This window comes from Hakea prostrata, chromosome 2 (assembly GCF_041222555.1).
Source record: "Hakea prostrata isolate BN-2017 chromosome 2, UWA_Hpros_2, whole genome shotgun sequence".
In the NCBI taxonomy this organism is placed as follows: domain Eukaryota; kingdom Viridiplantae; phylum Streptophyta; class Magnoliopsida; order Proteales; family Proteaceae; genus Hakea; species Hakea prostrata.
In genome coordinates this window covers 35,150,153-35,217,900 of record NC_142601.1, presented here as the reverse complement: position 1 = coordinate 35,217,900, position 67,748 = coordinate 35,150,153, and the positions used below count along the sequence as shown (strand labels likewise).

At 39.1% G+C, this 67,748-nt stretch overlaps 1 protein-coding gene across 2 annotated transcripts; it reads right to left on the bottom strand.

The window, feature by feature from the left end:
* Positions 1-11,317: 11,317 nt before the first annotated feature.
* Positions 11,318-49,099, bottom strand: LOC149024255 (protein HIRA-like). 2 transcript variants are annotated; one of them, XM_089144563.1, is made up of 10 exons: positions 48,544-49,099; positions 47,476-47,751; positions 47,132-47,383; positions 46,653-47,050; positions 45,456-46,494; positions 43,843-44,053; positions 43,434-43,674; positions 43,182-43,304; positions 12,118-12,235; positions 11,318-12,024 (listed from the first exon to the last, which is right to left on the bottom strand). In XM_089144563.1, exons 1-10 carry the CDS (start codon positions 48,649-48,651, stop codon positions 11,683-11,685), a joined length of 3,108 nt encoding a protein of 1,035 aa, XP_089000689.1. In that variant the 5' UTR covers positions 48,652-49,099; the 3' UTR covers positions 11,318-11,682. The 2 variants fall into 2 exon arrangements, with proteins under 2 accessions (XP_089000689.1, XP_089000690.1); XM_089144564.1 differs by lacking the exon at positions 48,544-49,099 and having other exon boundaries at positions 11,319-12,024; positions 47,132-47,386; positions 47,476-47,566.
* Positions 49,100-67,748: the final 18,649 nt, after the last annotated feature.

The following is a 67,748-nucleotide window of genomic DNA, read 5'->3' as shown; positions in this document are numbered from 1 at the left end:
CGAGGCTCTCATTTTTAGATTACGGTCAAACATAGGTTTTAGATGATATTACTACAATATTTTTGTATTCCCCTTTATTTTGTATGTGGATAGTGGTAGTACTTTGTATCAAACAATAAGGGACATTATCGCGACGATGAACTATATTGATTAAAGACTTTGGCGATGATCTTTCGACCAGGATTTTTATTGTGAATAATATCTTATCCGGCTAGCAAGGTGAGCCAAAAAAACACCACATAATGTAAAGGAAGCACTCGTATGGATTTTAAGATTCTTGCTCCATAAAAGATAGAGTCTGGTGGATGAGCCACCATGTCACATTGCTTGACCAGGCTAAAGCTAGTGGTTCCAAAAACAATGCATGTGAAGAGGAAGAAAGTAAGTGTCATAAGGTTTTGTCGGATGACACTTTGGTGGTACCGGTGGCTAATTGTAGAATAGAAGTCATTGAGTTTTTTAAAAATCACCATAGGACTTTCGTCAGCGGGCATACATTCCATCACTTCAATGTAGGCTGGACACATTAGCCCACTTCCAAGGCATGGATCAAGAAGATCCATCCCCAAACTCGTTGTCTTATCATCCCCATCAATTATAATATTGATGGTTAATATTAGAAACCATATTGTGAAAAATCTGGAATCGAAACAAACGGGTTGGTTCGGAGTGCAGCAGAATCAACCGTTTCTCATGATAACACGAGAGGCGAAACGGGCTGATTCCCCTTCTAAAGGGAACCAACCCATTTCATGTCTATCACCACCGAGAGCAACGGGTTCATTCCCTTTTAAAGGGAATCAACCCATTTCGCCAGCCGTGGCGAGGGAGACCAGCAGTTAGCTCCCCTATTAAAAAGGAACCAACCCATTTTCATCAATGTGGACACGAGAGGCCAATGGGGCTGATTCCCTTCTAAAGGGAACCAGCCCATTTCATATGATAACACGAGACCAAGCGGGCTGATTCCCTTTTAAAGGGAACCAGCCCTTTTCATCATGATAACACGGAGACCATACGGGCTGGCTCCCTTTTAAAAGGAACCAGCCCATTTCAACAACGTCACATTGAGACCAAACGGGCAGATTCCCTTTTAAAGGGAACCAGCACATTTCATCCTTCTCAACACGAGACCAAGCGGGCTGATTCCCTTCTAAAGGGAACCAACCCATTCCAGCACTTGTGAACACGAGAGACCAAACAGGATGATTCCCTTTTAAAAGGGGAACCAACCCATTTGGTCTCTGTAACACAATGACCAAACGGGATGGATCCCTTTTAGAAGGAACCAAGCCATTTCAGCACTTTGTGAACACGAGAGACCAAATGGGAAGATTCCTTTTAAAGGGAATCAACCCATTTCATCAACATCAACATGAGACCAAACGGGCTGATTCCCTTATAAAGGGAGCCAACCCGTGAATGCGGTTTAAATAAATGGCATAAATAGAAACACGTTTTCAATGTGAATATCAGATCTTTACCCAAAAAAAATAAGAAAAGTAAGAACCGTAGGTGCATTAAAATGGGAACACGACCTGTATAAAATTGGAGATCATAAGCCCCAAAAAAAATATACAAGGTCATCCAGGAGAAGACGAAGCGGCTATATTTGGTGATTTATGAAGAGCAAAAACGAGAAGAAGCTTTCAAGGGCATTCAAAACATGAGAAGAAGCCTCAACTTACGGGGATCGCAAATTCAACTCTAGTGATATTGAGGTATTGTACGATGGCGTTCATACAAAAAAACTTGTTTCTCTAGTTCCATCTTAGATCTTTACTCTTCAATTTTTCCTCTACTATTACTCTTCATGTGCCTTGCATTCTTATTGTTTGTAAGGGGATATGCTATTGTTTTGACTAGAATCGTACCAAAAAAGAATCCGTTTGATATTTCAAACCAATGACTTTGGATCTGCTAATTGAATACTACGAGTACCGCTTCAATCTGTACCACTCCTTCTATGATGTGCCATTTCGTGTAATGGAAGTGATACATTACGATTTGGGTTTCACTGCGTGAATCAAGTATAAGCGAAAGATTCAATTCTTTGGAGATCTGATTTTTATTGCAAATAAGATTGAAGAATTCACCAGATCCGTTACGAAATCGACGATAGTCAAAGTCTCATGTTAATGCACGGTTTCATCAACGCCATGCATAGGAATTACCAAATACTAGTTAAACCGCTTACAAACCCCAACCTCGTTAAATTTACTTCATCCATTCCGTATGGAGAGAGAAAGTCAACAAACCAATGAATTCCACGCAACCAACCAAAGTAGTAAACAAATAATGATTCTCAGTTTCTTATATTTTAGGATTGAATAAGTTGGATGGAAAGAGAGAGTATATTAAGTAAGAGAAATTATTTACGTGATACTTCCAAAGATATATAAGAATACAATCGATCGGTAGAGAATGTTTACTTTGAACATAGGGTGGCTCCTACATCAACTCAGGTGCTAAATGGAAAATTCCTAGATAGAAGCAACAGCAATGGTGCCTATTAAAGGGGTGATCATTCAACGCCTATTCGTATATGGGCACAGAGTGCACCACAAGGGCTGAGTTTCGTCCAATTCACAAAGATTCTACCACATAAGGTGCCAGCAAAGGAGCTTCAAGTCATCCATCCGTCTGTCACCATCAAATGCACCGCGTATCATACAAAACAAGGAAACCAATCTTGAATTGATCGTACACATAAGGAATAGAAAAAATCCAAAGTGAGTCCGAATTTGCATGTGTACCTATTAAAGAAACAGTGCAAGTCCAACACCAAAACTTTAACATATAAGGATATTATTATAAACATGTATTACAAACACAAAATTACATCTCTTTTATATAAATGAACTTAAACAACAGGCGTTTTGCCAAACCGTGACAGACTTGCTTAAATACCCCAATCTGTGACAAATTTGGTTAACTACCCTAATACCTGACAAACTTGGTTAAATACCATAATCTGTGACAAACTTAATGGTTGAGATTGACATAAGATTTGACTAACATATGGTGGTTATTATAACCAATGAGTTCCCACCTAGTACATCATTTACAAACAATCAGCAAATTCAAAGACAAAGTACTTGAAGTAACTATTTTGAAATCCCTTCAACATCTTCCCTCATAAGTTGAAGCCCCTGGATCATCAGCTCTTTTAAACAATGGGTATTGTGAGAATAAAACATTATTCTTGCAGAACTGAAACAAACATGACATCAATATGTATTTCACACATAGTATACTTAGATATCACAAGGAAAACCAATAGGTGATATTCTAATTGTATCTCACACATAGTATAGTCAAATAACTAAATATAAGAAATATAAAGGAACTGGGAACCTTACATGTTGTTATCTGTCTCATAAATAACCATTGTTCAAAGGATTCAAACAAATAATCCCATTCACATAACACCCAAATTAAATTTAACAAAAATAGTCAACCTATTCAGCTTCTGATGGTGATGACGAGTCCGAAATTTTTGGGAGGTGCAGCTTCTTGGCGATTTGGTCCACGCGCCGAATCATGTTCCGCATATGACCACTGGTTTGTGATAATTGTTTCTGAAAACCCACAAATTTAGCTTGACTGATGTATGCACCATCACCAGCACGTGCTCCTACATCTGGAGGCTGCACTCCTACATCCACATTCTCAAGATGGAATTTTCTTCCATGGATTTTAACATCATTGTTCTTCTTATTATTCTTCCCACTTTCACAATCCTCCCCCTCAAGATCAATCCCATAGCTAATAAAGATGCGGGTAAGGAGTCTACCATATGGGAGAGCATGATTGTGGGCATCTTCGCATACTTCATCATTTTGAGAATTATGTACGGCATGTTGAGCGGCATCCCTAAATGAATGCAATGGGTGACACAGGCTTCAAAAGAACTCAGCCGTTCACAGTGACCTCTACGTGGGATAATATTGTGTTGCACTATGTAAGCAATTGCATGAGGAATTGGTTTCAGGTCCTTCAACTTCACGTGGGTGTCACCCGTGTAGTGAACCATTATATCATTATAAGTGCGACCCACATCAATCAGGTGATCAAACTTCTTCCTAGGCTCCCAAAAATATAATTGTCCTTCACTTGAGACTCCTAGCCTATCCCCCAGCTCATGAATATTCAATGCAATATCCACCCCTTTAACATTGGACAGGGCATATAAGTTTCCCTCCTCCTCCTTGAATCTCAAATTAGAATAAAAAACTTTCACCAACTGGTAATAAAAATTAGGAGGTAACTTAAGTATGTTTTCCCACCCAATGTGCTTAAACCTATTTGCTACACCTCCTCTCTCAAAGGAAGGGATGTCTACATCCCTTCCTTCTTCTATACTTTGCTTATTAATGAGAGTAAATGACGCTCTTGCATCGTCATCCACCAAATGTGAAACGTCGAATTCCTGTTGCTTTTGCTTCCCTTTTTACCCCGTTTCCCCTTTCGTTGAGTGGTTGCCTTAGGAGCCATATTTGGGTCAGAGTTATGGTACTTTTTGCTGCATGGATCAGAAAACATATTAGCTAAACAACATACTATTAAAATGAAAGTAAAGTATAACAAAACAAATACTAATTATACAGATTAGACAACATTAAAGAGAGAAGACAAGCAATCTATCCATGAAAAACATTCAGTCCACACATTAGTTATTCAAAATTGGATGCCAACCATTGGCCCGGATTGATAGCTAGCCCCAACGATTCATATTAAAGACAAACATTTCCACACCCATGTGCCAAGCATCCACCCACACTCAACACATCACAAACAGAGGGAAATAACCCTCTAATCTTAACACCAAAATGCTTCAAATTTACAAACCCTAACAACTTAAAATACAAACCATTAACAAAAAAACAGGAAAATAATCTAAAAATTATCAAAGTGAAGTAGTTTAAGTTCTAAACATTTACGAATGAAGCGATAAAATATCCACAGATTGCATAACAACATCAGCATTTGAGTATCTTAGATTGAGGACCCACTTCTTCAAAGATTCCACATGTTACTAAAGGTACATCACTAAATCAAATAGGTCATAAAACCTTTATTTGCAATTAAAATCATCTTACCCTAGGCTAAAGTACATACACGGTATGACAACAAACAACCAAATTATTAAATGCCACAATATCATCAACAACATTGTCATCACCATTTTTATTGCTCCCTCATTTGGAAAACCAACTTTTGTTAGCCAAAAAATGGATGTTATCAAAGTTTCAAATATTACTGTTTTCAAAATTTATTATTGTAAATGACTCCATTGAGAATTACGACACTCCACCGAATAGTTGTATATTCAAAATATTATAATGCATTGGTTTGAACAGTGAATATGTTAAAGATAGCATCTTCTAAGAAGGTATGTGTTAACAGAAATCTGAGTTTCTATAGCCATCGACATGAAAGGACTTCATCCAAATAAAAAGAAGAAAATATGAGTGCATGGGCGATGACTAAGGTCCCTGGGAATGAAAACCACATATATCTCAATACCGTCCCCCGAGAAGTTGCATCATCAAAAGCTTCAGTCATTTCGCTGAAGGGCAAGACGGCAACATGAACCGAAATTTCGAACCACACATCAAAAGCCTACATCTTTTTCCCCCTCTCTCTCTCTTGACCTCTTTAATTATGACGTATGTCCTTGCTAGATGAGCTAATCCCTACTAGTTGAGACATTTACATGAAGACTTAAAATAACTGTACATTTTTTCCAATGTGCAGAAAGTGATGTGCAGAAAGTGATGGAAAGATTTTCAAGTGCCTAATCACAATAAATAAGTCAATAATATCTACAGTCACCTGACTATGAATGAATATGGTCAAGGTTTTGCATCCAACAATCTGAACAGCTTCTTGGTTTGTGCAATACAAGAGTTCAACTACACATTCAATAGGCTGAGACAAAAGTATGCCCTATAAAACAACACACACTCATTTGGATTGTATTCGAAAAATGCCAAATACAACCAACTAACAACAAAAGAATGGATACAGCCCACACTTACTTTTCTTCTTTTTCTGATAGAGTAACATACAAGGGCCAGAAAGATGTCAAGCTATACATGAATACATGAAATGCAGTTAAATAGACCCCATAAGGAGGCCATGAATTTACATATTACCAGAATGCCAAAAACAAAGACACTGGCCACTGCACACAATTGGATCCTACCAATGTGCCAAGCACGGACAAAGTATGTATATCTGTCCACCCTTGCTCAAAAGTATGCTAACAATTTTGACAACCTCGGGTTCCATGAAAATGAGATATTCCAGTGTTCACAATGATGCCTAGCTCTTCTAGTTAGATAATTCAAGGGAGTTAATTTGGAACCAGAATCGACTTTTTAAAACCAAAGAAAACCAAACCAAATACAATTCAATATAGATTCGAATCTAAGGCAAAAGCCAAACCGTAAAGTATTAAATTATTTATTCCCTAACCAAACCATGTATAGTGATTTTAAGTAGAACATACCAATATATATATATATATATATATATATATATATATATATATATATATATATATATATATATATATATATATATATATATATTATAAATCCATCTCGCATATATATTATAAATCCATCTCAAGCATTCTGATGAGATAATGGTCTATTAAACTCGTATAAACTCCAAATACAACAAGAAACCGTTTATGAATCTAACAAAAGTGTACTTGAAACGTAAATCTACTCAACACACTTTTTGTAAATGAATATGCGTGGGTTGGGAGGGGGAGGGGGTTGTGGGTTAGGCTGAATGGGCATGGTTGGAAAGGATAAACGTCGCCGGAGGGAGGGGTTGGAGGAGTGGAACAAGGGGAGAGAAGGGGCGCCATCAAGAGTAGGCAAGAGGGGAGAAGTCCGAGAAGTTAGATAGGGTGTTTGAGAGAGAGAGAAAGGAGGGAGGGGGGAGCAAATAATCATTATAAAACCCAATATGATAATTATAAAAGAATACTAATTTCTGCACCCATTTCACTATACCCACTTGTAATTATTAAGTAAGCTAAAGGTAGAATGGTCCAACACAATGATTAGTTTGAGTGTGTAGAAGAGCATCATCTGATTAGTTTTTTTTAAATCTTACAAATGAATAAAACAATACAACAAAAAATCAACAACAAACTAAGCCTTATCCCAACTAAATGGGGCCAGCTACATGGATCATTTCAAAACCAAAAAGGGAAAACCTAGGTCCACAGAAAGGGAAATAAAATGCAGAAGGAAGAAAAAAAGAAGAGCAAACAAAAATCATAAGATTTTGGGAGTAGCCCAGTACATCAGGAAAATAGCACCTACATAGCATCAACAAAATGGATCCTTGCCCTCTAACAGGATATCTACCAGAATAAATAAACATCAAGTCCAAGAGTATTTTACATGTGAAATTACAAACAAGAGAGCAATTTGATGAGAGCGGACCCAAATGAAATGTGTAGTATTGCTTTTACTAACATAAGGAATTCTACAAAAATATTGCACAATGACATGGTGTGAATGAAAAACTGAGACGATGACATTCTTTGTAGCTTAAACCGCTCGGATGGATAAAAATATACATAGAGTTGCAGGGAAATAGAATACTCACTTTCCAAATTTAGTTCAATGATCTTGTAAGTTGCTTTTAGCTCGACATCAATCGCTTGACCTTCTTACTATAAGGGCAATGGGTCTTGCTGCACATGTTACAAATACATTGCAGCAGAATGCATCATTAGTCCTATTAGAAAATAACACAAAGATCTATTTGACCCAAACCCTTAACGATAGAGAAGTGTGAGAGACCCGGAACCATTACCTTTTTTGTTGGATTCCTTTTGCGAAAATGGGTGTGTGTGAAAATACCCAAATCGAAGGTTAGAAAAGGAAGGCGATGGAGCTCAACGAACCAGCGATAGTGCAATATTTGAATTTCCGAGAGCCAAAGAACTCGAGCGAGAGATGTTACGACGAGGGAAAGGAAGAATCGCACAAAGATTCTCAGCCCTAGAGAAGCCAAATCGAAGGTGGAGCTGAACCTCAACGAACCAGGTTCCTAGGCCTTCTTCTCCTCTGCTTCGTCTTCTTCTCTGCTTCGTCTTCTTCTCCTCTGCTTCTTCTTCTTCTCCTCTGCTTCGTCTTCTTCTTCCTCTGCCAAATCGAAGGTAAAGCCTGAATGTTCTTCTCTCCTTCGATTTCTCTGCTTCGTCTTCTTCTCCTCTGCTTCTTCTTCTCCTCCTCTGCTTCGTCTTCTTCTTCCTCTGCCAAATCGAAGGTAAAGCCTGAATGTTCTTCTTCTCTCCTTCGATTTCTCTGCTTCTTTCTTCTTCTCCTCTGCTTCTTCTTCTTCTCCTCTGCTTCGTCTTCTTCTTCCTCTGCCAAATCAAAGGTAAAGCCTGAATGTTCTTCTTCTCTCCTTTGATTTCTCTGCTTCTTTCTTCTTCTCCTACTTGGCTCACAGCTCGTGAAATGAAATGGGCGGGGTGAAGAACAGGGGTTGATGTTGAGGGCTGTTTTGTAATGTTTTGAAACAATCGTTGTTTATACATTAATTTAAATTTATTCATGTATATACGTATACGTATAGGGTTTGGTTATATAAAAACGTATATAACAATCTTATACTAACCCACTCGAACCGCCCAGACGGACCGCTGGGTTTGCATCGGACCGAACCGAACTGAGGATACAGGCTTTCTGAGGTGTTATTGGATAAAATTTGATTTTTTTAATGGGAAGATGATGCCAGCCGTCCGATTTCATCGGACGGCTGGCTGCACGGTGGAGCGCATTAATGACGCTCCACCCAAGCAAAATTGTGAAGAGTTTCGCAGATTTACTACATTGAGTTGACGTTTTACATGATGATGTCACTTTTGCAATGGCTTTGATGGGGAGATCCAATGGCAAGGACTGAGTGAAAATCTTACCATTTGGGGTGTTGAAGTATGATTTGGTGTTGCGAATTCCCTGGGAAGTGTAGTATTTGGTATTCCCCTTCTGGCATGTCGCCCCAGAAATTGTGTGGAAGCAAGGTTCGACATGTCGACTCGTGTCGCCGTGTCGGACTCTGGCGACACGGCGACACGGAAGTGGGCGCGACATGTCGCCAAAAGTCGCTCGACTTTTGGTAAGGGTTCGATGAAAAATCGAACCCCTGTTTCAAAGGGTATTTGGGGTCATTTTGACATGAAATTTGACGTGTAACCTAATTTGAGGCCAATAAACACATTGGGGGTGTTATTTTGACCTAAAACATCACCTAACCTAAAGTTTATAATTGGCACATGTCCAACTATATGCGGGCAAAACTGGAAGTTTGGAAAATTCATATAAACTAATGTAAATATGAAAAAAAAAAATAAAAAAATAAAAATATATTTTATATATATTTTTATTTTATTATATATTTTAGTTATTTATGTGGCTCATTTGTCATGTATCAAATACGTAAAAAAAAAAAGAAAAAAAAAAAAAAAGAAAAGAAAAGGAAAGGGGTTTAAAGAAGTGGGGGGTGTCTGTTCGGTGTTGTTGTGTCGCCGCGTCGCGTTCGCCGGCGGCCCGCCGCGGCCCGGGGGGGGGTGCGGGGCGTGCGGGGGGTGTGGTGTGGCGGGGGGGGGGGCGGGGGCCCCCGCGCGCCCGCGGGTGGGCCCCCCTGGGCGGGGGCGGGGGCCGCCCCCCGCCAATGTGTGGGGGGGGGGGGGGGGGGGGGGGGGGGGGCGGCCGCCTGGTTGCTTGTTTGTGGTGGGGGGGCCGGGGATTCAATAGTGGGGGGGGCCGAAGAATGAAAGCCAGTAACCTTTCTATTTGGGGTCTCACCGCTAAATTATTTTATTAAATTAAATAATAGACCCACATATATTTTGTGGGGCCCACACTTATTTGAAAAAAATGATGAATTATTGATAATGATATATTTTTTTTCGACAAAATATACGAAAAATTAAAGCAACAATATAAAAAAAATATATACACATGACTTCAACCCTAAAAAGTTAAATGCAAACCAAAATTTTCTTTGATAGGAGATGTAAACCAAAAAAATTTTTTAGGTAAGAGATGCAAATCAATGGTAGTTAGTTACCTACTAACTATAGACATTTTATTCACAATACAAAATCAAATAACAAAAATTGCAGAAGAAATAAAGAAACATAGAATATAAAATCAAATTAAAAAGAATAACAAAAGAAAAGAGAGAAAAAAAAAGAAACAATAAATAAATTGAGAAAGAGAAAGAGACTTAATTTTGGAGTAGATTTTTTTCCAAATTTTCTTAAGCCACGCTTACAGAAAGGGAAGAGAATAAATAGGAAAAAAAGAGGATAGAGAAGAGGAGATAAGAGAATAAATAGGGATTGAAGAGTTAGTTTTTAATTAAAATAACATTTTGATTTTTGAATACCTAATAAGATTTTTTTTTTCAAAAATTTACTTTAACCCACGTTTATAGAAACAGGAGAGAATAAATAGGAAGAAAAGATGAGAGAGAAGAGAGGGGAGAATAAATAGGGATTGATGAATTAGTTTTTTTATTATGAATGACATTTATACCCATCATTTTACCTTTAAAAATTGTTCACAATATTGGGGGGGGCCAAATAGTGACATTTCACATGTGGGAAGAGAAAAAACCGGAAAAATTAAAGGAATTAGGAGAATATGCATAAAATTTTAAAAAATCCGGGGGGCCAAATAGTGACATTTCACATGTGGAAAGAGAAAAAACCGAAAAAATTAAAGGAATTAGGAGAATATGCATAAAATTTTAAAAAAAAACCCCGCCCCGCCCCCCCCCCCCCCCCTCCGGGGGCCCCCCCGCCTGCCTGCTTTTTTTTTTTGGGGGGCCCCAACACCGCTTCGCGCCGGTTTTAAAAGCTCGGGAGATTACTGAAATTATCGATATTTAAAGAAAATGAGTACTGAAAAATCGAGGTTGACGATATATCGGCCGATATGTCGTCGACGTTTTGTTTTTTTCGAGCCACTGGAGGGAGAGTGACAAGGTGATATATTGCGGCGTGTTCCTTGATTAAAACGTATTTATCACACTCAAAATTGTTCTAAAATATCTTTTAAGCATAGAAACACCAAAAAAGACGTTTTTCTGCAAGAAAACTATTAATAGCATAGAAACATTATCAAACAACCAATGGAGGAGTAGTAGGATGGTTAGGAACCCGCTTCTCAGTGGAGAGGTCATGGGTTCAACTCCTGCTGGCGGCATATGTAATATCCCTATGGACTTAAAACTGCATTGAATTGCACGAAGTTTGTAAACGAGTATCGCTTAATAGTAAGGCAGGGAAATCAAACTATCAAAAGGGTCAGGGAAGGTAAGCCTGATTTACTCATCCTTCCACGTGGGTGCAAAATGTTGAAACGAATTAAATTCACAAAACTGTACCCGTAATTCTCAAAATCCAACTATAAGATACAGTCACAATTGTACATCTCCGACCACGTTTCTGGTGGAAACGAGGCGGTGCTCCAGAGGGAGTGAAAGGAAGGAAAACCAAAATATAAGGTACACCAAGATTTAAAAGCTTGAAAAAGATACAAGTGGAGCACCAATATAACCTTTGGAAGGAGGTGTAAGTTTTAAGGCCTCCAGTATAATACAGAAGTTGGAGCAAGTTCAGCTCCTAGTTCTTCAAGAACCATTATTATCCTTTGCAGGTGGGGAAGAATCTAATTGATCTGTTGATGGTACAGCAGCCCCCTTCACTAGAGTGGAAGAATCCCTTTGATCTGTCAAAGTCAAAGATACACCTGTTTCCTTCGCCAATTGGGGAGGACTTATTTGACCTGTTAATGGTGGTGCAGTATCCATTTCTATCGATGATGGTACTGGGATGGCCTGATCCAGATTGACTTCGGTACTTTCATATTCAGACAGGAGATCCATGAACTCGTTGAGTAACCGTTGCACCTTTCTATTTGAAGCCATGGCTGGAAAAATATCCTCTCTTAGGAGTTTGTGTTTTTTCATTCCCTACGGCAGGCCAACGATGGAAGCTTGAGCCATGGAGCCAATTAACGAGAGCATATAGGGCAGAGAGACAGAGAGAGAGTACAGAAGCCTTACCAGCACATAAGGATCCCACGCTGCATTCTTGGCATCTGATGGCGTGGACTCCACCATCCCTGTTGGAGGCCCAAGAAAGCTCTCACAAACTTCTCGTAAGCGAGATTCATCTGCTTCTCTGCAGTAAATAAATAGAAGCATACACTACATGACTAGAAAGCCAAAGTAGCTACCTACATAGCATATGAAAATTACATTCCAGAATGCTCTGTAAATTCGATATTATATCATATCACATCAAAATGTATCCCCAACTACTTGTGATTCTGTGGAATGTGAAGTGAAACATTGAGGTTGTACATCATTATGAAGTTCAACAAACAATAAATGGCATGATATGTTGGAATACGGCCGACTTAAGGCAGGCAATTCGAATGTATGTGCACCCACTCAATGTAAAAACTTACTCAACAAACATCCAATACAAATGGTGGGAAGCATTTTACAATACAATAGTGCAATTGTATTTCAAGTATTCAGATATATAGGCAAGCCAGACATCAATGTAGGATGACCATTTTACCTTCCCTTTCATTTGAAATTTGTAAAAGACCACAATGTTCCAATTCAGTATTTCAGTAATCCACCACCACCGCCCCCCCCCCCCCCCCCCCCCCCAAAAAAAAAAAAAAAAAAAAAAGAGGAGAAAAAATAATGAAAGGAATAATGAAATGAAGAGAGTTGGTACTCATAAGCACTCGATAATATTTATAGTTTGTGGAAGCATGGCACTTCTCAATTCTATAACTAGTGGAGTCAATCGCATTCAACTTTCCTCTAAATGGTACTCCGCAATCCTGTTCCACTGTACAATTTACGGAAATACATTAGTTCTCTTTGATTACATGACTCTCATCTAGAGAGGTGAAAATTGGCAAGACAACCAAGACCAATTTTGGAGGCCCAAATCAAAGACTGATCCAACTTTGGTACATAGGAGTTAAGAGTTTGCTTTTACTTGTTTTTCAGTATCAGAGTGAAAATAGAAGCTTTTTATTATCCTATTTGTGCATCTAAAACCGAGCCAATCCGGTTCAGGCTGGAACCTGCCACCAAAAGGACAGCCACCTCCAACAATCAAGTCAGTAAGTGGAAACAACACTTTCCGAAGTTTGGGTTAAGAAAGGCTCCGGACTGCAGAATCAATAGAGCAATTGAGAAGTAAACATTCGTTACCTTGAGCGAAGCAGGTTCAGGGTTTAAATAGAGTGACAGATCAGTGGGAACCGTTGAATCACTAGCTGTCATAGATTTCCCCCTTTTCCCAATCATTGGATCTGAGTCAATTAGGGCTTTCCAAAACAGGCTACACAATCCAATCCCGCGAAAGGCGGAGAGTTTGTTAAGCTGCCAAATCCCAAGGTAATTGGGGTGCGCTGCATTCCCTTTCGGATCTGGAGCCAGGTTTCACGCTAGTGATGGAGATGGTGCTTAATTGGTAGTCCTTTTACACCAGCCGTCATTGGAGCCCCCGAGCTGCGATTCACAATCTTCAGATAACATCTTTAGGGCCTTTTTTCTCAATCTGACTCCCAACCAACCTGAAGAGTCAGCCAGTCAGGATCGAGCACCCTGGTCTATTCCAGAAGGGTCTGGTTTGGAGCAGCAGGCTGGTTGACCCAATGCCATTCAGGCCAGAGCTGGGTCACCTGGTGAAAAATGGCATAACACCATTAAACACAAGTTGTAACCCAACAACAAATACAGTGACAACCACCACCACCACCATAAACTTATTCCAACTAAATATGGTCAGCTACATGGATCATATTCTGTTTGATTATGTGGTTCTCCTTCCCCTGGAAATTTCTTTTCAGAATCCTTCCTTCTCCAAACTGCTCCTCCACCAATTCTGTATCAGAGCCAAAGGATCCATTATCCTTCCCTCTAATCACATTCCTCTTCTTCCCTAACCTCTTTCACAAGCCACTGTACTGCCAAGTGCCAACACCAGCAGTGAGTTCCAAGATAGAAGTCAAATAAAAAATACACATCCTCTACATTAACCCTTCCACCCCTTTCGTCAGTGCTACACCTACACTCACATCCAGTCAGGCCGCAATTGAGATGCTGTACACATATGACATACATATCAGGTAGAAGAAAGTCTGAAGCAATTCATCACACTCAATTGACTTGAGACACTTTTCCTAGTGAGTCACAGTCCCAATCAGTGGTAGTACAAAAGGTTGTTCAGCAACATTAAGGTTACCGGTCCATAACCAGCAAATATTCTCCACCTCAGCATAATTGCAAAATGGCATCTTCATGACCCAGCAGACCATATTCTTCAACTCAATCCAACTGACCTACTGTGATGCCAAGGACTCTCATTCAGTATTCAACGTGCACAGGATATGAACAAATCAGTGCTCAGTGTACCAATCATTTGGTGTCTGACATTGATAAGGATTTTTCTTTTCTAATACCTTATGTTCTAGAAGAGCACCTAGGCTTAGGTACAGTTGATCTAAAGCCAGAACATGAACCAGGTAAAATCAACAGCAAAGACACAGAGTGTTACCCTCGTTATGTTCTTCATCGTATTTAGACCACTCACAAGGTCAACGAGGATGAAATTTTTCCCATATGAAGTGCAAGACCCACTTTGGATGCTCAAACCATGAACTGCTCCCAACTTGGAAGTAATTTACTAATTCAAGTCTTTTACTTGTTTTGACCACAGTACGCATGGGTTAAACACAGAGTTTGGTTTTATTTGTTATTTTAGTTAAAGAGTTAGGATAGGAGTCTCTTATTTCTGATTAAGTACAAGTTGTAACCCTGTGATGGACAAGAATTATGCCGTAAATTCCCTTCCCTCAGGGCAGTTAGGAGAGGGGAGGATTGAAAAGGAGTTTACATGGGAAGAGGAAACACCTATCCCATATTCTCATAGAGACCCAGCATTTTTAGGGTAAAACCCAGGATTCTGAGAAGAAATGTGGTCCTTCACTACATTTAATCCTTCATGACACCACCATTAGCACCTAAACTAGTATCTAACCTGTGGCCATGTGGAGTCATGATTATAAATAACCTTGAATACCAATGCAGAGCTGCACATAACCTTCCAACTTCAACCATACTGTTAGAAAACATAATTCCTTCACCCACCGTCAACAGCACAGCAGCACAGTTTCTACACTACTACCCTGCTAGACCTTCCCAACATCATTGTCAATGTTCAACTAGGTGCCGTGATCACCTTGGTCACCTTGTGTCCAGGCCCACTCCAGAACCTTGGTCGCCACAGATGTTAAGACAACTATGTTGTCTAATCACAGTATTTAGTGCCCAGACCTGCAATGCATTCAACCTATACCTAGACCCTTGCAGCCAACCACTGTAGCACAAAAAAACTCCAAGATTCATCTGATTTCAAGACCTGCATCCCTGTTTCTCCATTTCCATGAGGACTTCAAGAAGAACTGCAACCCCGTTTTTCTAATGCAATGCTTTAGCCCTTTGAGAATAGCCTGCATTTTCCTAGTTTGAACTTGTTGGATACCTATATTCTTTCAATCTCTCTCACCTTCAACTGTCAAGCCAATATCAGAGAATGAAGATGTAAACCCAAGTTTAGGGTTAGGGTTTCTAGAATGGTTTCGCTAAAATTAAGGGCTTGCCCAGGATCTTCCAGCAAGTAACTCAATAATTTTATGAGTTGCCTATGGGTTGCTTGAACCAGATAGGAAAACATTAGAAAATAATTAATGGGATCTAAGGGATGTCATTTGAGATATCAAATTACTATGGGAAAGCTCAGTTATCAAAATATCAGATGGGTAGGGATGAATTGGGTAAAAGGGAAAATTTAAGGTTTTATCAAAACCCAAGATGGAATCCTTTGGTAGTATGGTATCCAAAATTACACTAGGAAAGATGGGAAGGGAAAAGGAAGCTTGTGATTGGGGTTTGGGTGGGTGGAATGACACTTGGACTGCTAGGGGTTGGATCTTGAAAGATCTGGGGCAATCTTGAACTCTCTTTTTTGCTCTTTTATTCTTCTTCCTTCTTTTCTTTCTTTTCTTTTTCTTTCTTTCTTCTTTTTCTTCTTTCTTTTCTTTTTCAGATTTTCAGTCGCTGCAAGTCAGTAAGGAAGACACACGCACGCACGCGCACACACACACACACACACACACACACACACACACACACACACCAGGAGACGAAGGAGAAGAAGAGGGAGGGAGGGTGTCATAGGGAAATGGAGAGGTGGGGGAAGGGGTTGGGAATGGTCGTAGGGGGGGGGGGGGAAGAGCTCAGGGGAGTCGTAGGGCCTGCAGGTGCTGCTGCCAAGGTGTGTCAGCAAGGTTGGGGTAGGATCTAGGGTTGCACAGAACAGTGGAAGGGTTGGGGAGGGTGGCGATGGGTTTGGGAGGTGAGGGAGGGGGCTGGGATTGCTGGGATTGAACAGGAAGGGAAGGGGAGATACTGCGATGGTGGTAGAGAAGGGAGTAGGGGGCTGGGAGTTGTGTACTTACCCGTAAAGTCACTGGAATTTCAGGAAGAATACAGAGTACTAGAAGAAGAGTGCTAGACAGAGTGCTGGTGCTGATCATTGAAGAACAAAGTTCCCTATTAACTCAACCATGGCCCTCTTAACAGGAACGGCGATCCTCAACTCCAATAATCTTGTTCAAATAATCAGACTTAACTTTACAAAGAAAGAGTACGCTTATTTATAGCCTACTAAAAGACTCTAAACCTAAGTGGGCTTCCTTTATAAATTAGAATTCCCTTATAAATAATCTCAACCAACCAAATAAATATTTAAAGATCTAATGGAATCTCCATGAAAATATAATCCCCCTAAGACTAAAATACTAAAGAAGGTCAACCTCTTTAGTCGTATTGAATGATCCCGGTCGCTTGCTTTCAGTTCATATAATGCATACAGCTCTAGTTTCTGGTTGGGCTGGTTCGATGGCTCTATACGAATTAGCAGTTTTTTATCCCTCTGATCCCGTTCTTGATCCAATGTGGAGATAAGGTATGTTTGTTATACCTTTCATGAGTCAGTTAGGAATAACCAATTCAGGGGAGGGGGGTTTAGAGTATCACAAAGGGGACTATAACAAATCCGGGTATTTGGAGTTACTAAGGCGTGGCCGGGGCACATATTGTTTTTTCTGGCTTGTGCTTCTTGGCAACTATCTGGCATTGGCTGTATTGGGATCTAGAAATATTTTGTGAAGAGCATACAAGAAAACCCTCTTTGAATTTGCCCAAGATTTTTGGAATTCATTTATTTCTTTAAGGGGTGACTTGCTTCAAATAGGCTTGTATGGTCCAAGAATACCTGTGTCCGATCCTTATGGACTAATCAGAAAAGTACAACCTATAAATACGGGATGGGGCATGGATGGCTTTGATCCTTTTGTTCCAGGAGGGATAGCCTCTCATCATATTGCAGCAGCGACATTGGGTATATTAGTCGGCCTATTTCATCCTAGTGTCCGACCGCCCCAACATCTATACAAAAGGATTACATGCGGGCAATATTGAAACTGTACTTTCCAATAGTATCTTTGCTATCTTTTTGTTGCCTTTGTTGTTGCTGGAACTATGTGCTATGGTTCAGCAACTACCCCCATTGAATTATTTGGGCCCACTTGTTATCAATGGATCAAGGATATTTCCAGCAATAAATATATCAAAGAGTTGGCACTAGACCATAAAAGAAAATTTGACCGAATTTGGACAATTTCGGTCGTAATATCTGCAATTTTCAAAAGCGAAATGAAACACAATGATAATAAGCACACGAAATGTTTCACATCGATCAAAAAGATACGGAATTTTAGTCGATATGACACGAAATTCATATTGGGCCAAAATGATACATACGCAATTTATAAAATCACAGTTTTCGATCGGTATTTCAACCCATATTGCCTCTCAAATTTCGACCTCTTTTTGAATTATTTTTTTTAATTATTTTTTTTTTTTTGCTTTCATCCCTCTTTTCACCTAATTTCTAGAACTTCATTTCATTCAAACACTATAGATTTGGTCCTCCATTTGTGGATTTTCCCAAATTTTGCAAGGTGAGTAACCAACTTCCTCATTTTTTTTATCTTTGTTTTATTTGTACCTTAAATCTTCTTGGATTGCTTCCAAATTTAAGTATGTTTACTTTAGAGTGTTGATCTATGAATTTGTAGTGTCAAAATTAATTTTTGGGTCTTCCTACTTTTTTTATTTTTTTGTTATTAAAAATTTATAAATTATGTATATTGCTAAAAATGTATATGTACAGCCGATGTATGAGCTTCAAATTAATGTATGTAAAAGTTGAGACACCATATAAATTTTTTTCTGTTAATTATCTATTTTTACTATATATTTAATATATATTTAAATAATTTTAAAAATATTTAAATATTAAAAAAAAACTAATTAATTTCTGTTTTAAATTTAAAAATACGAGAGTATTAGTGGAAGCATATATGCACTTTTAGGAGCATGTTATGGAACTTTTTAAGGTAATTAGTGTGTTTTATATATTTACATTATTTAGATATTAAAAAAATACTTATATTTTTTATATTTAAAAATAGGAGGTTATTATTAGAACCATATATGTAATTTTTGGAGCATATTGTGGAAATTTTCAAGATACTTAGTGTGTATTTTTTGTATTAGGCACTCTCTTTCAAAGATATCAAACATAACTTGGCAACACGGGAGGCCACTGACAACTGATAGGAGGAAGAGCGAGTAAAATTACTACAAAAAACAAATAAGAGGAAGTGGGGCCACTAGACTGAAGGTGCATCTAGCTGGTGGAAACAAGGATGTAGTACGGTGCCAAAAGGTGCCCTCAGAGGTCAAGAAGGCAATGGCCTTATACTTGAGTGGGGGAAAGCAAAAGAGGAAAGAGAAGAGAACACAGAGGGAGGAGTTTGAGGATGCATGCCTGAATGACCTTCAAGAGCCCGAGGATTATGATCTAGAGGAGCTAGGAGAGTATGGATGTGACCCTGACTCAGAGGCCGAACAAATCAAGAGGGCGATGATGATGAGTAGGGAGCAGCAGAGGGTTGATGACATAAGGAGGTAACAGAGGTCTATGGATTGTGGGTCCTCTAAAGAGCCAACAGATATGAGAGGCACACGCAGCTCCCAAGTCCCTATAAGGAGAAGTCAGAGTGTCAAGCAGGAAGTTCCTATCCCATGGGCCCCAACAAGGGGTTGAGCTTCATCAGCACATCCTACAGATCCGGATCTGGAGATTCTTTGCAATGATCCCAGCCCTATTTAGGAGGCCTGAGCAAAAGCAGAAAAAGTTGAAGCACTTATAGGGGAGTGTGAAGGAGAAAGTGGGGATGGCTTTCTCCAAATGGGCTTATTACCATAGTATTCCAGCACATACAACCCAAGGGCCCTACTACAGGGATACGATTGAGGAGATAGGCAGGGTTGGCAGTGGTGTACAGGGACCTACTCCATATAAGATATATTTTGTCTATTTGCTTAAGCATGAGGAGTTAAATGAGTATATTAGTGGATTAAAGCCCATATGGGCTTATTATGGAGTGACTATGATGGTTGATGGTTTATGGTTGGACTGGTTCAACTAGACAATCCATCATCAATTTCATGTCGAATTGTGATGGGAGGACCAGTGTTCCTCAAGTCAGTAGATGCATCTGGTGAGAAGATGGATGGAAAATACATTTATAAATTATTAAAGCAAGTGGTCAAGGAGGTTGGAGTGGAGAATGAGATTGATAATGGCTCCAACTATAAGAAAGTCGGGTTGAAGATGCAAGGGAACTCCAGGTATCAAAACATATAGTATTAATTTTCATTTTTAAATACATATATTTACATTACATGTACACTTAATAACTTTGTATTGATGCCTTGATGGATGGACAGATATAGGCTCTTTTGGAGTCCATAGTGTTATCAAGGCGTCGCCTAGGCGTCCGGGCACTCGTAGAGACCCTAAGGCGAGTATCGCCTCACTTAGAGTCCATGAGGCAGTCGCCTGGGCTCTGAGGCGATGCCTCGGACGCCTCAGACGCATTGGACCCCTAGGCAACCGCCTTTGTGGATTTTAAAAACCACAATCTTTATGATTCCAAATAGAAGGCAAAAAATGAATTGAAAACTAGATTCCAATTGGGAATCAACTAATGGTTGAATACTTATGTAAGTGTTACATGGGATCATTTGTTACACTAACCAAAAAGAAAGGGAAAATACCTAGAATTAAACTCGACTCAGTCGAGTAAAAGCCCCAAATACATCAAGCCCTAACGTCTCTCTTCCTCTCGATCGACGACGACACCGACGACAGCCAGTGACACCTTCCTTCTTATTTCTGCTTTTTTCTTTTTCTTTTTTTTCCTCAAAACCTGGTACAAAAACAACCGTAGTTGCAGGCTTGCAGCGGCAGCAACCCTCTGGCGATTCATTGCATCAAAACATCTAAACGAAGGTTGGGATGCTTTTTTCTTACATTCTTCTTCTTTCTTCTGTCTTCTTCCTCTTTTTTTCTTTTTTTTTTTTTTTTTTTTTTTTTTCCTAAAATGTTTGGTACAAACCACTTGTAGTGACCATTCTCAAGTTGCAGTGGCAGCATCTCAAGCAAAGGTGAATGTTATCTCTCACTTTCTTCTTCTTTCTTCTGCTTTTTTTTTTTCTCCTAAAAAGTCTGGAACAAAATTACAAATGCCTTTGCAATTGCAGGCTTGCAACGACAGCAGAATCCGGCGGTTCTTTGAATTGTCTCAGGCGAAGGTTGGGATGTTTCTTCTTCTTTCTTCTGCTTTTCTTTTTCTTCTCTGTTAAGTGTTAACAGATTTTGTTAACACTAATAATCACTAAATCAGTAAACTCCGATGATTTTGTTAACACTAATAATCACTAATCACTAAATCGCCAGAGTTCTTTTTTTTTTTTTCCTTTCTTTGTATTAACAATGTTATAACTTGTAAGTAACCGAGACAAGCTAATATTAGCTTAATAGCTTCTAGTCTACTGATTATTGTTGTTTATTCGCTTCTGTGTATTTTTTTCTATAGTTTTTGCTGAAATTCAAAAAAAAAAAACGACCTTTAGCTGAAGAACCAATTTTTTCATAATTTTTTCTTCTTTTTCAGAATAGAAGCTTGATTATCATCAAGTGAGATGATTAGATGAATGCATAAGATTTTTATTGTGGTGTGGTATGGTGCAAAATTTAAATTATATGGTATCATTATCAATTTTAATTATAGGGTATCATTATCAATTTTATTATTGTTTTTAATTTTGGCTGATTATATGTGTATGTTTCATGTTTTTTATTGTAGATATTTACTACTTATTTACAATGACCTCAAGGCCCTCAACTGATAATCCAGCGGCTGCTGCTAGTCAGCCTATTCCTAGTGAGGGGTGAAGGTAGTTATGACCCCTCAAAAGACCCGAAGAGAAAGGCCAAGTCAAATGACCCAAGGTGGAAATATGGGTATTGGCCAGATGTGGCTGATAGAAATACAGTCAGGTGCACTTTGTACAACAGAAATTTTAAAGGAGGAATTAGAAGATTAAAGCAACATCTAGTGGGTGGATATGGGGATGTTGTGAAGTGCACTAAGACCACTGCAGAAATTGCCCAAGAGATGAATGCAGTGTTGGTGAAAAATAAAAAGAGGACCATTGTTACTGATTGGGATAATGAGGAGTATGATGACATTCAACCAGTAATTGGAGAAGAACATCCTACTCCTACCTCTATTGAAGGAGGTACATTACCTAGTGTAGGGTCTGAGGTGTGCTCCAAGAAACCAAGCTCTGGGACTGCATCAAAGAGACTAAAAAAGTGCCCTCAATAAGGCACCTGTAAGGGGTCCCATGGTTATGCATGTTAGACTCACACCTGAAGAAGTTGAAGAAAGGAGGGCAAAGGGTGCTACTCAAACAACAATCTTGAATAGAATGAGATCCGCGGAAGAAAAGAAGCGAGTGGATAACCACATCTCTGATTGGATGTACCAGTGTGGCATTCCATTCAATGCATTTAAAGCTAAAAGCTTTGAGGGGATGATCGAGTCTATTGCACAATATGGCTCTGGGTATAAGCCCCCAAACTTACCATGAAGTCAGGGTGCCATTATTGAAGAATGCAAAAGAAAGAAAAATGAAGATGAGCAAAAATTATGAAAGGTATTGGAAGATGTATGGATGCACACTCATGTCTGATGGGTGGACTGACAAAAAGGGTAGGCACCTCATCCATTTTCTTGTCAATTGTCCAGAGGGAACATTCTTCCTTGGTTCTATGGATGCATCTAGCCATGTGCAAGATGCAAAAATACTCTTTCAGTTATTGGATAACAAAGTTGAAGAAGTTGGGGAAGAGCATTTAATTGAAGTGGTGACTAATAATGCCTCAAATTTACAAAGCAGCAAGGGCATTATTAATGGAGAAGAGGACTACATTATATTGGACTCCCTGTGCAGCCCACTATCTTGATTTAATGCTAAACAACATTGAGAATTTGAAACAATATAAGAAGGTGATAATTCAGGGGAAAAGAATAACCACTTTCATTTATAGGCACACAAGATTGTTAGAGGCCTTAAGACAGAAGACAAATGGCAGGGATCTTGTGAGGGTTGCGGTGACTAGGTTTGCCACTTCGTTCTTGACATTGCAAAGCTTATTGAAACACAAGGATGACTTAAGGCACTTCCTCATTTCTGAGGACTGGACAAATTCCAATTTGTCCAAGACAGAAGCAGGGAAGAAAGTAGCTGAAACAACTTTTTTCTACAGCATTTTGGCATGGTGTGGAGGATTGTATTAGAGCATCACAACCTCTTATGATTGTATTGAGGATTGTGGATGCTAATGAAAGACCCGCATTGCCTGAAGTGTTTGTAACCATGCAAGAGGCTAAGAGAAGAATAAAAGATAATTTTGGAGGCAAAGAACTACTCTGGAAGAAAGTCATACAAATATAGGCGATGGGAGTGTCAAATGGAGAGACCTCTATATAGTGCAGCCTTATTGTTGAATCCTAGGAAGTTCTACAATTTAAATATTGTAAATGATTGTGAGTTGATCAGTTCTCTCCAAACGTCTTTCAATGAAGTTGTTGGAAGACTAGTACCTGATGCACATCTACAAGATAAGGTATTGCACCAGGCAAGTGAATACAAGCAAAGTAGAGGTCCTTTCTCCACAAGTATGGCTATCAGACAGCAGACAACTATGAGTCCTCGTAAGTTTTACTTGTATGTTTTTTATTTTTAGTTATACTTATTTGGTTTATAACTCTAGCTTTTATGTTAACCTATTTTTCTTTATATACTATATAGTTACATGGCGGGATACACATGGAGGAAATGCTTTTGAGCTTACAAGGATTGCACAGAGTATACTAGGCCTTTGTTATTCCCCCTCTAATTGTGAACGTAATTGGAGCACATTTAAGTTTGTAAGTATTAAGTGATTTAAGTATTTAAAACACTTTTAAATTTAAATTTAGAAGAATGACTTGGGATTCTTTTCAATTGCTTACGAATTCAGATTCACACCAAGAAGAGGAATAGGTTGGAACATGAGCGGTTGAATGATCTAGTTTTTATTCAGTACAATTACCATCTTCAAAAAAGGTTCAATGAAAGGCGATTTATGATCCACTACTTCTTGATGAGCTTGACTGGAGCAGTGAGTGGATGGTTAATCAGCATGATGATTTAGTCAATCCTAACGGTGATCTTACTTGGAGCATTGTTGATAAAGCTATACGGGCATCTACATCACTTGAGGGCCAGAATAAACCGAGGAGATGTCAACCACGTGAATCTACATCTGCTAGAGTTAATATATGTTACTCACGTCGAAGGTCTTTGGAGAGGGTGGTTGAGGAACATGACTCGAGGCTTGATGGAGACATGGAAGAAGTGGAAGATTTGCATGATGATAACATTGTGGATGATTATGGTTTAAGGTCTACCTCTTCGGAGCAACAACAACTTCGAGAAGATCTCCCACTTGCTACCAATTTGCTTGATGATGATTATAACTAGCTGACTTATACTTTCCTATTGGGAATTTTGGATATGGATTGTGGATTTTTATTGGGAATTTTGGATATCAATGTGTTATTATATTTGGGATTTGGACATAAGATTTTAGATATAAGTGGGATGGTTTGCTTAAATATTTAAAACTTTCTTTCTATTTAGATATTTGGCTATATACTTTGTTTCATTTTCTTCTTTTACTTGTGAGGATATTTGGCTACAGCTCAACAATGTAGAAGAGGTGGAGTTGTAGGTGCTGGTGGAGGTGACATTTAATGAAGTATGCTGTCTACTTGTTTTGCTCATGCATCCATATGTTTACTATTTAGTCACATTTTATCGTATCTTGATTCTTGTTAATGATATTATGATACTTGGAATTATTTAGGACCTACTATGTGTGGTTTGAAGTATCTTGGATGACTTGAGGTAGGCTAAATGACTAATATTAATTTTTTTATTATATAAGATATGATAGATTTATAATGAATTAGTGCATGAGATGTACACTAAAAAGTAAAAATTTCACTTCAAACCCCTCATCGACTCATCTCCTCAACTAGCTAAAACTGCTTTGCATCACCTCGTCGCCGTGACAACTATGTTTTTGACTCCATGTGCTGCTCACTGCATTAATTTAATGCTAAAGGACATCAAAAAGGTCAAGCTTATGAAGAAGACCATGGAGCAAGCCTGACAAGTTAGCACCTTCATTAATAACCACACATATGCATTAAAAGATGATGAGGGACAAGTTCAAGGTGACTTAGTGAGGCCAGGCATAACAAGATTTGCTACCTATTGGATAGCACTGCAAAGCTTTGAGAGTAGAAAGATTGGCTTTAGGAGCATGCTTGCATCAGAGCAGTGGTTTAACTGGGAGGGTTCTTCATCCATATGAGAAAGGAGAGCACAGTTGACCATACTCAATGAGAATTTCTGGCATAATGTGAGGATAGCGATGAAGATGCTTGAGCCTGTAGTATGTGTTAAGGATGGTAAATCAACAGAGAAGACCTACTCTACCACACATATGGGCTATAGTAGATAGGATGAAACAAGAAATTATTCAGGTCTACCTACACGGCAACAAGAAAGTCCTCGACATCATTCGAGTTAGATGGGAGTCTACGTTGCAGGCTTGCAGCATCCACTACATAAAGCTAGTGAGTTGTTAAGTCTAGGATTCAATTTAATTTTCATTATATTATCAAACTATTAAATATTTAAGTATTAACTATTCCCTTTTATGACATACTTTTACACGACAAGTACCATTACAAGGACAATCTTGGGATGAAGCACGATTTTATGGATGCCGTCCAAACTGTAGTGGAGAAGTTGGAACCGGATCCATCTAAACAAGCAATCATCCTTATAGAGGTGATATTGTGATTTGATATTCACAATGCATAGTTTTATACTAAGTTATTAACCTAGTTATTGTTTTTCTTTTTTCTTTATATATATTAGATAAAGGCATTTAGGGATCCCAATGGGAGCTTTGGTCATTGTGTGGCCGTATTGGGATGAGAATCCGCCCCAGGGGGTAAGTTCATTCATTGTATATTTAATTATTATATATTCTATCTTTAACTTAGTTATTTAAGTATTGAAATGACTTGGAGTCTATGTTTGTTGCAGTTGAATGGTTGTTGCAATTTGGATGCGACTCACCCCACTTGAGTACGATTGCAAGTAAAGTGTTCTCCCAGACATGTTCTACCACTAGTTGTGAGCAAAATTGGAGTACCTTCAGCTTCATCCACTCAAAGAGGCGCAACCGATTGGGTGTGAAGCGTCTAAAGAACCTTGTCTAATTACACTATGATATAAGACTGAGGGACAATCATATTAGACAAAGGATGGACAGAGAGAGTAATATTATCGAGTTGGCTGACATATTTGAGGTGGATGATGATGATAACCCAGTAGTTGACTGGATCAGAGACAGTGAAGAGCCATTGCTGGATGAGGAGGGAGGTCGTCCTAGTAGACAGTTGCCAGAGGAGATGGGGGCTGATGTGGAAAACTTCATGGCCCAGGAGGGGAGTGCACATGCAGCGCCCGCCCGTCCCTTCGTGCCACACCCTAGTGCATCCACCCAGAGTGAGTATTTGATTGTCTGGTCCGACACTAAGGATGATGCGACTCAAGCCTCCAACAATGACGATGACGACGATGATGATGATGATGATAGAGGGGATGAGGAGGGTGTTGGACCTCGTGATTAAGATTCAGCTAATCTTAGGGACAGACCACCACCACCAATACATGAGAGTCAAGGGGAATGACGACCACTGAGATTCACAGGCAAGAGTCAGTTCACCCACGCAACACAGGATTTACACCATACTAGAGCTACATCTCGAGGCAAAAGTGTTTCTTCTACATATTCGAGGAAGGGGAAGGGGAGATAGCACGATTATAGCACGGAGGACATGCCATCATATAGGTCCCTCATATTAGTCGTGCCATCATATAAGTCCCTCATATTGGGATTACCCCTTGGTCCGTCGGGTTTGTCCCGACCCGTACCTGATTTTTTGCCCCGACCTTGGCCCTGTTTCTGGCCTTAATCCTTGCCCTAATGTTTGATCTCAATGAATTAGGAACATGGACAAGGATAGGGCCAATCAGGGTTAGGGACAGGGCCAGAGACAAAGCCAATCAAGGCCAAGTATAGGGCCAATAAGGGCTAGGGGAAGGGATAAAACCAATCAGGGACAGGGCCAAGGATAGGATTAATTAAGGCTAGGGACAGGGACGGGGCCAATCAGGGCGGGAATAGGCTTGGCTTAGCCCTGTACAGCTTAAGGTCAAGGACAATAATCATTGGCCCTGAATTAGGGTCAGGCTTAGGATTGCAAAAGCCCAACCCAGTTGCAACTCTAACTGACAACCAGGGTATTCCTTCATTTGTTGAGCAAATCTTCCACTCTATACCACAGCCACCACCAGCCTTTTCATATGCAGTTGAGCCAATTCCTTATCCGGGGATTCAGAACTTCCCACCATCAGGAAATCTTAGGCATGTGGATGAGGCCACGTACAAAGCTGTAGATGCTAACTATGTCGACAACTATAGGGGGCAAACATCATAAGACTTGTATTGTCATTTGTATGGGCTGCAGACGGAAGAGGGAGACATGGAATAGAGTAGACTTGTAATTGATAACATTCTCACTTCTTCTCATACATAGTATATACTTGAATGTTACATTTTCAATGGTTTTTTTGATAAACTAGTAGCTCCATAGTGTTTATTATGCTTGAAATAGGTAGTATGCAAGAATCCAAATCATTTTGAGTCCATATGATGCCCGAAATTGAAGTTCGAATTTTCAAAAAAAAAATCACTAATTTCAACCGAAATTTCAACCTTTTTCAAGGTCGAAATTCTTGTTTTGACCGAAATATTTTCCTTGCACCGGACTAGCCGAAAACCAAAGTTTATCAAAAGCTTGGTCTAAAATTCCCCAAAAATTAGCCTTTTATGATTATATCGGCAATAATCCAGCAAATGGGGGATTATTCAGAGCAGGTTCGATGGACAACGGGGATGGAATAGTTGTTGGATGGTTAGGACATCCGTCTTTAAAGATAAAGAAGGACGTGAGCTTTTTGTACGCCGTATGCTTACTTCTTTTGAAACATTTCCCGTAGTTTTGGTAGACGGAGATGGAATTGTGAGAGCCGATGTTCCTTTTAGACGGGCAAAATCAAAGTATAGTGTCGAACAAGTGTAACTGTTGAGTTTTATGGTGGCGAACTCAATAAAGTCAGTTATAGTGATCCTGCTACTGTGAAAATATATGCTAGATGCACTCTATTGGGCAAAACTTTTATATTAGATCGTGCCACTTTTGAAATCCGATGGTGTTTTTAGTAGCAGTCCAAGGGGTTGGTTTACTTTTGGACATGTTTCTTTTCCTTTGCTCTTCTTTTTTGGACACATTTGGCTTGGTGCTACAACCTTGTTCAAAGATGTTTTTGCTCGGATTGACCCAGATTTGGATGCTCAAGTAGAATTTGGAGCATTCCAAAAACTTGGAGATCCAACTACAAGGAGACAAGCAATCTGATATGGCATGGCTCAAGTATCTTTGTTTGATTTTTGTGATTTTAAGATGGGATACCAAAAAAAATCTTGATTTGAATCATCGCCCTTTCTTTGACTCCTACCCTTTCTTTATTTGGAAGATGATATGACCCTAAATAATCAGGTGTAGAAGCTATAACTGTAAACCACAATCAAATCTATAGAAGCATTGATTTATACATTCTTCTTAATCTCGACTCTAAGGATAATTATTTTTTGCTATCTTTTTTCGAGAACCGCCTAAAGTTCCGACTAAAAAATGAAATGATTTTTGAGCATCTCAATTGAAGCAAAGAGCTCTACATGTTGGGGGCTCATTACTTCAATTAGTCCTCATTGTTGATGCTCACGATTTCGATAGTCATACCAGTGATTTGGAGATCTCCCGAAAAGTATTTAGTGCCCATTTCGGGCAGCTCTCCATCATCTTTCTTTGGTTGAGTGGATGCATTTCCATGGTGCTCGTTTTTCCAATTATGAAGCATGGCTAAGCGAGGAACTCAGATTGGGCCCAGCGCCCAGGAAGTTTGGCCAATAGTGAGCCAAGAAAATATTGAACGGCAACATGGGTGGAGGTTTCCAAGGAATACAAATAACCTCTGGTTTTTTCAAGATTTGGCAAGCATCTAGAATAAATAGTGAATTACAACTCTACTATACCACAATTGGTGCATTGATTTTTGCAACGTTAATGCTTTTTGCTAGTTGGTTCCATTATGCAAAGCTGCTCAAAAATTGGCTTTGTTCCAAGATGTAAAATCTATGTTGAATCACCACTTAGAGGGGTTACTAGGACTTGGGTCTCTTTCCTAGGTGGGACACCAAGTCCATGTATCTTTATCAATCAACCAATTTCTAGACGCTAGAGTATCTACAACCAAAAGAGTAAGTCGATCCTTATTCCCCAGATACCGTCATTGCTTCTTCTCTAAGAAAATAAGACTACAACCCGTGGACCTTCTTCCTCCAAATGGCATTGCTCCGTCAAGATTTCGCCCATTGGAAAATCCCCCATTGCTGCCTCCTGTAGGAGTTTGGCCTGTGTCTCAGTCCCAATGTGGTTGATCATCCTCTCGGACCAGCCACTGATCATCGCCTTGGTAAACTATTGCCTCACCAAGTAGCTAATCATATGCGAGCCCCTCCTTCGGATTCCTCCTTTTGCTCCTCAGCCTACATCGAGGTACTAGCAGCCGTTTCCAGCTGTTGTTCCCCTCCCAAGGGCAGGTTCTTAAGCGTTACTCACCCGTCCTCCATTGGAAACACCACTTCCCATCCGACTTGCATGTGTTAAGCATGCCACCAGTGTTCATCCTAAGCCAGGATCAAACTCTCCATGGGATTCATAGTTGCATTACTTATAGCTTCCTCGTTCGTAGACAAAGAGGATTCAGAATCGTCTTTCATTCCAAGGCATAACTTGTATCCATACACTTCATAGTCACATGGAGTTTGCTCCCAGAAATATAGCCATCCCTGCCCCCCCCGTCAATCCCACGAGCCTCTATTTCTTGTTTCCATTCCCATAGGAATGAATACTATAATTCGCATTTCTAACAAGCATGAATACAACATCTATAGGATAACTTCTATTTTGAGAGTTATTTAGTGTTTTCATACAACGTCCACGCCACCTCTCGATTTGTAATTCAATACAAAAATCAATTGGGTCTATCAGGTTAGCCATATGTTGTGTAATATCAACGATACCCACAGAAGACGATGAGATGATGTCTTAAGCAGTTACATATCCAGGACCCTTGACACAAATATACCCGTTGCGAGTTCCATACAGATTACTTCTCAATACAATTTCTTTTAAATTCATTAAAATTTCATGTACTGATTCTTCAATACCTCCTTCTCAATACAATTTCTTGAAATATCTGCGGTTCCTGTTTTTACACACGACTTTTTTTAGGAGGTCTACACCCATTATGTGGCATAGGGGTTACGTCCAGTACGAAACTTAATAGTAGACCACTTCTATGAATGGCACATAATGTTGCATTTCTTCCAAGACCCAGACCCTTTATCATGACTTCTACTCGTTGCATACCTTATCCACTATTGTACGAATAGCACTTCCTGCTGTGGTTTGAGCAGCAAAAGGGGTCCCTCTGCTTCTGCCCTTAAATCCACAAGCACCAGTGGAGGACCAATAAACCACTCAACCTCCTACATCTGTAACAATCACAATGGTATAGTTGAAACTTACTTGAACATGAATAACTCCTTTTGGCATTCTACGTCCACTCTTACGTGAACCATACATCATTCCTATGTGAACCAATTATTGGTATAGGTTTTACCATATTAGGTTTTACCATATTTTATCATCTCATAAATATAAGTAGGAGAAATACAAATATATCCATTTCATGTCAAAACAAATCATTTATTTGTACATCAGGTCCTTTAGAGAACTCCCCCCCCCTTTTTTAAAGGAATATCGACGTCTTTGTTTATGTATTGGGTTGTAACAAATTACTATAATTTGTCCCCGCCTAAGATCCAGACAACATTTTTCACAAATCTTACAAACAGAAGCCCTTATTTTCATATTTGTCATTCCTAACCTTAATTTTGAATTTACTCCTTTGAAGAAAATAAGTCTCTTGAAATTTTGAATCTTTGTTGCGGAGTCTATAAATTATACATCCTTTGGTTGAATCAGACCAACTTACTTCGATTTTGACCCCATCTCTCGGTAGTATCTGTATAAAACGATGTCGGATTTTTCCTGAAACATAACCTATAATTAGATCTTCATTATCTAAACGAACCCGAAACATACCGTTAGGAAGTAATTCAGTAATTAAACCTCCATGAATCCATTTTTGTTCTTTCATTCCAAGTAACCCCCCTGAAGTATCAACTAATGGAGGAAAGAGTGATATTAGACAACCTGCCTTTCCTCTTTATTTAACAAACAAATAAGAAGTTACGGATCTACTTCAGATATGAGAAGGATTACCATATATAACACAAAATTTCTCCTCCAATTCCTTCTAGTTGAGCCTCCCAATCTGTCATTATACCCCGAGAAGTAGAAAGAATCACAATCCCCATTCCACCCAAAATTCTAAGAATTCGTTGATAGTTAGAACAGATTCATAAACCAGGTCAGCTGATACTTTTGAAAATAGTTCTATATAGAACCAAGAAATATTTGTTGTTTTCCCGGTGTTTCCTCATGTTTTCAATAAAATCTTCTCATAGAAGTATTTTAACAATGTTTTCGGTGATATTAGTGGATGTTATTCGAACTGTTCCTTTTTTATTCATGTCAGCATTTCATATAGAAGTGACTACGTAAGCAATAGTGTCTCTACCCATGACAAACTATAGTTATTGGTGCCCCGAGTTTTGATATAATCAGCATGTTCTGTTTGTATTATCTATGTTTATGATGCATTTTGAAAGGTATCTGCATGAGACACAATCAACTAAGTAAATTAATCTATTTCAGATATCTTATTCTATACTATATCTAGAATTTTGAATTTGGATTCCTATTCTCATATATTTTATATATTATATTACTAGATCACAATATTATTTTATATGATCATATAGGATCATGGTCTCCTTTATTAGTATTTATACCTCAGAAGACAATGACATTATTCTAGTGAAATTCAACCGTCTCAACTCCCGAGCAATCGCACCAACTATAGTTCCTTTTGGATTTCCTTTTTGATCAATGACAACTGCTGCATTGTCATCATATCGTATTATCATACCGTTGTCACACTTGAGTTCTTTACATGTATGTACAATTGCAGCTCTCATTACTTCTAATCTCTCTAGAGGCATATTGGGCAATGCTTCTTTGATTACAACAACAATAACGCCACCAATACGAGCATATTGGCGATTACTAGCTCTTCAACTTCTTTACTAGAACTAGAAAGAAAAGTTAAAGTTCAAATAAAGTTATAGTAAATTAGAAATCAAAAATAAATTTGTAAATTTAAATTAAATAAAAGTTTATGTCCCAATGAATCGCACGTAGAGATATTGACAACACACATAGAGTTAATGGTATTTCCTAACTAGTCGATTGAGCAACAGCTCATAGACCACCTGAAAAAGAATATTTATTATTTGATCCATATCCTAACATAAGTAGCCCAATAGGAGCAATACTTGAAATGGCAATCCATAAAAAAAACACCTATATTGAGATTAGCTAGAACAATACGATAGCTAAAAGGAATTATTGAGTAACTTAATAGAATTGATATGACCGCGATAGATGGTCCAATATTGAATAGACGAGTATCCCCTCTAGATGGAAGAATATCCTCTTTCAAAAGTAGTTTGGTTCCATCTGCTAGAGCTTGAAGAATTCCCAAAGGCCGGCATATTTAGGTCCAATACATTGTGGTATCCTGGAAGATATTTATCGTTCTAACCACACAATAACCAGTACTCCTATAGTGATTGCTGATACAGGAGAAAAAATAGGGACAAGCACTCTTCGCATAGGAGTCCATTTTCTGAAAGATCCTGGCTTTCGTGCTTTGGTGGATCGTCTGAGATCTTTTCAATGACCTATGTTGTGTAGAAGGGATATCTATATGATGCGATCGATTGTGTAAGGCCCGCAGTAGCAACGGAACCGGGGAAAGTATAAAGTATACAGCAAAGACAGTTCTTTTCTATATACTTCTATTTTAGTATTAGTTAAAGATCCCAGCTCGGTGAGTCCTTTCTTCTGTGATGAACTATTGGCACCAGTCTTACATTGTGTCTTTGCGGAACAAGGAGAAGGGGAGGGCTCAGCCAGAAGAGGATTGTACCATGAGAGAAGCAAGGAGGTCAACCTGTTTCAAATATACAATATGGATTATGGATGACTGCCATCATACTATACTCATCTCATAGTTGAGTATGAACAGTTTTTTGGAATTGTCAATATTCAATATATTGTAATGGTATGACTACTCATCTCATAGTTGAGTATGTACAGTTTTTTCGAATTGTCAATATTCAATATATTGTAATGGTATGACTAGATCCAAAGAATCCTTCCGGCTATTATGATTCATTCAACCAACGATAGAATTTTTTGATTCGCCATTCATTAACCATTAACCATTTTACCTTACCCTAGACTTGCTAAGTCACTGTTTTTTCTTCCTAAAGGAGTCGCTATGTACATATATTCTATAGATATAGATAGGTAGATACGCTAGACTTATGGTGGCTAGCGGCTAATATTTAAGAATTTCAGCAAGGGGGCCCTTTTAACTCAGTGGTAGAGTAATGCCATGGTAAGGCGTAAGTCATTGGTTCAAATCCAATACGGGGCTCTTTCCACAAAACTCAATCAAATTTAAATAAAATAAATATAAATGTAATAATTACCCACTAATTGATAAGGCATACTAATTATATATTATATATATATATATATATATATATATATATCATACTACTATAATAAAAGCATGTACTCTACCTTTTTCGTAAATCTTTTTCTGTCCTTTTCTATCCCTATCATTGTTCTAAATACCAATAATGTTGTACTATTTGTTGTTTCTTTACTTATTTTTACAAGGATAATTTAGACATTTTAGTCATTAATTATTATTAATTTATCATTAATTTTAATCCCTTTCTTAATTTCTCTCTCGATTTATCTCTCGACCTCTTTCAATCTCGCTCAAAGTCTGTCACTCTCTATATCCCCCTCCCTCTCAAACTCTCTCTAAATCTCTCTCTAAATCACCACTCTCTCTAAATCTCTCTACGACGTCTCTCAATCTCTCTCAAAGTCTGTCGCTCTCTATATCCCTCTCCCTCTCGAACTCTCTCTCTGAATCTCTCTTTAAATCCCTCTCGATCTCTCTGAATCCCTCTCAATCTTTCTTTTCCCGTTCATCTGATTTTTCTCTTTCATTTAATTTTTTCAAATTCCCAACTATAATGGGTGAGGTGGGTTGCCTTCTACTTCTCTCTTCCTCTCAATTTTGAAATTTGAATTTGATGTTCAGTTATATTCGAGGAATTTATTGGGTTTCTATGTATTTGTTCTCTCATTGGAGAAAGATAATCAAAACCGAACGATGATGTGCCAAGAAAATAAAGCGGTGTGTCAAGGGTTTTGTCAAGGGTTTTCAAGGTATTAATCCACTCTCTGTACCATTTGCAGTGTTCGTCTTCTACATTTTTTTTGAATTTCAATTCCGTTGAAATTCAACAATTTGCTGAAGCGTTTCTTATTAGCTCTTCGAATTTGTTATAGAACTCAAAATTTGGATTCTTTTGAATGTTTTCACTGATTTATTGACTTCTGAATTCACAAAACCGAGAATTAACATTATCTTATCTTCTGATACGGCATTAACATTATTTGCTAACATTATCACTGATACTATTTACTAACATTGTTACGTTAACATTATTTGCTAAATTCTCCCATAAATTCCTCTCTCCTCTCTCTTCCCCAAAGAGGAAAAACCCTGAATCCTCTGCGATTATTCCGTCTCTCAATGTCTCCTCCGTGCAAAATTCTGTAAAAGCCCCTCTTCACCGTCTCTCTCACTATCCGTTGTCGATCTTTTCTTCTTCAGGAAATTCTGTGTAAAAACCCCTTAACCTTCAAGGGAGAAGGAAGTCCTATTGATCGAACAAGGATCACCGATGTGTGAGAACTAAACTAAAAGAGATCATGAACGGTTTCAGTGCTTGAAAGAATTGATCACTTCAGATTGCAGGGAAGGAAAGAGAGGTAGGTGGCCTTGAAGCAGCTTCAGAAAAGCTTGATAGAGCTTCATCAGATCTTTCTTGATATGGTTGTTATGGTTGAGAAACAAGGCAAACAGATAAACGACATAGAACAGAATGTAGCCCGTGCAAGTGACTTAGTCAATAGCCGAACGATGAAACTCATTGACACTTACAAGATGAAGAGAAAGAGAAGATGGGTACACTTGGTCTAGGTTATTCTGTTGGTTATTGTTTTGGTGTGCTTCATTATATCTCTCTGTTCTTAAGGAAACAACGTTTTTACTGTTTCTCTGGTCTTTCATTTTAAGGCCTTTGTTTTTTTCTTTTTCTTTTGCCCTTGCAGTGAGGGATTTCTTCCGTAGATACATCCAATAGATCGTCTCTCCTGGGTGATTTTTCTTTTTGGCTTTAAATGCTCATTGTGTTTCTATAGTTCCTTCCATCAACTGATCCAAATTTGTTTCATCATCAGCTTTTCCTCTCTTTGAGTTTCAACCGAACTGACCTTTGCTTTAAGTGCCTTCAACTTAAACCAAGCTTTCCTTCGCTAAGAGGAGACACCAAGAAACAGAAAAATCGCATAAGATACAGGGTTTTTTCTCTTTGGGGAAGAGAGAAGAGAGGAATATATGGGTGGGTTTAGAATTGGGTGACCGTTGGATTATTCAATGCCACATGGCACAATCTTAAGAGGGAATTACAGGGGATTGTAGGGAAAGGAATTACAGACGATGTGAATTGCCCCCCCCTCCCAATATTGAGAACAATTTTTAAAGGTAAAATAATGGGCATAAATGTCATTCCAAATTATCTTCTCTTTCTATAAACGTGGGTTAAGAAAATTTTTGGAAAAAAAAAATCTTATTTGGTATTCAAAATTTTATTCCTAATTAGAAACTAACTTCTCAATCCCTATTTATTCTCTCCTCTCTTCTCTCTCATCTTTTCTTCCTAATTATTCTCTTCTCTTTCTATAAAAGTGGGTTAAGGAAATTTAAAAAAAAAAGAATCTTATTATGTATTCAAAATTTTATTCCTAATTAAAAACTAACTCCTCAATCCTTATTTTTTCTCTCTAATCTCCTTTCTCCTTCTTTTCTTCCTATTTATTCTCTTCCCTTTCTATATGTGGGTTAAGAAAATTTGGAAAACAATATACTCTACAATTGTGTACTCTTTCTCAATTTATTTATCTTTCTCTTTTTCTCCTTTTTTTATTTTTTATTATTCTTTGTATATGATTTTATATTCTATGTTTCTTTATTTCTTCACAACCTGTAGTTGGGATTGAGGATATACTCTATGATTTTATATTCAAAATTTATTGATGATGAGATTGGGATTGAGGATATAATCTTGAGATTCTAGCTCAGATTAAAACCATCACTTTCGATAAGACTGGAACGATTACAACAGGAGAATTTGTAGTTACAGATTTCAGAACTCTCTCATGATGTTAGCCTCAACACATTGATTTACTGGTACAGTCCAATCTCCTTCATTGCGACCAAAATAAGTTTCTTCTTTTTTCCACTCTTTATATAAAGTTATTGGAAGTTTTGAACTTTGAAGTATTTCAAGCGTTGAGAGTAAATCAAGTCACCCAATGGCAGCTGCTCTTGTTGACTATGCAAGGTCTAATTCCATTCAACCAAAACCAGAAAATGTCACAGAATTTGAAAATTTTCCAGGAGAAGGGATATTTGGAGAAATTGATGGGAAAATCATTCCTCCTGTGAACCAAAAAATTGCAAGGAGAGCTGGTAGTGAGACAGGTAAGAACATCGATCCACTCTTGTTTTTAATTTTTAAAATTTCAAGCAAATCATAAATGCACTCCTTAAGTTTACAAACTATAATATTTGTAACATTCAAATTTGCAAACTATTATGTTTGTAACATTCAAGTTGATTATAATATGGCCAGTTACGGAAATTTCCAGTTCCAGTAGGAGAATGTGATACCATTAATGGAGGGGTAACACAGTTGGATATATTTACTTACATTGATGAGAGCTACTGATGTTATGATTACTGGAAAGATCACAGTTGTGGCAAGGTATGGAGATGTCGGCAAGGGATATGCTTCCGCTCTCAAGCAGGCTGGTGCACGTGTCACTGTGACGGAGATTGACACCATCTGTTCCCTTCAAGCTTTGATGGAAGGCTTCAATGTCCTGACCCTTGAAGATGTGCTTTCAGAAGCTGACATCTTCGTTACCACTATACTGGGCACGGGGATATACTCTATGATTTTATAAATCACGTGCCCAGTATTTGGGATTAGCCTTATGTATAACCGCATAACTACGTGCCAAAATGCAGCTGAAAGTTATGATTACCTTGTTTCGTGGAAAACGTTTTATACAACTATTATAAAAGCATGTACTCTTACCTTTTTTGCAAATCTTTTTTTGTCCTTTTTTTTTTCTTTTCAAACTTATAGTTGCTTCAATTTTTTTCTTTCAATTTTTTCCCCATATATCACTACGTGCATTTGCATTTATGTTTTTTACTAGTATATATATATATATATATATATATAGAGTCAATTGGTCTGAACAAGATACGACTTATTTTGACGATATAGTTAGCTGATGTTATCCTAGAATGTCTAGGGTATTTTATAGCCCTGAAAACCCTACTGTAATAATTAACTAAGATCTGAATTCTAACCTGTTAAGCCTTTAAAATAATCTAAACAGTAGCTGAACTGAAGAAGAGAACAGAGAAGATGAAGAGAAGAAGAGAAGAAAAGATGAGAGGAACCAAAGGAGCAAGGGTCAGCGATTCTAGCTAAAACTCCTAGAATCACAGCCTCTCTATTTATAGATTCCATAGTCCGAAAATACGACTTCAGAAGCAAGCCTCCTAGCCCTCTAAAAAAGGAAATGAAAGTACATCTCATGGATTCATGAATTTGTCAAAAATAGAAAGAACCAAAAAGAATAGAACACGAAATTTGAAAGAAACTTGAAAATAGAAACTATACTTTCTAATTCTCCTAAACCTTGATCACCAAGGAAACTTTTCCAAGAAAGGAAAGTAGGTAACTCAAGAGCAAACCAAGTTGTTTGTCCAACGCTTGCGCACCAAGGCAGCAGCCTTGGACCATGCGCATTGAACCTGCGCAACTCTCAACACTCCCTCTCAAGCTGGAGACACAAAGAAAACTCCAGCTTGAACAATTAGAATAGATTTAAAAGGCAGCACCAGTCTTGAACTATGTAGCAATAGCAAACATCAATAAACACTGAGAGAACTTCGCCCAAGAGATACTCAACATTAACTTTTTTTTAAAAAAATAATAATAATTCTTCATGTCGAAATGAACCATCCGATGATGAAAGCAATTGGTGATATTAAAGATGAACAAAATTCATTAGTATAGCAGCATCAAAAGGCACTATCCAAATAATGCCTGTAATAAGGAGGAATCTCCACACTAATATATCAAAATTGTAGCTCCAATGTCCACACATAACCTCTTGTTAAAGCAAAGTAGTAAGCAAAGGTATAAGTAAGTAGAAAGCAATATTGGTTAATGTGGACCAAATAGGTAGGTAAAAAGCATTATTGGTTATTGCAGATCAAGTAGGTTATTGCAGATCAAGTAGGTTATTGCAGACCAAGTAGGTAGGTAAAGGGCAGTATAGGTTACTGCAGACCAAGTAGGTAGGTAAAGGTAATATAGGTTACTACAGACCAAGTAAGTAGTTAAAAGGTAATATAGTTACTATGGACCAAGTAGGTAAGTGTTGGTAGAATACCCAATGGGTAGGATCTTCACAAAATAATATTCCTCAACAAACCTTGAGTAGTTGTAGAATAAATCTCCAATCCCTCCTCACGTGTAGCACTACACATGGACAATCAATGACAACCAATATCCAGTATAGAAAGATCCCAAGCAAGAATTTCAAATGTGCCCTTTATGGTAGATATAATCTTCATTCTTCTAGCAAGTCTTAATCCAATAAACAATTTCCAAACTCTTATCAAGGTAGATTAAGATAATGGCACTATTGTAATAAACCAGATTTCTTTCAATGGGTATTGGTAAGTAAAGGAAAAGAATGGCAAATCTATAAATATCCGAAAACTAAAACGGGACCGACATAAATGCAATTAGAGAAATCTCCAAAAGAAACACAGATAAAGGCAAAAGGGCAAACTTGGAAGGAGAATTTAAGGAAAAATTGTGGGGACAAATCCTAATTAAATATGGAAACAAACAATAATGGAATGTTTAGGAATTAGGAAACTGAATCAGACACTAGATCGGGACCAAAACTAGGAAATAGTATCAAGAATAGAACCAGAAACAGAATTAGAAAACAAGCCAGGAGTTAAAACCAGAATTGATCCCAAAAAATTGATTCAGATTTGAACCCAAAACTGAACCAAACCCTGAACCAGAAAATGAATCAGGGATACGTTACCACTTCAATCTCCTAAAGTAAGTGAAGAAAGGTGATGCGTTACCACTTCAATCTCCTGCTCCAAAATCAGATTCTACTATTTCCCTTAAGGTATCTTCTTATGATCTTCCTATTGCAGTTAGAAAAGGGGTCAGATCTTGTACTCAGCATCTCATAGCTAAATATGTTTCTTATAACTCTTTGTCTGACTCCTACCGTGCTTTTATATCCTCCCTGTCATCTGTATATGTTCCTAAAAGTTGGCAGGAGCCTATGTTGATAAGAGATGGAAGGCAGCTATGGTAGAGGAAATGCAGGCAATGAAGAAAAATGACACTTGAGAGCTGGTTACACTTCTTCCAGGAAAAAAAACCAGTGAGCTGCAAATGGGTATTTGTGGTTAAACAAAATATGGATGGATCAGTCAACAAGTTGAAAGCTAAACTAGTTGCAAATGGGTTTACCCAGACCTATGGGATTGATTATCACGAGACCTTTGCCCCTGTTGTGAAACTAAACACTGTCAGAGTTCTGTTGTCTGTAGCTGTGAACAAAGACTGAAACTTGCACCAACTAGACGTAAAGAATGCTTTCTTACATGGGGAGTTAGCAGAATAAGTCTATATGGAAATCCCACATGGTTTCTCCGATGACAATACTGCAGGGAAAGTTTGTCAATTGAAGAAGTATCCTAGATGCTTGTTTGGACGCCTCCTGAAGGCAATGACTTCTATTGGGTACAAGCAAAGCAATGCTGATCATACACTATTTGTCAAGAAGTCAGGTACTAACATCACACTTCTCATTGTCTATGTAGACGATATTGTCATCACAGGGAATGATGGTGACGAAATTCAAAAGTTGAAGGACTTTCTTGGCAAAGAATTTGAAATTAAAGATCTAGGGAAGTCACAGTATTTCCTAGAGATTGAGGTGGCTCGATCAAAGAAAGGTATATTCCTATCCCAAAGAAAGTATGTCCTAGATCTATTATCAGAAGTGGGAATGTTGGGGTGTAAAGCATTTGATACCCCTATTGAAGCTAGAGCTAAACTTAAAGAAAAAGAGGGAGAACCAGTGGACAAAGGAAGATACCAAAGGCTGGTAGGGAAGCTTATTTACTTGTCCCACACCAGGCCAGACATCGCTTATGCTGTAGGGATAGTGAGCCAATTCATACATGATCCATATTTAGCTCATATGAAGGTTGTTACTAGAATACTACAGTATTTTAAGGGAACTCCTGGAAAAGGAATACTTCTATCACCCACTGATAATCTAAAAGTAGAAGCATAAACTGATGCAGATTGGGCTAGATCTCCAGACAGGAAGTCAATTTCAGGTCACTGTACCTTTGTTGGAGGTAATCTAGTTACTTGGAGAAGTAAGAAACAAAATGTGGTAGCTTTATCTATTACCGAAGCTAAATATAGAGCTATGGTTCGTGGAGTTTGTGAGCTACTATGGTTGAAAGGTTTGCTGCAAGATATTGGAGTCCAAGTTCCAAACCCTATGATGTTATATTGTGACAACAAGGTTGCTATTAGTATTGCTAATAATCCGGTGTAACATGATCAAACTAAGCACATTGAAATTGACAGGTTTTTTGTCAAAGGAAAGTTGGAACAAGGGTTTATCTGCATGCCTTTTGTAAGATCTGGAGACCAAATAGCAGATTTTTCACTAAAGGTTTGAAAGAAATAGATTTCCTTCCTATTGTAGGCAAGTTGGGCATGACTAATATCTATGCCTCAACTTGAGGGGGAGTGTTGGATTCTACTAGGAGTTCAATTAGAGTTTGTAAAGGAGTTAAATTAGAGTTTGTATTCATGTAAAATTCTATTCCTTGTAATAGTGTACTTTCCACTTAATTATAAATAGAGGGCTTGAGATCATTGATCCAAAAGCCATCCTACCACTATTAGTTTTTTCAACAGTTATCCTTTTAAACTTTTAAAAGATCTTAAAAGGAATGGCACTTATTAAATTGGCAGTGCATCAGGTTCTAAAGGTCAAATCAAGCCTAGACACTTGTGACTGGTTGAGTATCAAGTTCAACCTTCATTCTCCATCTAAGTATTCCATCCTAAAGGCTCCATACAGGCATTACTAGCAGCCTACATGAATCCCCTTCTCATATCATATTTTTCCTTCTTTTTTTTTTTTTTTTTATTTTCAGAGCTCCAAAGACACTCAAAATTCAAGGTCAGATATATTAGATCTGTCCCACACTTTATGTACATCATCCCCCAAACCCTAGTGACCTTAAAACCTAATTTGACCCCTTTCTGACCACACCCAATTTCGAGATATAGATATTTTCTTGAATTTTCATACTAAAAGCCCCCATAATAAGAACCCTTATATCTTCTAATTTAGCAATCTAAACCCAACCAAACATGGGGATCATATCTTTATATTTTACCTACACTCCCTCCAAGTGCCACCTCATTCCCATAACTTTTCATCATATCTCAAGAAAATGTCCATCCCACCATAACACTAGCGATCAGGTTTGATGTATTCCCATCCCCTGAGCTTCAACAATGCTTCACCAAAATCGCATTTATGGCGACCGATGTAGGCTTTGAAGATATTACCCTACAATCCTATTTATGTAACTGCTTTTAAGTAATATAACCTGTTTCTTCGTATCAAAAAAAAAAAAAACCTATCCCCAAAATTAACACCCCATCATTTCATTCTGATTAATCCAACCAGGGAATTCAGAAGTCACTAGCCACATCCATTTTACTTACAAAATCATCCCATCATAGCCCATATCATAAAGACCCCCAATACCCCATAACCAAAATTTCAAGAAACCCTTTCTTGGTCCCATATGAGATGGTTCTCTTAAAAAAGTCTAGGAAGAAGTGACCCTCATTCAATTGGGGCTGCATCCTAGCCGAGTTAAAGTTTCACATGGCACTATCTTAAAATATAAACAAGTTCCTAAGTGCAATTTATGATGTATCAGAATGAAAGTATTTTCAGATACTTAATCCTCATACAGTGGATGGTAATGACTCTCCTATCTTAAAATATAAACAAGTTCCTAAGTGCAATTTATGATGTATCAGAATGAACGTATTTTCAGATACTTAATCCTCATACAGTGGATGGTAATGACTCTCCTTTCTTTTTCCATTATGGTAAATACAACAAGAAAGCTTCCTCAATGCACAGGACTGAGGAAGAATCCCAGAATGTTAAATGACTTAAATCCAGAAGAGATTAACTTGCATGGGGCTGCCAAAAAGTATCAAATACGTGATACCCAAAGGATATGCAAATGAGAACAGTCATTTTAAATAATCCAACACCGTATGCAATATAACTCAAAATCCAGCTTACTATAGAAAAAAATATCTTCAAAACTATACAATATAACTCAAGGTCTTGCTTACTAAATATAAAAATAGAAAGAAACACCACCTTCAGACCTAAGAAGAACAACAATGCCACCAGACTGATGTGGCCGAATACTTCAACAGCCTACCAAAGGAAATTATTTTACGGCCTTGACTTGGATGGTCCTTGTGTAAAAAAAGGCCCAAAAGAAAATGCAGATGATCACAAAAATGTAAAGAAATTCCACCACAAAATCCAACATAATTTTTCTCAAGGCCTAAAGGTAATAAATTAAACAAGAAAAATAAACTTCTAACCTGAGAAATATACAGATCCCTCTAATTAAAGCAAACACAAAGCAGAAAATTCAGAATAAGAAACAATCAAGACAGATAATGAAAATCTCCAAACCTTGCCAGAAAACGTATGTAGGAGAGAAGGCACTGACGATATTCATTAGGGGACTTTAATGCAAGTGAAGAAGCCAACTGAGCTTCCAGATGTGCCCGTGTCTGCACCCCATCATCTGTCACTCTGTATTTTACAGATTATCAAATTTCAAATTGTGAGTAATCAGGGACACTAGGGTAATTAAATGTCAGAACCTGATGAAGAGGAAAAGATTGGGCCGAGTTGAATTGCAATTTTCATCAAAATAAATACCTGCTCCAGCTTGGCTTTCTGGCCAAGAATTTTCCCACGTCCACCTGCAAAGCAGCTAGCTCGCCACTCTGCATTAAACCCAAATTCCACGAACTTGCAAAATTTGATGCTGGGAAGCAATCATCTGCTATTCTCAGCCAGCACATCAAGCTCATATCAAAAAGGAACGCATGACGAGTTGCCAGAACAACAAGAGGTGAACCTGATTTTGAAAACCTTGCAGATATAACTTTAATTGTGCCTGCAAGGGCAATGAGGATCAACACCACAAAGATTTAAGTTAAGGGTTCATAACTTCAAGAAACTTCCATTGTCCAGAGTTCAAATGGACCAGATCAATGATACCGAAGCAATTACATTGGAAAACCAAATAGAAGATCACATTTATGTTCTATTTGGAAAACGATACCTGTGTCTTTGGTGGATGTGCTAGGACTGGAAGTGATCAAAGAAGACAGTGAGTCATGCAGCAGACATGTTCTTTTGAACAGATCCCATACATAAAATGATCCCCTCCTTGTAACAAGCAACAACTTCCAACACTCGTCACAATCTATAAATACTGTTGCTGACCCCATCATCATGGTGGGCATGGCTCGCCTTCCACATTTCGTATAAATCTACTCAATGACAGGAAAGGAAAAGGAAGACAGTTTATAAAGGCAAAAAGAAGAACAAGAGAGAATTTCAACACATAACTCTCTTCGCTTACTGATAAGAAAAAAATATGTACCTGAATTATATCAACTTAGTTTTACCAGTCATACTGTCTTTTTTTTTTTTTTTTTGGTAACCACCAGTCATACTGTCAAATCTATGCATTTTAGCATAAAGAGTGGTTTTCTAATGTGATAGGAAACAAGGAGTGCTGTTTTGGAAAAAATACATGAGTTCATAAGCTCCCCATTTTATCATGAGACAAGTTCATATGCCTTTCCACTCTATAACATGTGCCAGAAAAATGCCACTTCAACCTTGTATAACATCAATTTGGGTGCCATTAACTAAGCAGAAGTGCCACACAAGCCCCAGCCACAATGCCGAAATTTCAAGGAAATTTTAGATGTAACTAAAACAGAAGGTCTCCCATTTCTTGGATAGTCTAGATCAGTCAGGAAGATGAACTCTAGAAATGGAGGAAAACCTAGTCATTTAAGGTTTAGTCCTTTGACTTACATATAGTTATATTATTATCTGAAGGAAATTATCCAAGTAGATTTAGTACTCATAATCTGATTATAAGTTCAGGATAGTCTATTTTGTCTGCCCATAATAACAAGTTCACTTGATCCTTACAATCTTTCAAAAAAAAATTTGGTCTTCAAGATATTCTTCTATTTAGAACATACAATTGCATTCAGGTATTTTTATTTTCACTTTTTTAAAACTGAAACCTACAAAGATTTTCATCCAATAATAAGAAAATTTTCTCCAAGTTCGGTCAGAGTTTTAAACACTTGTGCTTAGCTACTTCCATTATTCTTCTAGCTTTTCATCATAAAAATTTACAAAGATTGTCAACAGACAACCCCCATATAGATCAGCGTCATATTGCCAAGCTGAGATAAAGGCTGTTCTGAATCCATGATTCACAATATCTTAGTACCACAAAGTCTAGTATCGGAAGTAAGTGTATTAAGATATAACTTCATCTAGATGTTCTAATTTAACAAAATGAGGTCAAGGCTTTTGCATATCTGTTTATGTAATGAAACATCATAGTCATGCCAATCATCAACATAACCTATCTTACAGCTATGTAGCACAAAAATAGATTCTCTGGGAAACCAAATTATTTAAAATAGGTAAAGTCTTAGTGATTTATAATACAAGACTTGCTAGCAACCCAAAAAGTCATCCTCACAACAAACCTGCTACCCTATCCAGCCCTCACAATGAAGCAACCACAAGATACAATTTCAGTTTTTGTTTTAAAGTATAATGAGTTCTTCAATGCTTCACATGAACTTTCATGGAACCATTTACATGAATGAGGTAAAATTGAAAAAGCCTTAAAATTACCTGTAAACAACCATCCTCACACCCAACAGCCCAGAAATTGGAATTTCCAGCTAAGACGGTTACTTTCCCAGAAACTCTGTCAGACCAAAGTGTATGCACCTCTCTTGTGCAAATTATTTCTGTTTCTCTACTCATAAACGTATTTCCAATCCCAACCATGTCATTAACTGCTCTTTCTACAGGACGAGCTTCCAAACAATCTGGAATGCAATTTTTCCTTTCTTTCTTATCAAAGACCCTGATTGAAAGAGCAGAGCTGCAAGCAATCTGTGAACCAGAAGCGTGCAAAACTCCAGACTTTTCTACACTGATGGTCCCATCTACACCTGTAGAGGCTGGAACTTTTTCGATAACAAGGCTTTCACTAATGGTTGCCCTAGCAGTGATCCCAGAGCGTTCCTTAACCCCAGAACAGTTAGCTTCAGAGTTTCCACTGAACGGCCTTTTAAGAGAACCCTCCCTGCCTGTGGCATCAGAAAGAAGCCCCCCACTATCAACTGTTCGCTGATCTGCAGGATGGAAGTCAAGCACTTGAGCTGCAGCCCCACCAGAGTTATTTTCTGGATTAACAGGTACACCAACTGCTTCCGGAATAATCCTCTTTCTCCCATCAGGTCTCCTATACTCCCTTTGCTTCACAGGACTAGAAATACGGACAGAACTTGGTACTTTGTTTAACCCATCACCACTAGCTCCTCCATTTCTCTTTGCTTCATCAAGTTGGGAATCAGAAGATTTTGGAAGTGTCTGATTAACATTTGTGTCAGCAGGATCCCCTGAAGATTTTATAGATGTCTGGTTTGGCTGGACAGCGAGTTTTTTACCAGCAGATTGCTTAGCACATGCTGCCTCTAGCAATAACTGCGCTGGGCTTTCAGCTAAGTTTGTCTGCCTTCCTCTAGCATCACCATAGCGGTTTCTTTTTAACTCATCCAATTCAGCATCACTAAGTCTGTGGCCAAGTTCTTTAACCTCAAAGTGGAAAGTTGCCACCGTTCCATCCAAGGAACACGCAAAGAGTGAATAACCATCAGGACTCCTGTTTGAGGAAAAGATAGAAAAAGGATTAAAATACTAGCAATAAAAGTAACGGAATGCCAAAAAAGTAGGAGATCACATTAAGAGATATCGTTCAGTTAAAGGAATATACAGTTAACAGTCTGTGGAAGAAACTGTAACCACTAATAATCTGCCTACCATGTTAAATCTACCACACTTTGAGTAAAGAAATGCTTAGCAACAAAGAGAGGACGAGCACTTGCAGTTGTCCATACAGTTACAGTGCGGTCCTGACTCCCAATTGCTATCACATTATATGGCAGTGATTCTTTTGCCACAGCTTTAGAAGACCCATTAGACCATCCAGCAGGTGCAGCTTTCACTTCCTGACCATTTGAGAAGTTTCTACGGAACATGGAGTGGTTGAATCTCACCACTATAACCGGTGCATTATGCCCTAAGAAATCAAAAGTGGCAGACCATTCCCCCCTTTCCAGTACAGGTGCAGAATGCCTGGGCTTCTGAAAACCATGAGTTGTGGTGATAAAATGGCCACAAGGTGACCATCCAAGCCGCCTAAAAAAGGTTGAACCAAGCTGGAAAAAAACTTCTCATATCAGTATTGAAGAAAAGAACAAGAAGTACAAAGTGACCAATATAAGGTAAGGTGCACATACAGATTTTGCCCAATGACCATCTGTCCTATGGGCAAGACTCCAATCACTTGTTCTCCAGATAATGACAGTTTTGTCATCTGATTGGCTTGCAATAAAGGAACCAATGGGATCCCAAGCAACACCTTTAACCAGACTTGAGTGACCCCTTAAGACAGCAGTGCAGATTCCATTGCTCATGCTCCAAATGTGAATTGTGTTGTCCAAACTCCCACTAGCCAATATTGAGTCATCTGGAGACCAATTAAGATCTACCTACTTCAAGCATGGGGGAAAAAATCTTCACTTAGAAATTGGTGATAGCCATAGACATTTGGAAAAGAAACATGGTGAAGAACTTCGATTACCACATCAGCAGTGTGTCCTCTCAAAGTCATTATGACTTTCCAGTTCTCAACATCCGGGGGCTCTCCACTGCCAAATTCAGTTGTGCCTGACCCAGGCTTCCTCTCATGAATTAGGATCACCTGATCATCAGACCCTGATGCGACATACCTGCCATGCTTTGCCCACCTGACACAGTTAACTGACCCAAAGTGATCACGGAGCGTAGCTAGCAGTTTCTGAGTTGATTGGTCATTTTCTGAATCCTTATCCAAACATTTCATGTTCCATATCCGCACCTATAACCGGACACAATGTAACACAAAAGTTACCTCATATAGAAGCATAAAGCAGGAAGCAGTTTGTAAATAAATAGCCAATCTTCAAAATTACAGTTTAACAATGGTGCTGGTGCTTATGTTCACCATGAAGTCATGAACTTCCTTGCGAACAAATTAGTAATAGTTGAAACACCATGAGAACAGTACACAATTACTTCCCAGTTAAACTGTCACAGTTTGATGAACATAAAGTCCTCACAGACTATGAACATGCTAAAGAAGCCTGAGACCCTAACAATGTTACCTAAAAGCCACCATTCTAAAAATACATAATTTGGTACAAGAGTGAAGAGACTATTGTCCTGTTTCAAAACTATATTTCCTGTCCCGTGATTTCCTGTCCCGTGTTCCAACTGGATGTCAATCTTAATGGGTGACTGAATGTAAGGCATGGCTTTTTCACAATCTGAATCATAACAGAAGTACAACAAAGCAATTTTTGCCAGTTCAGTTTCACAAAATGTTGAGCCCATCGTCATATGAAACTACATTATACCAATACACAAGTGTCCCAAACTATATCATGATTGTTACTGTGGTTCAGGACTATGATTGACAAAGTATCAAGGATCAGATATTATTATTCACGAAGAGAAAATGCCCAGAAAGACCCATAAGCACCCAACATCGAAAGGTTACAAAGAATAACAATAACCGAGTGGAAAACATAACAAGCCAACTAAACTAAAGTAAAAGGAGAAAGGGGTTAGGGGAGGAGAGAGAAAAATGACTGGAACTGGAAATCTCTACCTTGTGATCTCCGCCACCAGTTGCAAACCTAAGCCCACCAGGTTGGATATCAATTGAAAATAATTGCATTCCTTCATGTCTAATCCAAATTGGCTTATCGCATCTCATTTTTGCTATCCCTGAAGCCCCAGAAACCAACCGTTATCTCCCCCTAACTTCAGCAAACAGCAAAACAGTCGAAAAATCCATTATTCAAGGCCAAACCCTAAATGAGTTCATCAGCTTTGAACTCGTAGAACCCTAGTTGGGTTCCAGAACAAAACCCTTCAACAAGGTAAACCCAATAAGGTAAAGACTGCTACTGAAACAGCTAAAGTAAGGAACAAGAAAGCATCAAACATAAGCAACCGCATAATTGAAAATTGGGAAAGGGGAGGGAGAGAGAAGATCATAATATGGATACTAAAGATTTTTCCTATTCTAATAAGATGTTGTGTAATAGGGAGATGCTTTAACGTTTGATATTCTAAGATTTTGTTCATCACTTTAGATTCCAGGGACATCAACCGTTTTTAATTCATAGAAAGAGAAATTTGATGAAATGCCCTTGAGATTAAACAAAATTACAATCTCTTGCAGCCTTCACGGCGTCACTTAAACTTGTAAGACAGATCCCTCAAATATGCCAGATTTGCATACGTCAACACGTATTTGTCCATATTTATATTTATAACCAAGTTATTTATTTATTTGTCATCTCCAACATGAACACCCGATGGCAGTGTACAGAGCACACATCAAAGTAAGGGTGCAAGTTTGGCCCTGACGGCCCTGACCCGCCGCCCTAAGCTCCTCCTGAACTCGAATACAGCTTGGGCTCAAGATTTTAGTCCTGAGGGGCGGGTTAGGCCAAATATTCTAGCCCTAACTAGGGCCAAGTGCTGACATGGGATTACTCTTTGACCTGCCGGGCTTCTCCTGACTCGTCCCTAATTTTTGGCCTAGTCGTGGCCTTGATTTTGGCCCTGATTGTAGCCATAATCCTGACCTAATGCTTGATCTCAATGAATTAGGAACAAGACAAGGATAGGGTCAATCAAGACTAAGGCTAAGTATAGGTTCAATCAGAGCCAGGGCCAGGGCTGGAGACAAAGCCAATTATAGGGCCAATCAGGGTGGGAATGGGCTTGGCTTGGCCCTGTAGGGCTTAGGGTCAAGACAATAATCATTGACATTGAATTAGGGTAAATGCGGGAATGGACTTAAATTATAATATATAGGACTGGGCTTGGGATTGCAAAAGCCCAACCTAGCCCGGCCCTGTTGCAGCCTTACGTCACAGACAACTTGCCTTCTGATATGCAATAGGCACACTATATATTTAAGAGGATATCGGAGAGTAAATTACATTTACACCCCTTATATTTATGAATAAACTTATACATTTTAGAATTTATTCTATTACATTTAGTCACTTGTGTTTTAAATTATATTAGAAGGGCTCTATTACTGTTAGAATAATAAGATTAAGAGCAAATTGCACTGGCACCCCAAAATGGAAGCATTAAAGCAGTGGCACCCCACTTTATGTTTAAAAAACACAGACACCCCAATTCAATAAACACACTAGTCCATTCTGTTAGTGAAACTATTAATCCACTGTTAAAATTCTTTTAATTCCAAAAATACCCACACTAGGTTGCCGGATTGCAGCAGTGATACATCATCATCGATGGTCTTCCTCTTGTTGGAAGTGATGGTGTGGGAATCTCCGGGAGAAAAAAATGGCCACATCTATTCTCTCTCTTCTAACAGTGCGGTTGAAGAGACCAAGGCGTTGGGAAGACCTGGCACCATTGATACCGGTACGAGGTGCAAAGATGAAGACAAACTGTTGGAAATTGGGCGTAGGAGCCATAAAGAAGATGAAGATGTGAAAGAGGGTAGAAGAAGAGAGGAGTTGGGGTATCTTCTAGTGGGGCTCTTGGCTAGTTAAAGAGCTCTACCAAGCGAGAGATTTGAATCTCTAGTAAGGGCCAAGATTCGCGATTCTAAAGTTGCGTTGTCGTAGATCAAGAGATCTGCAGAATCGAATCCGTTGAAGATGAAGTCCACAGCAGAAATCGAATCGAGGAGAAGGGCTACTAGTAAAACATGTTGAGGAAGTGAAATCGCCATTTTCTAGCACTGCAAGTTCCTGTAGTTGCAGAAGAGGAGAGGAAAATCTCAAGCAATCATGGCCTTCAAGCTCCCAAACCCAACTCCTATCACCAACATCTGGAAGAAACGAAAGCCCATAAGAAGTTCTAGATCAGTCGCAAGATAAATCAATCCGGCTCCTCTGTTTTACCTCCACTACTTGTGGTTTATTATTACTCTTTGTGTAATATTCTTTGCAATAATATAATTCACAGAAGAGCATCCAACTGTGATCTTGGTTTAGGGACTTTAGTACGAAACAATCAAATTGCCAAATCCCATTCGAGTCACAGAAATTCTCCACAGAATCGGGTAGATGTTTCAATTTATCGGGGAAAAGATGTTTCAATTTATCCCATGTTTGGGTATCCCAAACATCATCCACCACTATGAAACATCTTCAACAACACGTTTCTCCAAACCCAAAACCCATTTCCACCGCATTCAAATTGAATTCTCTCTGTTCCTCAGTTTTCTGTATGGGTAGATGTTCAAAGACGACTGATGCAGCAGCAGAGCCCATATCTCCTTCGACTTCAAGCACTGAGCAATCCATCGGCAGGAGCAAGAGCAAACAGCAGCGGCGGTGCTAACGGCCGCTGCTACTGCTTCTTTTTTTCTTTTCTGTTTCTTCCTCTTCCAGCGACCGCCGCACCGCCGCTACGCTTCTTTTTTTTATTTTCTGTTTCTTCCCCTTCAAGCAGCGGCCGTTAGCACCCCGCTACTACTGCTTCTCTTTTCTTTCTCTTTCTTTCTTTCTTTCTTCTTCTTCTCCTTCAACCATACAAGAAATTGAAGCATTGGATGATGGGCGAGAAGCCTGCTTTGTGGTGGTTTCGGACTGGCTTTTCGCATGACTGTAATGCTGATGTTCTTCCGGTGGGATACAATAGATTTCTTGAAGAATAAGTCAAGGGTATAATAGTCTTTGCAAAAATAAGATTAACCAAGTAATAACCATTCTAACAAAATAGGGCCTATGTGTTTTTTAAATGTAAAGTGGGGTGTCAGTGCTTTAAGGCTTTCATTTTGGGGTGCCAGTGCAATTTACTCTAAGATTAAATGATGAGTCAACATGTATTATATTTTTCAAAATTTTTAATATTATCCTTCTTCATTTCAAATCTTTGGGGAAAAAAAACATAATTTTTATGTTATTGTATTAATTTATTATAATCATGACTTAATTTTACCTTCTCTATGCAGTTTTCTAAAAAATCGATCCACCTAAAAATAACTGAATTGTGTTCATATTTTCCAGTTTTAAAACTTATATTAAGATCCATAAGTGGTTAATATGTCTTTTTATTATTGAAATTATCAGTGTTAGGCATAGAATGAATTCTAAGAGGCGTAAATATAATTATTTGCAAATACAAGGAGTGTAAATGTAATTTGTTCTTTAATAAATGATTTGAATTTGGCAAAGCAATAAATCCTCATAATTCTAATCTGTTGTTTCAGCCAAATACATTGCTAATATTTATGAGCTGTTTATCTAGGGTCCTTAAAATTTCCTATGCAAAATAGCCTACCAATTTACCCAAAAAATATAAAATAAAATAAAATAACAGTCTACAAGTACCTTAATCTCCCCCTGAAATTGGAGCTTCAAAATCTAAGGCTTTATAATATATTTCTGATAAAGCATCCACAGAACTTGAAGGTTGGAAATTAGAACTCCTATTCTAGAACACAAAGGAAATCCACCTAAAGTCTATAGCCTTCGCTCTTCCCCATTATGTGTGCTCACATTTCAAGCTACCTAAATTTATTTTTGAGGAGATCAAGAAGAAATCAGCAAATTTTTATTAGGGAGTTACAAAAGGAGGAAGTAGAATACATTGGATTGCATGTGGGAAAGGTTGTGAAAACCTAAAACTCTTGGTGGTTTGAGATTCAAAGATATTGGTATACAAAACCTTTCCCTATTTGCAAAAGTTGCCTTCAAACTTTGGGCCCAACTGAATTCACAATTGACCTCCTTCATAAAAGCCATCTATTTTCCATACTGTAATTTTTTGGAAGTAGGTAAAGGAAACTGGCCATCATGGGCTTGGTCCATGGATCAACATCCTAGAAGGAAGAGAGGCCATACTTCAGCATATGGTATGGATAGTAGGACATGGGGCGAAAGTGAGAATCTAGGGTGACAAATGGATAACGCTTCTACCAAACTACACCCGACACCAATTGGCTGTGATTAGCATTGGGTTGTGGACTTAATTGATCAAGAGACTACAATAGTATTTTCATGAAGAAGATAGGAAATCAATCATGAAAACTCAACTTAGTTTGTTTTCAAAAGAAGATACGCTTTATTGAGCCGGTAACAAAGATGGCAAACTCACAGTCAAATCACTGTACCACTCTATTGCTCTTAAAAGGGAGTGTATACAAGAGGATCAGGTCACCATCGTCTCATATCCCTTCTTGGGAAATGCTGACAACGGAGGATTGGAAATTTGTTTGGCAAGCCAAAACATTACCCAAGATTAAACAATTTGTTTGGAGGGCCATTGCTAGAGGATTAGAATCAGGAGCAACTCTACAAAGAAGGAACATACCTGTTGATCCATCATCCAATAAGAGTGGTTTTCCCATATGAGTCTATATCACATATCTTGTTTGAATGTTCATTAGCAAAAGCATGTCGTTTTGCAAGTCCAATGTGTCACATCCCCCCAGCCGGTACCCTAACTGGCATACCCGAGAGTGTGATCCACAGCCCCGAAGATCAAGTATCGAGGAAATCATCCTCCCACATATACAATAACATAATCATAAACAGGAAATAATCAAGGTTTAAATATTATAAACAAAAGGTTTAACTCAAGAAATGAATAAATAATATAATCAGAGTGCGGAAAATGATACCAGATATTCGAAGATATCAAAAGAAGTAAAGTGAGGCAGAAACTCACTCCACAAACATAGCGGAACGCAGTATGAAAGTCAAAAAGGAAATTACAACTGAAACAAATGTACTAAGAAATAAACTAGGAACAAGAGTCTTCTAGTCTATAGATAACGTCTTCATAAGTGTGGACTTCATCAACCCAATGAATCTTTTCTAACTCTATGATGTTTTCAAAAGTAGTACGCAGCTTGATCCGCCGGGGGATCATCAGAGTAATCTTGATCGTCGCCAGTACCTTGCGTGTAATACGCTTCATCGGCTTGCGCTTCACTGTACTGTACTGCTCGTCATAATAATCTGTACCTGGAGGATAATCTAACAAGAAAATATACAAAAAGGAAAGAGTTTCGAAGAAACTCAGTAAGGCAAGTTAATCCATAACATCATAGATAACATGTGACAAAACATAACATGATGCAATGCAATATGAAACAGATAAAGTATGAATGCATCTAAACTCTATGTATGCTGGTCTCTATGGTAGACATGCTTTAAGTCATAGCACCGTACTTCTTTGGGTAGGTCAGTCACTCCCCCTCAGCCATCCTGGCATCTTGGGTCTGCCGGGTAATTGGGTAAAGTCCTCATCAAACCATGGCAGGGGATTTAGTCAACACACTCTCTCACAACCATTTGGCATAAGTACCGGGGCATGTCAGGGAAAAGCCTAGCCCAATGCAAGTCATCTAGTCAGTTATATCATCTCAGTTTCAGATACGTCCATTCCTCGTCCCTGACGATCCTTTCCGGTATCCTTCGCACTAGAGTCAGCGTATCCTATGGCACCGACCAACTCGGAATACGGACTCATCAACCCTATCGGTTATCCACATATGGTAAACGGGAAGCTCTCATGTCCTCTCACGGGTTGATTACCGGTCTTGAGCGCCTATGAGCCCAAGTCTAGCCATATGCAACCCTCCAATAAATGGCCCCCACAATATGATTCCCGTCCTCTCACGGGTTGGTTACCGGTCTTGAGCGCCCGTGAATCACATTGCTACCACGGGTCGTTCGGTCTCAATACCCTTCCGATTCGGGTCTGATATAACAGGGGTATATCCTAGCCAAACACTGCTAGACATCCCTAGGTATGACAACCAATGATTCGGGAAAGCGTCGATGGGCATCTTCGGAGAACATCCCATACTATTCCCTCCGATGTCCACGGACAGAAGTGTCAAAAGGACACTCCCCAATCCCAAACCAAACTTAAGCAAACACATTCTCAGATCAGTCATGACATATACAACCAACAGTTCATCATATACAAGAGAATGTAAAAGCAAAATCAGATTAGGTAATAATAAGTAATTCATATAACATGAATAATGAAAAAGATAATATAAACAAGTGCTACTGTTCTCACAGTAAGAGATCAGAATTAAATTACAATAACAGTAAGTAATCTCATAGTTTCATAAGGTAGAAACTAGAGAACAAGCAATCTATGTAGTTAAGGAAATAACTGTCCTTACCTTGATTATTGAAGAAGATGATCCAAAGATCAAAGTGAGCAAATCCAAACTTAGCAAATAAACTCCTAATAACCATAGATACAACATTAGGAAAGATGCCTAAAAGATCAAAGAGCAAACGAATCAAATCGGGCGAAAAACGAAGCTACTGACTCCTTTGGTCGAGTGCTTGGTAGATCGGCCCAGCTCGACCAAGCAAGTCGATCTGGAATTGTACTGATCGCTTTGGCCATAACTTCCTCGTTTGAAGTCGGATTGATCCGAAATTCGAAGGGGAACTTCCTAGGATGTATTAGAATCATATGGGAAGACAAAAACATCAAATCATGGTAAAAAAAAATTGGGTTCTTGATTTAACCCAAGAAATTAGGGTTTTAACCTTTATGGCTCCCCAGGAAAGGTTATGATCATAGAATGAAAGGGAATTAGTGATTTGCCAATTATAACAAGAAAATCATAGAAATTATAGTTTAGGTTAATAGAAATATTACCCATGAGGTTTCCCTCGCATGGGAGGTCACCAAAGTTTTCCAGAAACCAAGCAAGGGTTAGGGTTTCCAGAAAAATATACGGCCAGGGTTGAGATCATGATGATGATCATAGATCTCAAAGAAACGAAGGAGATCATGAAGGGATGGTTGCAAGGATGCAGCATCTACTTCCTGATCTCAATCAAGAACAAGATCGAAGAAAAGAAATTCACAATGTTGAAGCGATTACTAACCTTGAATTGTAAGAACAGCGATGAGAGGCTTCAGATCTGCAGAGGAGTCTTCAAATCACCAGAGAGAGTTTCAGAGAGGTGTTCTCACGTTCACACAGTATTTAGGAGGCAACTGTAACAAAGAAATACGAAGTAGGGTTTAAATAAAAGTGAAAAACCCTAAAATTACAAATTCTTGGATTTCACACCCCTTTGGTCAAGTGCTTGGTCGAGTGGCCCACTCGATCAAGGAGTCGACCAAGGTAGACAGTAAGGAATAATCAGGGATTTGGAGGATCAAATGGGCTTTAAACCTTATGGGCTTTTGCATACACATCAAGTGACATGTCAAGTGTAAGGAAATACCTCCAAACCAAGTCAGATAATACTCCAAGTCCTTCAACTAATCTCATCTTCAGACAGTTGCAGCTTCCTTCCAAATCCACACAGACATCCAAGTATGGAACTCCATCAACAACATCCATGGGTTCAGAGTCAAACACCATGTCTTCCACTGAGATGGCCCATAGTTGGCTTCTTCCTTTACTCCGGGTCTTCGGACCTAAAAACAACCGGGTTACCGGGTCAAGGTCAGGGTCAGGTTAGGGCTGGGTTTCACATTCTCCCCCCCTTAAAAGAAATTTTGTCCTCAAAATTGAGAGCGTACCTGAACTTCCAAAAAGTTGAGGAAATTTCTCCTTCATATCTTCTTCCTTCTCCCAAGAAGCTTCTTCAGGGGTATGGTTCTTCCAATGAATCTTTACTAAAGGGATGGTGCGATTCCGCAATTGCTTATCCTTCTTATCCAAAATTTCAGCTGGCTCTTCATCATAGGTCAGATTAGCACTAAGTCCTTCGGGGGCTTGCTATAGAATATGATCCAGATTCTCAATGTATTTCCGAAGCATTGAGACATGAAACACATTGTGCACAGCAGCAATAGACGGAGGTAATGCCATTCGATAAGCAACAAGTCCAACTTTTTCCAAAATCTCAAAAGGTCCAATGTAACGAGGGCTAAGCTTTCCTTTAACATTGAATCTCATCACACCCTTCATAGGTGAAACCTTCAAGAAAACTTTCTCCCCAACTTGAAATTCCAAATCGGTCCTTCTCTAATCAGCATAAGATTTCTGTCTTGACTGAGCAGACTTAATCCTTTCTCTTATCATATCGACCATTTCGCTAGTAGCTTCAATCATCTCCGGACCTAAACTTTTCTCTCTCCAGTCTCAGTCCAGTACAAGGGTGTTCTACATGTGTTACCGTACAAAGCCTTAAACGGAGCCATGCCTATAGTTGCTTGATAACTGTTGTTATAGGCAAACTCAACCAAAGCTAAGTGTTCATCCCAATTTCCACCCATATCCACTACACAAGATCTAAGCATATCTTCCAAAGTTTGAATCGTCAGCTCAGATTGTCCATCAGACTGTGGATAATGAGCTGTACTCAAGTTCAATTGGGTTCCTAAGGCTTTCTGCAAACTGTTCCAAAACCTTGAGGTGAACCTAGGATCACGATCAGACACAATACTCATTGGCACACCATGTAGACGAACCACATTATCCACATAAAGCCGAGCTAGCTTATCCAGAGTATAAGTGATCTTCATAGGAATGAAATGGGCTGATTTGGTCAACCTATCAACAATCACCCACACAGTGTCATTACCTTTACCTGTCCGAGGTAAGCTAGTCACAAAGTCCATAGAGATGTCTTCCCACTTCCAACTAGGGATAGGAAGAGGCTGAAGTAATCCAGATGGAGGTTGATGAACGACTTTCACACGCTGGCAAGTCTCACACTTGGCAACAAAATCATCAACATCGGCCTTCAAACCAATCCACCAAAAATGTTCTCTTAAGTCTTTATACATCTTGGTGCTTCCAGGGTGTATCGTGAAGATCGACTGGTGTGCTTCCTTTAAAATTTCTTTCTTGATTCCTTCATCAGCAAGCACACAAAGTCTTCCTCTAAACAATAAGGCACCATCCATAGATATACCAAGGTCAGGATCCAAATCAGGATTCAAAGAAATCTTCTCGATCTTCTCCTTAAATCCAGATCAGAACCTTGCAGAGCAACAATTTTGTCTCTAAGGGTGGATCTCGCCGTCATAGCAGACAAAACAACTTCCGAACCTTCAGGGACAACTTCCAAACCAAAATTTGAAATTGAAGACATCAGGGGTTGACTCAGAGCATTCAAGTCCAGTACTTTCTTCTGACTTTTCCTGCTAAGAGCGTCCACAACCACATTCGCTTTACCAGGGTGATACTGAATGTCACAGTCATAATCAGAGACCAATTCCAACCATCTTCTTTGTCTCATATTTAACTCCTTTTGGGTAAAGAAGTACTTCAAACTTTTATGATCCGTGAGAATAGCGATCTTCTCACCATAGAGGTAATGTCTCCAAATCTTCAAAGCAAAGACAACAACGGCAAGCTCTAAGTCATGAGTGGGATAATTCCGCTCATAAACCTTCAATTGCCGGGAAGCATAGGCTATGACCTTACCGTGTTGCATCAGAACGCAACCCAAACCAATCTTAGACGCATCAGTGTAGACTTTCAAACCACCGGAATTATCAGGTATAGTTAAAACAGGAGCACTTGTCAATCTAACCTTCAATTCTTGGAAATTCTTCTCACAAGTGTCAGACCAAACAAACTTCTCTTCCTTTCTAGTCAGCTTAGTCATAGGAGCAGCCAACCTAGAAAAATTCTCAATAAACCTTCTGTAGTAGCCTGCCAAACCAAGAAAACCTTTATTTCCGTTACAGTCTTCCGTCTTTCCCAATCAGTAACTGCTTGTACCTTTTCAGGATCAACACGAATACCTTCAGCAGAAACCACATGGCCGATGAATACCACACTCTTGAGCCAGAAATCACACTTGCTAAACTTAGCGTAAAGCTTCTTTTCTCTTAGTCTTCGCAAAGTGAAATCTAGATGCCTTGCATGCTCTTCTTCACTCTTCGAATAAATCAGGATATCGTCAATGAAGACTATCACAAACTTATCGAGCACATCGTGAAAGACTAGGATCATGAGATCCATGAACATAGCAGGAGCATTAGTCAATCCGAAAGGCATAACTCGAAACTCAAAATGACCATACCTTGTTCTAAAAGCCGTCTTGAAAATATCACTTGACTTCACTTTCAATTGGTGATATCCACACCTTAAATCAATCTTCGAGAACACTGCTGCACCCTTCAACTAATCAAAGAGATCATCAATTCGGGGCAACGGGTATCTATTCTTAATGGTCAACTTGTTCAACTCACGGTAATCAATGCACAAACGCATACTACCGTCCTTCTTCTTAACAAACAAGACAGGAGCTCCCCAAGGCGAAACACTAGGTCGAATGAAACTTCTATCCAAGAGTTCATTCAACTGCTTTTGCAACTCAACCAACTCAATGGGAGCCATTCTATATGGAGCCTTGGATACCAGGGCAGCACCAGGGATTAGATCAATAGAAAATTCCACTTCTCTATCAGGTGGCACGTCTGACAGATCTTCAGGAAAAACATCAACGAAGTCACATACAACGCCAACTTCTTCTACTTTCTTTCCTTTCTTAAACTTTTCTTTAGATGGCAAACCTTCAACTAATGCATAGACTTGCATCAGTGCAGATAACGTCTTCTTACCAATTCTTCCTTTCTCACCTTGGAATTCAAACATTGAACTTCCACTAATCCGAAATTGAATTCTCTTCAAAGAACACAAAATTACAGCATTATGGGTAGTCAACCAATCAATACCCAAAATGACATCAAAATCCTTCATATCCAACAGTACAAAATTGGCTTCCAAATTCTTCCCACCAACCAAAATAGGACACTTAACTAATCCTTTATCTAGTTTCACAACAGGTCCAGTAGGAGTACAAATCGATAAACAACTAGATAAATCTTAGGTTCCAAATCAATCTTCTTGATAAAAGCAGACGATATGAAAGAATGAGACGCACCCGTATCCAATAACACAAATGCAGGAATAGAAGCAACAATTAAAGTACCTGTAACCACTTCATGATTCGCATCCTGTTCAGTACCAGTATTACTGAACACTCTTCCAGAAGGAGGAATAGGAGCAGACTATTGAACAGACCTCTTCGGACAACCACGAGCAAAGTGACCAGGCTGCTTACAGAGAAAGCAAATAGGCTTGCTAAGTCCAACAGAAACAAGTGCAACCGGAGGCTTCTGATCCAAAGGCCTAGGAATAGCATTCACGGGCCTAGCATTCACATTCAACGGCGGTCGATTCCCACCAAACTGACCAGACTGGCCTGGTTGCTGAAATCCAGGTCTCTGACCTACACTCCTAGACTGAAAAGCAGGAGTAGGGTAAGCGTAGGTCTCACAAAACGTGGATCAGTTCGATCCACAAATCCAGGATTCCTTGGCTGCCAGGGTCTTTGCACTCTAGCATTCTCTTTCTCAGTTTCCTCCAGCTTCTTGGCATTCTGCACCACCTGGGAATAACTTTCAATAGGCTGAATGGTGAGATATGCCCTGATTGCAGGTCGCAATCCCTTGAAAAATTTCTTCGCTTTGGCAATATCAACCTTCAAAGAGTCTGGAGCAAAGAAGTGAAGCTCTTCAAACTTCTGTTGGTATTCCAACACTGACAAAGATCCTTGAGTAAGAGCCATAAACTCAGCTTCCTTCGCATCCTTCACAGCTTCCGGGAAGTAGTTCTTGCAAAAAGCTTCCTTGAACAAATCCCACGACACAACGCCAGCATGTAAACCTTCCAAAACAGGCCGTGGAAGTCCACCAAGCGTCGGCTTCATGTTGCAATTTCGCTCCGGCAAACAAAATCTTCTGGGCTTCCATACATTGCAAATGACGAAAAGCTTTTTCCAACTCACGCAGCCACTTGTTAGGAAACAAGATATCTTTGGATACTCCAGTGAAGTTAGGAACTTGCATCTTCAGAAAACTCTCCATCAAATGAGTATGGGGAGTTCCCACTCAACCGATGAGTCGACCAAAGCTCACAGCACGCGAAAAATAGGTTTTAAGTGCCAAAAACCCATTCCAAACACACTTCAAACCTTGCACACTTGAGAGGGGACTCTAGAGGAGAGGTACTAAGGCATTCCTAAGTGTTTTCCAAGTAGTTTGGTGCTTCAACAACAACACTACAACACTTAACAACTTCACACAAGGTAAATCTTCATTCCCATCTCATTTTCATCTTTTAAATCTTGAAATTTATCCAAAAACCATGTGTTGCTTGTATCTAATGCTAGGAATCATGCTTAGGAACACTTAGAAATATGTTCCCTAGGTTTTTAGCACAATACCATGCTTAAACAACAAGTTCTACAACAATCTAGCACTTCTCATATCGCTTTCGTACCGAAATCGTTAACTTTAGAAAAACTTCGATTTCTCTCAAACCACTTGGAGTTTTCGCATGAAATCAAATGCTACACACTCAAAATGATACTGTGAATGTGAACATGTACTTTGATCTTACCAATTCCAAAATTTTCAAAAATCCAATTTGACCTAGAATGCAAAATCCCCAAATTCCTTCTTGCTGAATTTTCAACTTTAGACCAAGATTTCGATCGATTTTCTTCCAGTAACTTCATAGACATGCAATTCCAAGTATTGCGCACATGCTAGTATGCTCAATTTAGATTTCCCCCAAATTTCCAATTTTGATGAAAATTACGAAAATGCCCTTCTAGCAGAATTTTCGAAATAATACTAACATGCAATGTCTCTTATCTTTTCCAACAGACATCACACCATGCAGAGAGGTGGACGAGGCAGAGGCAGGATAGTTGGAGCTAGGCGAGGCAGAGGTAGAGTTCCAGCTAAGCCTAGAGCAGAGGTCAACCGACTCGATCTCTTCGACACACCACAGGCAGAGTTCCTGTACGAGGCATACTTCGAGTACTGCCGCATGGAGTACGGGAGACTTCTTCACTTGCGAGAACTTCGGGTCTTCCGGATCCAACAACGATTCGACACATAGGCATGGACTCATCTCTTCAAATGCACATATGCTAATAAAAAAGCATAAACACTACGATCATAGAATAAAACTGATGAGTCCCATCCTTCATACTGAGGGGTGAATGCAATGAAAAGACTCGGAAATAACGAATAATGACAAGTATAGCCAAGAGGCTTTCTTGTCCGTAGAGCTTCCTAAAGAAAACTGCAATCGCAGTTTATCAACCACTCACAAGACTAACTTTTTTTAGGCTATACACCTAATTTTCTGGGATTGTAGTTCAATCGGTCAAACCACTGCCCTATCAATGCGAAAGCTGCGGGTTCGAGCCCCGTCAGTCCCGACCTAGGATCCGATGAATCGATCAATTCATTTCTCCATTTTCTGTGAAGAGGGGGGACAAAGAGCAGGATCTAATTCTCAGTAGGAGGATCCTTCTTTATAGGTACCCTTTTGTTGAAATCCGTTCGAGCTTTCCCTGGGAGTATGGCATGGGTTACTTCAACACCGTAGCGCCTAGTGTAAGACCTAGCCCTAACCTTGACCCGGAAACCTTGTTATTTGTAGGTCCAGTGACCCGAAGTAAAGTAAGAAGTCAGCTTTGGGCCATCCCAGTGGAGGACTTGGTGTCTGGCTTTGAATCCATGAGAGTTGATGATGAAGTTCTATTTATGGAAACTGAATCTTGATGAAGATCGGATTAGTTGATGGACCTGGAGTGCTCTCTATCATGGTTTGAAGGCATTTCTACCTATTAGGTAAGTCACTTGATATGTGTGCAAAACCCCTTTAGGATTGGATATGACCTGGGCCTTCAATTCCCTGTTTTGGAATTGCTGTCTGCATTGGTCGACTGGACCAGTCGACCAATCCACTCGACCAATGGGTGCTGTCTTTGGCAATTAGGTCTTGCTTGCTCTATTTAAGTCCAATCTCGAGTCTACTTCATATTTTCTGCCCCCAAACTCTTTGGAACGAACCAAAGACCTCTGCAAGTCATCTCCCTTGCATCCTTGGTGATTTTCTTGACGGATTTTCGTCAAAACTCTTCCTTTTGCATCAAAGGTATGTCTACACTCTCTTCTTCTCCTCCATCTCTGTTTTTCTTTCCTTTTTGAGTTGAGACAGTAGAGGAGATGCTGCATTCTCTGTTGCAAACATCTCTGGACTTGTCTCTCATGATCTTCCTAAGGATTAATGGCTAAAACAATGATCTTAACCATGATCATTGCAAGCTTTTGAAGGAATCATGATCAAACCATGATCTAGTCTTTGTTTAACTTTTGATTTGAATTCTGATCTCCTTGGATCTTCTATATTGATCATGTTAGTAGTCAATTGCTGTGTTTTCTTTTCATGATCCATGATCTATCAATCTCTAGTTGTTTCTCTTCTACCATACCATGTTTTCTTCATGAATCATGATAGTTACATATATGGTAGGTTTTGTTTCCTTATTTAGATTTATGCTTTTAAGCCTATTTTCTTGAAGATCTAAGTATGCTTTTCATGATACCTTTACCCGAATCAATGATCCATTCTCCTATTGTTCTTGTCTTTGATTTCTATCTTGAATTCTTCAAGATCCATGATTGATCTAATTATGGTAACTTTTTGTTTCCTAATTTGGATCTTGATGACTTGATTTGATTAGTGTTTTGAGACCCCCTATATGTTAGGATACTACCAATGTAGTTTACCCCTTGATTAGTACCCTTTTGAACCACCAAATTCGGATTTTATATCTCAAAACTCTGATTTTTAGGCTGCTGTCTGCATTGGTCGACTGATTGGTCGACTGGACCAGTCGACCAATCCACTCGACCAATGAGTACAGCAACTCCGAATTGGTCTGTGTTGGATGTTTTGGTATCTTTTCTGTTAGGGATCTTTCCTAATATGTTGTATACACTTGTTTAGGACCTTCTTCTCAAGTTTGCCAAGATCTTACTTGATTTCTTAGGATTCCTTTGCGAGTTATAAAAGGTAAGGATGGTTACTTCTTTAACAACATAAATTGCATATCTTAGTTTCTATATTTGAATCTTGTTAAGTTATTTCTTTAATTAGATTCTTATAATGTTATACTACTGTGGTACTGTCTTGATATCAGTAGCATTACTTAATCATATTGAATTGACTCATGTATGATTTACTTACCAATTATATACAAAGTGATTGTAATTATTGATTTCTTTCCATATATGAAGTTACCATATATGTGATGATATGAATTGATGCACGTGTATGCTTAAGTATGGTTTGGAAAGGAGAGGTGTCCTTTTGACACTTCTGTCCTTGGACTACTACGGGAATATTATGGGATGTTTCCGGAGATGCCCTCTGGACACCTTCCTAAACTGTTGGATGGCATATCTAGGATTGTCTAGTATTGTTTGGCTAGGATGTCCTGTTATGTCAGACCCTAATCGGAGGGGTATTGAGACCGAACGACCCGTGGTAGCAATGGGGATTCATGGGCGCTCAAGACCGGTAACCAACCCGTGAGAGGACAGGAATCACATTGTGGGGGCCATTTATTGGTAGGGTTGCATATGGATAGACTTGGGCTCACGGGCGCTCAAGACCGGTAACCAACCCGTGAGAGGACGTGAGAGCTTCCCGTTTACCATATGTGGATGACCAATAGGGTTGATGAGTCCGTAGTCAGGGACTATGAGGACTCTAGTGTGAAGGATACCGGAAAGGATCGTCAGGGACGAGGAATGGACGTATCTGGATCTGACTTGATGTAACTAAGTAGAAGACTTGCATTTGGCTAGGCTTTACCCTGACATGCGCCGGTACTTAGACCAATGGTGATGTGAGAGAGTGGTGACCTATACCCCCAGCCATGGAATGTCCCGAGGGATGCCGGACCCATTACCAACTGATGATGAGTGATTGAGACCTTCCTAAAGAAGTACGGTGCTATGACTTAAAGCATGTCTGCCAATAGAGACCAGCATATGTAGAGTTAGATTCATTCATTCATTGCTTGTCTCATACCATATTGCATTTATGTTTGTTCTGAAATCCTGCCATTTATGTTATTATGGATTTAACTGCCTTACTGAGTTTCTTTGAAACTCATTCCTTTATTGTACAATGTTTGTTAGACTATTCTGCAGGTACTGAATATTATGACGGCCCCTATGAAGAAGCGCAAGGAGAAGAGGCATATCTCCAGGAAGGTGATTGCGGTTACAACAATTACACTGAAGATCCCGCGAGTGGTTATGCTCCGTACGATGCTTAGTCCGACCATTGAGTGGAAGCGTCCTTGTGCTGTTTATGAGATCTATACTTATAGGGATGTTGTCTATAAAGTTGAGAACAATTTAGTTACCCGTTGTACCTGCTATTGGGTTTAGATTTTGTCTTGCTTATTCTCTTTTAGAACTACTTTTCCGCTGGTTGTAGAGTGGGATTTTGCCTCACTTTACTTATCTGTTTTAGACACTCTGATTATATCTAGTACTCTGATTTATATATGATTCATTCTTTCCTTATTTGGATCTATGGTTTATCTTCCGCACTTTTATTATTATCGTTCATGATTATGTTATTGTTTATGTGGGAGGTTGATTGCTCGATACCTGATCTTCGGGCTGTGGATCACACTCTCGGGTATGCCAGATAGGGTACCGGCTGGGAGGATGTGACACCTAGTACTCGGACATTGGCTTGAAGTAGTCCGACTCCGATGAGTTAGTACCTGCATCTCAAGCTTAAGGCTAAAGGGGTATGCGGCAGGTGTCCCGATAAGTTATCCGGTTCAGTTAGCTAGATGATTGATTAGTGAGGTGCAATCGTGAGGTCTTTCCACAGCTATTATTGATCGGAGAAGTGGGGATTCAATCAGATGTTATCCCGTAAGGAATCTTCTATCCGGGGAAGGGTTTGGAGGCCAAAGACGGCTGAGAAAGAAAATAGCTTTTCAATATGTGGAAATACACTTCGGAATGAAACCTATTTTGTTTGAATGAACTTACAGCTGTGAAGATTGACCGGTCTTTTAAATACCGACGAATCAACATCCCTTTTGGGGATTTGCCCTCATACTCAACCTCTTGTGTCAAATGGGTCTAAAAGATTATCAAGGAAAGCCAACCCCTTCCTCTCTTACCCCTCCTTCTATCCAAAGAAACTTTCCTTGCTGTAGTTGCTGTTCTCTTCCCTTCTATCGATTGAGCTTTCTCTCACTTATTTCAATAGGGCCTTAGTAGACTGTGGTTCTGGTTGAGGCTTTCTTTCTTTGAGGGTGCGGGATGTTCGCGGAGTCCGTGCCTTCCGTACCACCATAAGACTGGTCGTTCTTGGGCGGATCCCTCTCCTAAACTAAACATAAGGGAGGGGGCCGGCATTTTAATGTAAATCCATAACATAAGTAGTCTCTCTTTTGTTATTATACCTTCAGAGCAACCTACCCTATCTTCTCTCTCTTCACTTGAGTGAGTCATGGGGGACCGCCCCAATGGATAGCATATCAAGCCTTGTTTGGCTGGGATTAGTCCTAACCCTAAGGCTTGCTTTTTGAAGATAAAGAAGGAATGCGAAATAGCTTCTGCAGAAATAAGTCAGGACCATCAAAGAATAACTCTGACATCATTTATCTGTTGAGCGACAGCCCTTCCACTCGGCACCGTCAGATCACTAAGGCCGACTTTCGCCCCTGCTCGACGGGTGGGTCTTGCAATCAAGCTCCCTTTTGCCTTTGCACTCGAGGGCCAATCTCCATCTAAGAGAATCGACAACATTTCCAAGGAGGAAAAGAAAACTTTTGCTTGCTCGTGGAGAGAAGAGTCGAAGAAAGGAAAGAGCGAGATGGTGGTTTTTGGAGAGGGGTCAGCGAGCAGGTCTTCCCCATCTTTGCCAAAGGCAAACTGCCTCCATGTTGTTCAACGTGGGGAGCTTGCATGACAAGAGCAGGCAGCAGGCATGGTGCATGGGACCAACCACTTCTTTCTAAGTCGAAGTGAAAGCTAAAGCAGGTGCCTAAGTTGAAGTTTAAACGGAATGAATGGGGATCCCTTTCAATATCAAATATAGAATTATTCGTACCTCTTTTGATCTCTCAGATATTTCATAAATGGGCATTCTAGATAGCCCCAATGGCCAATCCTTGCATGAATTGCTAAGGATCCAATAAGTCCAACGTTGATTCCTTCATACGTGTCAATTGGGCAAATACGTCCATAGTGACTAGGATAAAGAAAGAGTGGCATAGCAATTAATGCAATATTTATATGATTGAATTGTTTTGAAAGCTAAAGCTTTCCTGGGCCTAGGTTAACTCGAACGTTAGCTTTTCATCCCAATGAGAGTCTCCCTTTGGGAACAACGATGTTCGCCCAACGAAGAAAGTGTCCCGGAGGCCACTTAGGACATCTTCAAGGACAACTTCTAGGTCGGCGAGTGTCTATGCTTCTTCAAGTACCGGTTCTTCACGTAGTCCGTTCTACTTTAGCCGCATATGAAGGTTTAAACCCTTTCTAGTGCCTGTGATTTTATTCTCAAATTTGCATTGCCGTGTCTTCCCCTATAGCAAAATTAAAATCAATGGGGACTCTGTCACACCCCACCCGCTGGTCTCGGTTACCCGCCCGACAACCCATGGGAGTGAACTGTCACAAGATCCACGGTCTTACCATCAATAATAATAAATGCAAGTAATAGATAATCATGAGCAAGAATAAGTGCAATAATTAATAGAAAGATTACAGGAGTCCAAATGTTGGGGTAATTGTATTACAAATTCCACAAGCACACAAAAATGAAATTGCAATACAATTGAGAGATGAAGATCTTTAGCCAATCCGGAGAGCTTGAAGTTGCAACCGAACGAACCACCGATCAAAGAGAGTCATACCTTGAGTGCTGTCTTTAAGGTAATTGATGCACCCTACTACCAAGGGTTCTTCGCACCACCACCTCCAAGATAAAGCAACCTCCAACTAGAAGAT

Excerpts from the sequence above, each read along its gene's own strand:
- LOC149024255 (XM_089144563.1), bottom strand. The coding sequence starts at position 48,651 with ATGAGATGCGATAAGCCAATTTGGATTAGACATGAAGGAATGCAATTA. Across the intron at positions 43,305-43,433 it reads AGAAAGCCAAGCTGGAGCAG|AGTGACAGATGATGGGGTGC; the intron begins GTATTTATTTTG and ends TGTAAAATACAG. Across the intron at positions 12,025-12,117 it reads CGTGGGATCCTTATGTGCTG|GGAATGAAAAAACACAAACT; the intron begins GTAAGGCTTCTG and ends GGCCTGCCGTAG.